General features: G+C 30.5%; 2 protein-coding genes across 2 annotated transcripts; both read left to right on the top strand.

The window, feature by feature from the left end:
* The first annotated feature begins 16,712 nt into the window (after positions 1–16,712).
* slf (C-type lectin domain-containing protein slf) lies at positions 16,713–43,476 on the top strand. Its single transcript, XM_088230416.1, has 5 exons — positions 16,713–16,756; positions 19,787–19,898; positions 30,245–30,424; positions 37,596–37,729; positions 43,048–43,476. The coding sequence occupies exons 2-5, from the start codon at positions 19,787–19,789 to the stop codon at positions 43,291–43,293; spliced, it is 672 nt and encodes a 223-aa protein (XP_088086542.1). The 5' UTR covers positions 16,713–16,756; the 3' UTR covers positions 43,294–43,476.
* Positions 43,477–53,290: 9,814 nt separating this feature from the next.
* LOC148279123 (uncharacterized) lies at positions 53,291–56,215 on the top strand. Its single transcript, XM_088230428.1, has 2 exons — positions 53,291–53,677; positions 54,206–56,215. Exons 1-2 carry the CDS (start codon positions 53,429–53,431, stop codon positions 55,808–55,810), a joined length of 1,854 nt encoding a protein of 617 aa, XP_088086554.1. The 5' UTR covers positions 53,291–53,428; the 3' UTR covers positions 55,811–56,215.
* Positions 56,216–72,089: the final 15,874 nt, after the last annotated feature.

Raw genomic sequence — 72,089 nt, 5'->3', positions numbered from 1 at the left:
AAGTAGTTTTTTTTTAAATGAAAAACCCGCTAAGCCTCTATTTTGAGGCTTGTCGGCAGGTGGGATAGAGGGGATATGGAAGGAGGTAATGAAAAATACACCACAACACCCAGACCATTTAAGAAAAAAATCGTTCTTGGATTTTTTTCTTGCAACTGGCGGGAATCGAACCCGCGACTCCAGTTTTACAGTTAGCCGTCTAACCGACTGCGCCACGGCGCCTGTCAATTGTGTTACCACATAAAACGCGTTTTGTTTCATATTTAGCTATTTTATTGTCAGGGCAATTCCACCAAAGACGATTTTCGACAATTATTTCTAAATCAAAGTGGTTTTTACTTTACTTTATGCCGATACAAAGAAATGATTTGAACTTAGTTACAACAAAAATTTGTTTTTTTTTTTTTTTTAAAGCACTTAGAAACCTTGACATTGAGAGGTTTGGTGCAAATCGATAATGAGTACCTCCAAAACTCCCGTAAAAAAACTATCACCGACGGTTTGAGTTTATTTATTTGATTTTTAATTAATTGAAAAATCTATCTTTTTGTTTATGCGAAAAAGTTAATGTACTTTTTTTTACTTTTGAAGCAATTTTTTTTTAGGCACTCCATTCTTCGAAGAATGTTTCCTTTTAAAAGCATCATTGACCACAAAGAGCCATTGTTCACTAGTTGCACCAGTGATAAAAAAAAATAAAGTTTGGTTTTCTCACAAAACTAAATTGTGAACGTTTGGGAATATAAGAATAAATTAAAGGGAAATAATTGTAATTAGGAATATACTTAGAGTTGAACTAAAATAAGCGACTACTCAAATCGGTTGCACCAGCTATTGCGGTATTAGGATTCCGGTCGGCGGGCAACAGTCGGCTAGTAGCCGGCTAATAGCCTACTGTTGCTTACTGTTCTTTATAAAACCTCTTATTTTAACAATTAAATCCAGTACTGGTTTAGAAGGATTAAGATTAACTCAAAATATTATGTAAGAATTCGGTTTTAAAGAGTTATATTTTAAAAATTCTAATTAGTTTATAAAAAAATATATAAAAATTGCGTAAATTGCTACTTTACCTACAAAAACTCAACCCGATCGGGAATCGAAAGAGAGAAATTAACATTAGGGGAAAAAAACAAGATGTGAAAGTCTCAACAAAAATTCCTTAGATTAAATTTATAACATTGAGTGAATATAAATTAAGAATACATTATTATATCATTGATAACATCTTAAAATATGTCAAAGTTAAACCTCTTGAAGTAAAGATGCAAAAAAATACGTGTTTGCTTTAGTGGTACAACAAACTCATTTTGAAAAAGAAACATATTTAAAAAAGGTATAGTAATAACAAATGAAAAACTGAAATAATATAATTAATTCAATATTATCTACAATGCATTAAAATTGAATAACAAAAAATGATAATAATACACATTTACATATTGATTGTCCTAGTAAAATCAGTTTTAAATGAGAAATTTTAAACGTTTAAAAAAAATGGAAAATGAAACTGAAACACAAAACGAAAATTCGTTGTTTTGGCAAAAAAGCGAAAGCTGATGAAAAGAACGCGGGCGTACTGACGCACGCAATTAAAAGAAATTAATGGTAAAATTAAAAAAGACAATTTTCTTTTGATTTTAGAGAACCAAAGAGAGAAATCACTCTGACCTGATTGTTAGATTTTACGGTCTCAGAAAACCTAAATACTTTTAATGTTCAACTTTGTTCATCAATTGCTTTATGAGGGAGAAGTTATGTACAGTTCATCTTTTAGTTTTTGTATCCGGGTCATCGGTAGTAAAATAGATTTCCCGTACTAACTAGGTAAATATATTTACGATTTATTCAAAGTACAGTACTATTTATACAAAACATAAATCTAAAACACTTCTTAAATCAGTTTCTGAACAATATAAGAGTATTTTTTATGTGTCAATTGTTTCAATTATATTTTTGATCATGATTTATTTTGAAAATTCACCATCAAACAGCTCAATTTGTTTAATTTCGGTTTATACATGGGTTTGCATTGCCATACAGTAAAATTTCAATGAAACATTTTTATGGTGTATTTTAGAAAACGTTCTGATGAGTTTTCTGAAAAATCCCATTTTTTACAAAAAAAAAACGGAGCGATACGCACTGAATGCGGACTAGGGAAGGGGCTGAGTAGGGTAGGGGTAGAGGTTTGTGAAAGGGATGCTAGTACGAGACATTAAGGAACATTTTTCCATTTTTAAGTTAAAATAAAGCAAAAAAATAAAATGTATATAAAAGTTTTATAATAGGGCTTTTATAAAAGTTTACCATGAGGAATTTTCCTCTGAAGTTTGGCCTTGAAACACCGCGTAAAAGTAAAACGAAAATAACGTTTTTATTTCTTTTGAAATACGAGTAATTTGTATAATCTTTTTATTTATTGCGGAATATCTCGGTTTCTTGTCAGAAGCTTTTTTTTCAAGAATCGTTATACAGCCCAAATCAAAAGTACCTAGATCAAGTGAAACTTGAGTTATAAAAATAAGAGAAAATATCTAAAAGGACCCAGTCATGTGGAAAATTATCCTTCCTATGCGCTGGGTTCCTTATCCCCTCATGCCTACCTATATATGGTACAAACTTGATATAGTTTTCTCTTCGACTGCATGATAATAAAAGTTTAGACCGCGAACAAAGTGAAATACAAAACATGGTTTAAAAAATATTAATAAAAATTTTGTAAATAAGTATTAAAATTCTCATTTTTCGAAACTTTAAGAGAAATGAAAAAAAAAATTTTTTTTCAATTGAGTATGTTAAAATGTTTGTAGACAAAGACTGGCGACCACCTTCTAGGGATGAAGATGAACAATCTTCACGAGAAAGAAACATTTAACACTCCACATGTTACTCAACACTGTAACTTTTCATTATGATTTGTCTAATATTATTTATTATAGCCTCTAAGTTTAACACTGTAAGCTTTAGCAAACAAAATAGCTGCTATTCATACACCGTTAAAGTTTGAGCGTCAGTATTAGAAAACCCGATATGTCGTTTTATAATTTAGAAATGAAACCGATGGATTATTTTGTTTTTTTTTTGAGTGGCTGTATTAAACAGCAAAAAAATATATTATTTATTGTTTCCGCATTTACTTTGTGGAAAAACATTTTGAATTTATTTAAAATAAAACACTTTGTAAATTTACCACACAAAAGTTTAATACATTAAAACACGACTAGTTTCAGGTAATCAGTATTACCCATCCTCAGGTTTAAATATAAACTTTTATGTGTGGTAAATTTACAAAGCGTTTTATTTTACATAAAAAGCAAAAAAATGTGTATATCATGGTAGGTTATTTTCAATGCGCATGTTTTTTCACGATTTGCATAGAACTTACGTATTTATTTTAAACTTACTTGATTTATTTTCAATATTGAAAGCATTAACTTTGTGGTTAAACATTTGAATACACGTTATGTAAATATTTCGATACGTACGCGTTTCATGATTGGGACACTAACAACATTATGTAATTTTCTTGCAAAATTATCTTTTTTCCATTGTTTTTTTTCTGAAGTTAAACGAAATATTGTTTAATAAACATCTTAACCGACACACGGTTAGTTCAGTAATCAATTATATTTGCAGAAGTATGGGACTTTCGAAAGTTTTCTTGTGGGAACGAAACTTTTCTAATAAAAATTACGATGAGATGTAACATATTTTATTGATCATCTCTCGAGGTGAAAGTTTAGCATTCGATAAATAAATTCGTGGATCCTTGGAAGTGATACTCGGAAAGCGAGACGATAATTTGATTATTTTCCTGGTATTGGAAATTTATTGCGTACACAAGTTTTTTGTCAACAAATTAAGAAAGAAAATACTTTTTCAACGCAACAATATCAATTAATTAGAAATCAAAACGAGTTTTTTTATATTAAAAGTAAAATAATAAAACTAAATCAATTAAGGTTATCCTATATTATAAATATTCTTATACTAAATAAATGGTTGTTTTCTCTTTTATAAGATGTAAAAGAGAAAATAATAATCTATTTTAATCAATAATAACGTTGAAATTTATTGCAATAATGAAAGGGAAAAAAGTTTTTAGAGGTGAATACGGTAGTCTAGGCATTTACATGACTTTTGACCTGTCATTGATTGGTTTATACGACCACTTTATAGACTATATATCATTTACCATTCTGCCTATTTTTGAACATCCACATTCCACATTTCCTCAATATTTCCAACCGTTGATATTTGTAAAGTTACAGGCCTGAAACCTGTATAACTCACTTTGCAGGCACACTTTGAGGCCGAATGTACATTATCTCTGCGATTTTATGTTAGGTTTTTGTTTTTATAATTCCTGGTAATCTTCTCTATGACATCTATTTTTGTCTACTTAATTGCAATATGTAATCCTGCCTATAATGGAATTCACAAATGACAGTTTGACTTTCGTTGGAGCATTTGATTCCTTCCGTTATTATTTGCATTTTCTAAGTTCAAATGACGACTAGCCTGTTAAGTTATAAGTAAAAAATTGATGTATTTTTATTCACGTTTTCATTTAAATTGTTTTCTTTTATTTAAAAAAGTTGATTTTAGCGAATGATGTTTATTTCCCATAATGATAAAAAGAAACACATTTGAAACCTAATGTATGTTAAGTAAAAGTTAAACCTAATGGTGGTGATTGACGAAGCTTTAAACCGCTCTTTGTTACATGATATGAACAATACACAAAATTCTAATGTCCCTCAATTTCGTTTCTCCGTCGTCAATGAATCAAAAGTATCGCGCAATTTGCTTTCTATCAAAACTAAATCCTTCGGCAGCGATGAATTCAGTTTGTCGATAATTCATATGACTTTGCTTTTTACTATATCTATTATTACTTATATCATTAATTTTTCCCTCACGTCTGGTTACTTTCCAACCCAATGGAAATCGGCTTTTGTTATTCCACTTCCTAAAAATGGCTCCCCGGCATCCAAAAAAGATTATAGACCAATCTTCATTTTGCCTATCTTTTTCAAAGTTATTGAACGAATAGCTTACAAACAAATTAACTGTTATCTGACACTCCATAATCAACTTCATCCTCTGCAATCTGGTTTTCGGGCTGAACACAGCACTACTACCGTTTTAGTTAAAACTGACGACATTAGACAAGCAATGAATGATAAACGTCTAACGCTTTTGGTCCTACTTGATTTTAGTAGAGCTTTAAACTCTGTTGATTTTGACCTGCTTCTCGCTAGACTTAAGTCCCTAAATCTATCTTCATCCGCAATAAATTGGTTTTCAACGTATTTACGTGGCCAACGCATTGGCGTTAAAATGGCAGATGTCTTTTCAGGTTGGATTGATTTTACCGCCTTATATTTTCAAACTAAAATAACAATAATTTTTAAAGTTAAGGATTAAAAATATGGAATTTTTTGAGTTATTAAATGTTTTTTTGATAAACTAACTGGTCCAAAAAGAAGTTCAAAAATCTTAAAATATTTTCAAGCTTTGCCTGGTATAGGTATTTAGATGAAATAATTCCAGATGAATCTCAGTTTTACCAAAAAAAGATTTTAGCTCTAAATTAACAAAATGTTCAAATATTTTCAGGAGTTGCTTAGTGTGTTAATTAAATAATTTAGTCGGAGAAATCTCAGATACACTAATAAAGGTTCTATCTCTGACCTAACGAAAAAAAACAAATATATTCAGGCGTTGCCTAGTATGTAGATGAAAAAATTTAATCAGATGAAATTCTCAGAAACGCTAATAAATTCACCTCTAACTTCACAAAAATAAACATTAAAAGCCCCGCCCTATTTACTTACCTGGATCATTTTTAATGGTTTGGTGGCTGGCTTCTTTTCAGTTTAAGCTTAAATTAACGGTTAGTTTTTTTATTTGTATAATTCTTTGTTTTCATTTATTTACTTATTTTATTTTTTTAAATTTCTATTCAATATTTACATACAATATTACATATTTATTATTTTTTAAAACATTTTTTTTTACAGGACTCACCAAGCCAATTAATATGGCTTGTCGGTAAAGATCCTATACATTAAAACGTATGATAACACTACATAGTTGTATAATAATAATTACTACTAACTTAAATATAAGGAGCGAAAAAAAAAGTACATATAATTTATGTTATCAAATAATATTTAGGAAAATGTAAAAAAAAGCAAAAAATAAGTAAATGATATCGCAATTATAAGATAATAATAAATACAAAACCAGAGTACCAAAATTTACAATAGAAGTTTGTACATATTTAATAGGCACAAAGCATTTTATTAAAAACATTATTTCTTAACATAACTATATCTATTTCCATTTCCATATCTATAACTATATCTATTTCCATTTCCATATCTATATCTATATCTATATCTATATCTATATCTATATCTATATCTATATCTATATCTATATCTATATCTATATCTATATCTATATCTATATCTATATCTATATCTATATCTATATCTATATCTATATCTATATCTATATCTATATCTATATCTATATCTATATCTATATCTATATCTATATCTATATCTATATCTATATCTATATCTATATCTATATCTATATCTATATCTATATCTATATCTATATCTATATCTATATCTATATCTATATCTATATCTATATCTTTATCTATATCTATATCTATGTCTATGTCTATATCTATATCTATATCTATATCTATATCTATATCTATATCTATATCTATATCTATATATATATCTATATCTATATCTATATCTATATCTATATCTATATCTATGTCTATGTCTATATCTATATCTATATCTATATCTATATCTATATCTATATCTATATCTATATCTATATCTATATCTATATCTATATCTACATCTATATCTATATCTATATCTATATCTATATCTATATCTATATCTATATCTATATCTATATCTATATCTATATCTATATCTATATCTATATCTATATCGATATCTATATCTATATCTCTATCTATATCTATATCTATATATATATCTATATCTATATCTATATCTATATCTGTATCTGAATCTATATATCTATATCTGAATTCATTCCATTTTACTGGAATAAAAATTTAAATAAATAAATAAATATATATCTGTCTATATCTATAACCATACCTTTAACCATATCTTTATATATAAATACCGGTACATGTACACATACATATCCATATACATATATATACACATACACATATATACACAAACAAACATATGAACACATATATACACACATATAAATATCCATGAGAATATTACATTTTTTAAAATTCTGTTTTCGATTAAGTTTCGTGTAAACAAAAGATTCGCGTTATTTAGAATTATCATTAACTGCTTTGCCTCTCAATAACATTTTCCTTGTTGTGATTTGAGTATTTCAATGATTCTTCAAGCTATGCTGGCGGTAGTAACTACCAAAAGTGCTTGCATATATAATACTGCGAAGAGTTCGAGGACCCATTATGCGACCTTTGGGGAAAAACCAGGCAGGTTTCCTTGCTGGTACGTCTTGCGCGGATCATATCCACAACAAACGCTGTATTCTACAGGAGAACAAGGAACTTAATAGTTCATTGGCTTTGTGCTTTGTAGACTACGAAAAAGCCTTTGATAGTCCGCACAGATCTACACTCTGAAAAATACTAGTAGCATATGGAGTGCCTATAAAACTAGTCGAACTTATCAAAGCTTTTTACTCAAATAACGAATGCCGAATCAGAATTAACGATGTTGTCACAGATTGGTTTAAGATTACCACCGAAGTTTGTCAAGGTTGCGTCTTTGCACCGTTCCTTTTTATAATCCTCATGGACTTTATCTTAAAGAAGTCGATTCTACTAGATCGAGGAATTGCCATCTCCTCCTCCTGAAAACTTTGCGACCTATAGTATGCCGATGATGCGGTTATAATTAACGATTAGGAAGGTATAATAATTAGATAGGTAATCCGCATGCATGGGCCTCAAAATCAATATTGCAAAAACGCATGTACTGTGTAACACTTCATGCCTTGATGCCCTAAATCACCTGACTCTGTCAAACCAAGTCATCGAAAGGGTCAAGAGTTTCAAATATCTGGGAGTATATGTTACGGAAAATGGCAGTTTTCGAAAACAACTTTGCGGAGTGCGGCTGGGAATAGCAGGCGCCACATTCAATAGTATAAAGACCGTCTGGAGATCGGATATTTACTCAGTGAAAACCAAATTCCGCCTTTATAACGCCTGCATAACACCTGTTTTCCTCTACGGATGCGAATTGTGGCACCTCACTAGGGCCCAAAGCAGCAAAATTCTGAGTTTTGAGAATAGGTGTCTCAGAAGAACCTTGGGTGTGTGGTGGTTTAACTTTGTGAGGAATGAAGTAAAAAGGAAACAGACGCAGCAAACTCCGTCGACAACTGTCATCAAGCGGAATCAATAAGGTTAGCTTGGCCATGTGGTGCGGATGCCTCCTGAAAGCCTTAACCACGCTTGCCTACTTTACAAGACATCAGGTTCTCGACGTCCTGGACGTCCACTGCTAACTGTTCGTCAGCAGTTTATATCAGAACTAAGAGACGCGAATCTGACTTGGGAGGGTGCACAGGAGTTGGCAGCCGACAGAGATGCTTGAAGGATCTTTGTGGACACCATATGCTTCAACTAGGGAGCGGACATGTAATAATGAAATAATTAATTATTGTTTTTATCTTTACCGTGAACTTTACTACAATTATTTGCCTTATTAACGTAATTTATTTATGGCAATAATTCGCATGAGAGGCTTTTTAGTTCTGTTGAATAAAACAAAAGCTTTCCAAATTTTTGGTTTGGTTTTTTTTTAGTGCCTACGGCCCGTTGTATTACTGTAGACTGTAGCTAACCCGTGCTTGATAATCATATAATAGTTTTTTGTCCGTATGGGGAGACTCTATAAGCCAGTGGCATATTATTACTCTAAGTTATTTTCAAACGACTGTCGGATTTTTATTTTCTTTTAAATAAATAATCGAAATTGGTATTTCATAAAAGGGCATTTGATATTTAATAACTGTTTTAATAAAATTGAATTATTAGTTCGCAGAATACGCTATTTTTAAGTCTAAATTACCATGTTTTATAATTATTTCTTGAAAAACTTATAGTAATAATTAACGCTTCGTTAGAAATTGGAAACTGAAACATATTTTCACGCAAAACTTCGGGATAAAATCAATCCTTTGGTATTTTCTTCTAGAAATTAGCAAACCAAAATATCGAATAACCGCGGGGTTTGAAAATTGCTGTTTATAAACAAAGGTGGGAGAGTTTTGCAAAGTTTTCGGAGAGCGAGATCCATAGATAACTAAAATTCTTGACAAGTTTCGAAGATGGAAAACCCATTTGATTCCCTATTTCCTGTAAATCTTTTCAGGAAATTCTTAAATTTTATGAGCAATCGTTACTCCCGAGGACTTTTATTAAGGATTAATAAAATATCACACAAAAGAGATTCAGAATTACACTTTTGGAGTGAGATTTCTTAATAGGTGATTTGATGCGAAATAAAAGAAAAAACGTTTTATATTTTTAATAATATTTATTTAAAATTCAGCCCCATTGGGCGGGTAGTGCAATACCCAACCAGCCATATAACCTATGAAATAGTATAAAAATTAGAAAAATAAGATACCTCAAGGAGCCCACCTAGCTCCATTATTATTTTATATTTTTATAAATGATATTATCAATGTTTTTCTAAATACAAAATTCTGGCTTTTTGCTGATGACAACAAGGTACTCGTCCTTAAACTGATTGAATTTACCAATGATTGTCTTCTTTTTCAACATAATATTAATTGTTTTAATGAATGGTGCGACATCAATTTTCTTCAACTTAACATTGACAAATTAAAAATAATATCTTCCTTGCGACGAAACAAAACCTATACAATTCAACTACAAACTAAAAAATACTTCCCTTTCAATGGTTTCGTCAATAAAGGATCTTGGTATTACTTTAGATAGTAAACTCTCCTATCGTGAACACATTGATAATATTGTAAACAAATCTCTCAAACTTCTTGGTTTTATCAATAGAGTAAGGGCGGACTTCAAAAAATTAATACCATCAAAACTCTTTATTGCTCACTAGTTCGACCCCCCATCTAGAATACGCTTTTCCTATTTGGTCTCCATTCTACAGGACTCATATTGACTATATCGAGTCTGTCCAACACCGTTTTCTAAGAAAAGTGGCATGATTGCTCGGATTACAAAGGGGTAATTATTCTTATTTTGAAATAGAGCAATCTCTTAATCTGTCTTCATTGGAGAGACGTAGAACTGAGATGGGTCTTATAATGCATTTTCAAAATACTTAATGCTTTTAAGTGATGTCCTGTCTCTGTTGGAATCAATTTCTTTTCATGTTCCCAACCGTGTCACCAGAAGTCAAAATCAGCTATTTATAAAATCTTCTAAGAGCAACTTTGGTTTTTATGCCCCAATGTCTAGAATGTATAGATTAGTCAATTTATCACACGACTTGGTATTTTTTGGGATAGATCTTCCGGCTTTTCGTAGATCTGTTCGTGACTAAACAGTGTAGGATGAAGTTGGATTGGCATGGTTTAGCTCAAAGTTTTTGGTCTTTCGTTTTTTTTAAATATATTGTATACAATTATTGTTTTGCCCTTGTTTGTCTTTGCTAAATAGTTTTATGTTCTTTTTGTTCAGTTTCTTGCATTTATGTTTCTTCATGTAACTGTTGTAATTGGCTTAGGCCGTATATATATAATAAATAAATTAATAAATATAGAATTACTTTATTCATATGAAAAATAAAATTATGTTAACAATAAAAAACATTCAAGGTAAAACCAAAAAAGATTTAATTTTAATAAAACTACTAAGAGATAAATAAAAAATAACAACAATTTTTTTTAGTAGAATACTTAAAATTTAGATGAATGCCAGCTAAGCGTCGTGTCCCAATGCTGCCATAACCTCGATTTCCAGCAATGTTCCACCAGTTGGCTGATTATGATGCTTGAGCCTTTCTCCTGCCGTTTTCTGAGACCTGTTATCCAATGCCACAGCAGTGAGGAAGTCTATCAGAAGCAAACATCCAACTCGCGCTACAATGTCGAGAAAGCTTATGTAAGGCTCAATATCCATATCCCTAACAGTGTGTTGATTGTATTTACACCACCGGTCGCTGGTGTATTTCTGAACCTGAAACAACCTGTTCCTTACTTCCACGGAGGATGGATAAAATCTTCGCGCTAGCATATCAGCCTGCGTAAAATTGTTCGTCCAGTTTTCCTCAAGAACATGGCATATAATATTTGAACGACTTTACTTTTTCCACATCAGTACGTCTAAAAAGCAGTGGCGAATGTAGATTTTATTTACAGGTAAGCTTTAAAAAAAACATATATTTGTACCTAAATAGGAGATACATAATATAATGTAAGTAATATATACTATAAATTGATGTTTTTCTGTGGTTATGTGTGATACAACAACTCTTATTCATGAAATCAACTCAAACAATGTAACTTCGTGATATATTATATTGATATATTATCCATTTCTTTAATATGAAATTCATTAAAAAATACCTCTATGAATTCAGTCAATATTAGGTATTCAATTGAAATGTCAACTGGTCGAATTGTTCTAGTAATTAATAGTGTAAAAAACGGGCGCGTGGAGTGCTATATGTCCTGCAATATGACGCATGAAAGTAATTAGGGTCTTGTGTCAAAAGTACCATCTCTAAGAAAAATAGTCCTTAAGAAAAATTGTTTAAAAAATATTTGTTCCGTTTGTGTTTTCTGTTTTCCAAATCAAGAATCTTTAGATGATTTGTGTAATCTGCAAGTTTAATCTAGGAGAAAAAACCCGCACTGGGGTTAAGACATTCAAAATATAGTATACTTATTTGTATGAAAAAATAAGCTGGAATAATCGGCTAGTTTCTTAGCTCACCGCAGGCGCTGGGCGCGCTTTATTAAAATTTATATTTATATTAGGATAACAATACAAACGGTTGAAATGATTTAAAATAGATGGTTATTATTTATTTGTTTTTCTGTAAATAAAGTAACAATAAAACATTATTAAGGTTAGTCAAATATAATGGTAAGCTGCGCATAATCGCTTCTATATACGGTTCGCCCCTGCTAAAAAGAGTGGTGGCATATGTAGTTTTAGGTTTTTTGGCTGAAAAACAATCGTCTCGGACTTTAAAGCGTTATATTTTAATCCGTTATCTTTGACAAACAGCCTACAGACTGAAGGTAATCATCGGCCTGCCAAGAACAAAGCTAGCAGTATACCATATCATCAACGTATTGTATAGAATTTGCTCTCGTTGAACCCATTGAACATACATACACTATACGTAAAGTGTTTAATTGTTTATGTAGCAAATCGACGTACAAGTTGAATAATCTCGGAGATGCTTTACCTACCCCCCTGCTTTAAACCGCAGTGAGCTTTGAATTCGGAGTGGAGTGCCGAGTCCCACTTCAAAAACATTGTTATTCCATATTCTGGCCATATGATTTACCTCTGCTGTCATACCACACGCTGACCACAACCCGATCTATCCAATTACTAAAACGCACAATATTATATGATTTCTTTAAATCAAAGAAGCATGCATACACTGGTGTATTTTTCGTCACATATCGATCAGTAATACTTATTACAGGAAAAATAGTAGTATTTGTTCCCGATCGCTTTTTGAACACAGACTGATTGTCCGTTGTATTAAAATTATCTGTAGCTTTCCTCAATACTATGATTTTTAAACTTTCTCCGCCACAGTAGATAATACAATAGGTCTGCAGTTGTCTTCTGCAGATAAGTCGCCAGTTTTATCATTTACGATCGGAAGTATGATTGAAGTTATACGTGACTCGGGCAAAGAAGAATGCAGGAACATGGCAGTGAAATTTAAGGCCCATAGTATTTTTGTTTTGGACTAACATTTTGCCAAATTTCCGCACACAGTTTATTGCCTTCAATAGCCTAGTTCCGTTTAACAATTTTTATGGTCTGTTGAACCTCTTCTACTCGGATAGTACACGCGTTTTCTTAATTTTAACTATACTGATGGCTCTGGGTTAGCATTACAGAATATTTGTTCATCATGCTGTCGTGATTATTGTTTATTTTCCCTATTGCTACATTGTCAGTTATATTGTTGAACATAATTAAAGTATATAAGTTTGTATCCAGAAAGTTTTAAAATCTGCCGTTTGGAAATTTGTGTAACATTTTTTACCACGAATTCGCTAAAATAAAAAAGATAAAACCAAATAAAAAAAATTGTTTTTAAATATAATGTACAATACAGTATTTATTATTCATGTTGTTTTTAAATAAATGTTAAGATTTTACATTTTTCATTATTATATCTCGTATTCTAAAGCTGAAGATTACAAATATATATACAAGTCTATACTCCATAATACAAGTCATAAGGTTCTCGACGTTTACTTCTGACTGTCGGCAGTTCTTGTCAGAATTTCGGGACGGAACCAGATTTGGGAGAATGCACGGCAATGGGCACTCCGCAGTCAACATAAAAGCTTTATCGAAACCAGGAGCACAACATGAATAATGAATAATAATGATGCTTACTAATAACCATTTTACAAGTTTGCGTTTGTTTAAACATTGTCCGCCACGTGGCCTAGTGGTCAGCGCGTTTGCCTATCATGTGGGAGGTCTCTGGTTCAATTTCCGACATTGTCGACCCGAAATATTTATTTAAGAAGATGTTTCAACACCAGAATATTTCATTCTACCTGGACTGACACCTTAAATAGAAGGCTAAATACCTTACCGTAAAATGATCAAGATACGCTGTGGTTGGTGTACAATCTACCCTTTGCACTTTTAGATGCGGAAAGAAAATTAGGATATTTATCTTTTTAAAGAATGTTTATACTTGAATTTAAAAGTGATGTTTTTTTACATAATCTTAAAACAAATGGAGTTTACTTTATAAAACTTATATTTGAAACACTAACTTTGAGGTTAATTATGCTTTAACTATTATATTATGAAATAAAAATAAAATCGCTTTGTTTCAAACCAATTATAAATGTTTTAGTACATGGAGAAAAGGTTCTAGGATGTTTTAAAAATGAAATATTTAAATTAAAGAAATTTAAAAAGCAACAAATAATAAATATTTAAACTGACAATATTTTCTTTAGTCCCCATCTGTCCAATTTGCTGAAAACAAGCTCAAATAATCGAATTTCAATCCCCTCACCCCTAACTCTACACCTACACACACACAAAATACCACTTAACATAAAAACTTAATTTATTACCTTTTTTCATATAAGATTTATGTAGACACTGGTTAAATTGTGAAAAGAGGGCATTATATTCATTTCTACATTAAACCTTGATTTAAGAACTCTTGTAACTCTAGATTCAATTATTAATGATATAAATAAGAAAATATAAGTAGTTAAATATAAATTACTTTTATTAATTATGTCTGAGGTTTCGGCTTCAAATTTTGCTAATCAATACGATTTTTTTTTTAAATCTTGAAACAGGGCCGACATGAACATATTTTTATGTGTGCTCTAATAATAACAATGTACATAATATAATTCAACTATAAGTTATTAAACACATATTTCTTAATCTTCGGTTTGAATTTTGAGTTTTTTTATCTTTTCGCAATATTTTTTTACTGCCTTATATAAAATAGAATTTTGTGACTTTTTTCTAAATAGGAGTCTGATTTTTACTTTTTCTCTGGCATTTTGATCATGTTTATGTCGGCTTTGATCATTTTTTTTTTCAAAATTCTGTTTTTTTTTTATTCATAATATTGTACACAAACATTATCGTAATGCAAATTATTATTTACATGTTAGTACTTTTGTATTCTTAAAATCAAATTTACACTTGTGTATCAGTTTTTTTGTTTAAAATAATTCTTAGAAATTTGTTTGTAATATGGTTTTGTAATATGGTTAGTTTGTTTAAATTTTCTTAGTTTGATAAAAATACTTTGCTGCTACAGTAGTAAATTTGTGGTTCAATACTTGTGTTACAAATAATTGGACATGAATCCAGCGAGTCGTTTAAAATATTTATATTAACCTGAAATTAAATTGTACGTTATAAAATACTTGGTTTATATTTCATTGTATAATTTCCTGTCGAAAATGTTCCCCTCTCGATAAGCCATTCGTGGTTTGTTAATATTTTCTCGTTGATGTTTAATCTAATGTAAAGCATGTTTGTGTAGGCGCATTTAAAATAATCGTCATACTGTTCCTCGGGTTTATTTAAGCGATTGTATTCCTAAAATTATGTCGGTCTTTCTTTAATATTTTTATAACTTCAATAAAGACACTGGATTAAAAATACTTCTTGTTGAAAATAAGATATAAGAATTAGACAACATAGAAATATTTGAAATTAAAAAAGCGATTCATAATAAGAAAACAATAATTAATAACCAAATAAACAATATTTCTTTTAGTCCTCTCCTGGCTTACTTCATAAAAAATGATATCAAATTACCACCCGTGTAAGAAAAAACCACTTGATTTATTGGCTCCACGTGTAGTATTTAGTGAACATGATAGAAATAAAATAAAAAGGAATCAATTCATTAGTTACGTAAAGCTTGACAAAGAAGCTTGTCTGCTTTGAAACCGGTCGGTAAAAAATAAAAATTAGTGGTTAAAAACAAAGTTGTTTTATTTATTTCATTGTAATGAATAATCACAAAGTAAGTGCTTCAAATATAAACTTTATAATTAGAATATAACTTTAATCGATGTTAGCAAATATTAGTATGTAACCACTTACTTAATTTTTATGTCTCCCTTTCTGACTTTTGATGTCCTTAGTACATGTTCGGACATGGTGGTGTTAACATCCCCTTTAACTTTGCATGTTATTTATTTATTTTTTGTTAATACTATTTATACTACAGTGATGATAAAGGTGATAGTGTAAGTAGTATTTGCATGTTGGTGTAGTTAGTGTCCTGACGAAGAGACGGGTATGTCTCAAAATCGGTTGACAGAAAATGTCGGTAAGTGGTTATATATTTACTGATATTTACTAACATTAATTAAAATGTTTGACCACAAAGTTAATGCTTTGAATATAAAGAATATAACTTTTTTGAATATTGAATAAATAAGAATAACTGAATTGATAAGTCAAATAAAATAATTGATAAAAGTCTCTAGTAATAATTGTACTCCTGCCTTTAACGGCCTATACTGCAAAACCCATTTATTGTGTAATAGGGAAGTACAATAATTGTTTAGAACCAGGTGAAATAAAACCTATGTACTTGGGATAAATGAAAAATTAATTTTTCATCAAATATAAAACCACGCGCTTATAATTAATTTCCAAATTAACCAGTCTTTAAATTACTCATCTTAAAACTAGAACACATTTTTGACTCAAAAGTCGTTATTATAAGCATGTTAAATATAAAATAAATAAAACATTGACCAATGCCGCAATAAATCTAACATAGTGCACACATGCGCGCGCATGTGATCATAATTTGCATATGTATTACATGTACACACAAGTGAAGAGAGACCTGTCCCCACTTAAAGTAATTTCAAACACCTTTCTGAAGTATAAAAGTAAAGATTTAACTTTGTCTCGGGTCATTTAGTCTGTGATGTAGGATACAGAAACATTACCATTACAAAAGTGAGTATTTTTTCGTCCTACTTTTTTATTCGAGAACACTTTTAGTATGTATTAATAACGTGATAGTAGCTACTTTTTTTGTCAGGCAATTAATCATTTTTTTACGATTCATGTGTCTTTGTACCTAGGGACTTGCCAATGAAATCGTAAGTGTTTTTCTAAATTTGAAAGTGAGATTTATCACATACTAACATACATATTTTAATGAATAAATTATTATGTTTTTACTTCATATAAAAAAATGTCGGTGTTAAAATATTTTATTTTAATTTTAAATCAACAATATTTTGACTTTGTTCAAATTTTTGTAGACAAGGACTGGATTCAACTGCCTGAGGAGCTATTTATATTAACATATTACAACAGAGATGAAGATAGGTGAATGTTACACAGTGTGTAAAGTGGGCTCTTAAACCAGCCATTGACAGGTTATAAGCCCTGTAGATGCCTAGACTTCTATTTTACCTTCTCTTAAATGTTCTTTATCTCTGTTGTAATATGTTAATTAATTTAAGATTTAAGATCGAGTTGTGGTCCTGTGGCTAGTGTCTGGGACCCACGGACCAAAGGTCTGTGGTTCGAATCCCACTCTACCCCAACTTGATTGCATTTTCTAATAGTGAGTTATTTACAACTCGTTGAAAATGGCCCTCAAAATGAAATATTTGGGTTAATCAAAAGATCGCAAAAATTTATTTAAAAAATAATTTAAATTACTGATTTTGATAAAAAAATATCAATAATTTTATTTTTTTCTTAGACCAAATAAATATATTCGTTGTTATGATTTATATCACATCGTGTCCCCATTAGTATAGACAGAGAAGATATAAAGCCACATGCCTTTTCATACAAACTTCGTTTCCTTTACTTTCAAACATAGTCTCAGTATGATCAATTAAATAACAAATCGCACTTTTACTTAGAATTCATAATTTTACATTTATTCGATTTTTTCAAGATGCAAATTAGGTACTTAACCTTTTTTTTTAAAATAAAATACTTTTCTTTATAATATTTTAAAACGTTCAAATATATGTTACAAGTGTGAGCTAAACTTCAAGTGTTATTTTATCGTGATGAAAAATTTCAATTGTGCTCAAAAACCTTTTTGGAAGGGGAAGATTTTTCTTTGTCAAAAGAAGTATAAAAAGTTATGAAGTGTTTTGTGTTTCCTAGTCAATTAAATATTTCGAAACTGCACTTATCAAAAACCACAAATGAAATAATTTAATGCGTCTAAACTAGCCAATAAAGAGGATAAGCTACCCTTCTGAAAACCCACATTCACTTCTCAAAAGACTTATTAATTTTTTTGACGTACCGGTCAATATGCATTTTTCATTTCAAAACATAGAACTATAAATATTTACTATTTTTTTTTTTTTTATAATTAAACACTATTTTTTTATGTTTTTATGATAAACATAAATATTTCAATTTAGGATACATAAACAGTCTTCATGCGGTTTGTGTTTTTGTTAATTGAGGTTAAAATGAAGGACCTCGGATCACTGCCATGTGACCACGATCCGGTTCTTTCTTATAATTATTTTGACATTTCTGTGAATCCATCTTTATACATTTTTTAATAAATATTAAAAATTCAAATTAAATTGACGCGCGTTGGCGGCTACTCATATTAATTGACAAATCTTGATAATTCTGACCAGATTAATTCTGTCACGAGTGTGAAGACACCATGGTCACCATAAGGTCACTTGTTCCCCATAAATCTTAGTTTTAGATTGTCTGGATTGGTATTTTATAGTTATGAACTCAATGCTTAATTCAATATATTATTGTCGAGTATTGTAATGAAATTTATATATTAAGTGTGTTATTGAATGTTTTCCTAAGAATGTTTCTCAGATTCTAAAAAAAATTCATTAATGTAATTAGAACATTTTGAATGTTAGCAATATTTTTATTTAAACATTAGACTCACATAAATCACCGACATTCAAGTTTTAAACTATGTTTTATTGTAGTCAGGTACAATATAATTATAAAGCACTCGTAGAAATATTACGGGTGAATAAGATGATTTTATTTGGATTATTGGAGTTAAAATGTATCTTTATTAGCTTTTTAAATATTGCGATTATTATCTTTTTTTTGTATTTCATTATACAAAAATAATTTACAAGAAACAAAATTAAATATTACGCTGTTCTGCCAGTTAATATAGTTCCTACTAAAAATGGAGAAGAACGTGTCGGTAGTCAGCTGGCAGAAGGGACCATCTGTTGTTCTTAAAAATGATCAGGAGGTCTGAAATAAGATTTAATTTTAAGACTTTAATCCATAAACTAAAAAAAAAAATTTTTTTTCAGTAATAAATAACAATTTGAAACGTTTTTATAGGTTTTAAATTTTATTTTCCATGTGTATTTACTGAAATATTAATTAAAACTCTAGACAACTTTAAAAAAAATACAGATGGTCCTTTTGCCATCTGACTACCGATGTGTAATCAATACATTATTTTAATTTTGATTATATGCGATAACAACATTTTAAATTGTACTTCTATTTTATGATTTTTTTTTGCAAATACTTTTTATTTTGTTATTAAACCAGTTTTTATTGATTTCATTATTTTGCTACATGTATGCCTAATATGCTTAGATTATTGCAACATAGAATCGTCAATTTCTGTAGAATTCTCAATTTTTGTTACTATTTAATTTCAGATCTATGTATCAGTTGTTTCGTTTAAAACTTTCGTGGATACAAACCAGTGTATTTTTTCTAATAACGAGTTCAATATACTTTTGCACTATTTTAGTATGCATTTTCATGTATAATTGGAATATTCACATCTGAATATGCACATTTGCAGTGCAAATAAGTAATGACATTCACGAATTGATTAATCTCTCTGATTCTGTATAATATATCCGCGATTTAATTAGTCTAGTTTACATTATTTTAAACCCTAAATATTACTTAGGAATAACTTTAAAATCTCAAATAGCGAGACTAGCAAATAACATACAACTATTTTAATCAATGTTTTTTTTACAGATGTCGCATTATCTACTCCTGACATTAATCCTGCTTTTCACACTCACAGTAAGGGATTGTTTAGGAGCTGGAAAACTCCTAAGTGCCCCTATTGCCGAAAAATGTGCACAAAGTAAGTGTTAAAATAATATTCATCTTAAAAACTTTTTCAAAAGATTTAATTTTATTTTTATCGAAAATGACTGTTCAAAATGCAAAGAATGAATTTTTTACCAAGAAATAAATTTAATATTCTCAAAGAAAGCTTAATATTTTTTTTTCATCAGAAAAAATGTAAGAGAATCAATCACCTTTTGTTTAAAAATTTCAGTTTGAAATACTTACAATATCAACAACAACAAAAAAAGTTTTTGTTTCTATATTTAGTTTTAAAAATGAAAATTAGTAAAATACTGATAATACTATTACAGGCAATAGATAAAAGATACTAAGGCATTTAATATTTTTAAGGAAAGGGTTATAGTAATCTTTAAAAATACCTGGAATTTGATATAAAAAAAAAACTGTTATTAATTAATCAAAGACGAATATACATTTTTTGTTATACGGGCGATAACACAGAAAATTTATGTATCCGTTTATCATGAATGATAATGTTTTGAAATGTATTTATAAACATCCCTTTAAAAAGAGCTGTTTGTTTTTAGTCCCTTATATGAATTCATTTAAGATTTCATTAAGTTTTTAAAAAAATATTTATACCTTAATTGGAATGATAAATTTATTGGAATAATCAAGCCCTGGACGATGATACGGCGTGAAAAAAAATTACAAAAAATACAAATAAAATAAAATAAAATAATTGAATCTTGACACATGTATATATATTTATTTATATATTTTTATTGCATGTCACATTTCTAGATATGTTCAAATCGTATAAATAAGTTGATAACCACAAAATTTTAGTACACCCAAATGTTTGTAGCCTGGCTAGATTTCTTCTCTATAGAGTTATTTAGATCTAACTTTGTTGCTACGGTGAGGGAAAACATTTTAGAGAAGAGAATAATGAAGTCTCGGTATTTACAGGGCTTGTGATATGTCGTTGGTTGGTTTAAGTGGCTACTGTACCCACTGAATAACGTTCACAAAAAGGTTACCAGCTCTGTAAATGCCCAGGCTTGCATTTTCCCTTCACAAAAAGTTTTCCCCCTCTGTTGTAGCCAATTTAGTTAATAACGAGTTCATTTCAAATTAATCTACATTACTAAAAAAGTTCTTTACACAAATTAGCTTATTTACCAGAATAACTGGTAAATAATCAAATTTGTCACCTATATAATTAACTTATATAGGCCTTCCTTAATTGTATATTCTTCTCTTTTGCGGAACAATTTCACCAGTTTTCTGTATCGAAGGAAAATTCACAGATTCCATTAATTTATGATTTAAGAGGCAATATTTTTAAAATGGCATGTTTGAACAGATTGAGTACCTGATCCTCCAAACATTAAATTTTAGTTATGGTCTTTAAGATAATTTATACATTATGTTTTGATCATATTTCGATAATCTTAGCCTTTTCTAGTAGCCACGAGAATTTTTTGATTTAACCCTTTAAAACTAAGATAAATATTACCAAACTTTAAAAAAAGGAGGTTTTCCATATCCGAAAAATTATCATAAAATGAAAAACGTAGCAATATGTTTCAATGGCTTCATTTTAAACTCAAAACTGATAGTAATAATAACGTCGAGTGCTACAGATATAGCCTAACATCAAAACATTGTGTTCAATCGGATTGTGGACCCATGGCTAGGGTTCAAACTCCACTCTACCCTAACTTGATTCCCATTTTCTAATACGGAGTTATTTACAACTCGTTAAATACAGCCCCTTAATTGAAATATTTTGGTCAATCGTAAGAACAAAAAAAATGTTTTTTTAATGTCCATGAATACATTACTTAAGATGTATATTATACAAATTCATTTTATATATTTATTGACGATAAAAATAAAAATAATTGATTGAATCTGCATTCAATTCGTAACACTTCATAATAAATTATTATGAAAATAAAACATTGTTATTAGTGTAAAACACTACTACAGTTTCGGAAGAGCACTCTTCTCATCGACGGGTGATATAAAACCAGATCAACCTTGACCAGTTAATTGGTTTGTTTTGGTAAAAAATCTATAATGCAACCGTGAACAATACTATATGTTTTATATCACCCGTCGATGGGAGTCGAGGAAAAATACATACTGTTTGAATCTTGATTTAAATGTAAATAATGAAGGGGCGTCTCTGACATTAGTGGGTAGATTATTCCACAATCGAGCAACTACTACTGCGAAAAAGAAGTCAAAAAAATTAAAGCGGTGAATTGGTATTAAAAAGGTTCTATCGTTACTAAAACGAAGAGATAGCCCGTATATATAACAGGCGAAGTGGAATTATATAAAGTATTGAGAAGAAGTGATAAAATGTAAATGTTTCTTCTATGCCTGATACTGAGCCAGTGTAGTTGCGTGCGATATTCGGTTGTGTGGTTGGATTCGCGAAAAACAAAAATATATTACTTATACAGACATTCTGATATCGTTCCAATTTATAAAGCAGTTCAGATTAGCATACATGTGCAATGTGCATAATCAAGAAGTAAGCTTTGAACCAGATATCCGAAGAAATACGGTTGAGTTGGCGATGCTCCTCCTGCTTTAATAATGAAATAAATCAATCGTACAATAATAAAAAATTGAAAAAGTAGGCATCTGAAGACATATAAAAACCAAATTGTAAATTTAAAACTACGATGTATACTACTTTATAATTGCTTATTACATTTATTATTTCCATAGTGATTTGTAAACTTTTTAACTATTAAGATGACTAAAATTGTTGCAAAAGATAGGAAAAATTTCGAGAATTGAATATGGAATATCATTTACAGACCTTATGACCTCTCATTGGTGGATTTAAATGGCCACTTAACACATGGTTCACCATTCCTGTCTATGTTTAAACATCCACATTTCCTCAACGCTTCTATCTGTTGACTTGTGTGAAGTAAAAGATCTGAAACCTTTATCGTGTAGGTGGAATTCATCCGACTGAACCATTTCACCTGCTAGGTAACGCCTGAAAACCATTTTTCATTTTGCTTGAACCAGTTAGTTTAATCAAAAATGTTTTGAGTATGTCCAAATGTTTGTAGACATATTCGATTTCCTCTCTAAGGAGTTTTTTAGATGTACAATTGTTGCAGCTCTTCTACTTCACAAAAGTCAACAGATGGAAGAGTTGAGAAAATGTGTATGTTTAAACATATCCATGATAGAAAATGTTACATAGTGTGTAAAGTGGCTACTTTAACCAGCTAATGACAGGTCATAATCCCCGTTTATGCCTAAACATCTATATTACCTTCTTAAAAATGTTTTTCCTCTCTGTTGCAACAATTTAAGATCGAAATAACTCAGAGCTGAAATCCAGCGTGTCTACAAACATTTTAACATACTCAAAACATGGTTTATTAAGATAACGTGGTTATCTACTTTGCATCACTGAATTATTATCGCAAAAAGATTCAGGCGTACCTGTTTTCGGGTCAATTAATAATTAAATATTTGTCTGGCGACCTGAAACTGATCGACAGAATTTAGGAAAGAAAGTAGTAACACAGTGTTAAAATTATTAAAATACTGAAAATGTTTTTTTTTGTTACTCTCTTCTGTGAATGGGTTAAAATACCCCGTTGATCCAGTATATAAAATATGTGAACGTTATGTAAATCTCGGACTTATAATGGCGGATTTCGGGCAATTTATTGCTCCCTTCATCAATTTAATATGTCCACATATGTAAACTAAACAATATTATATCGTTATAAGTAACACACTATAACTAAGAGTTTAGACATGGGGATAAATGTGTCAACGATAGCCAAATAACTATAGTATATTAGACGATATAAGTGCGACATAAAACGAAAAAGCAATGGGCCGTTATAAATATTATTAAACATCACAGTTAATTAATACATAATTATTGAATTATTAAATTGTTCATGTTAATTAAGTAGTGATGTAAAATAAAGATGTGACTGACCCATCTCCAAAAAAAACTCACTAAAAATTATATTTTGTTTTCAGTTTCAGAGCCGTAATAGAACGGCGTTTATAAACAGTAAAATGGCTCAAAACAAAATTATAAAAAATACTAATTTTACAATTAAATCATTATTTTTATTATAACATCGATTACTTTCGTAGCGTAATATAGCTATAAGGATTCCCGGTGATGTCTAAAAAATTCAATGTGATTTTCCTCAAGCCTGGGTTTTTCTTGCTGTAATTCAAAACTGTGATTAGACTTCTTGGCCTGTTGTAGTAAAAAAAGTACAAAAAAAATGTGTAAAAAAAAAATTAACTGTCCGTACTAATATACCTATTGACAATTTGAAATATATTTTTTCATTTATTTATTTTCATGTTTATTGATTTTTTCTTGTAAATAAATAGGCTTAGATTACATGTAAATAATAATTGAAAAAGAAGAACAAAACCCACATAGGCATAGCCTATAGTGATGAATATACTGGTTTAATCAGTTTTACGTGACAGCACGATTATATTAACAAAATTACACATACATACTGATACATACATGCACACACATATCCACCCTCAACATACATTCGTATAAACAGACATAATATTAATATTTTAGTACAAAAACCAAAACGTTATATATTTTGCAAGCAAGCTAAAGTAATCAAGCACATCTCTTTCCATGACCCACTTTTCAGCATATTTTTAAAGGTGTGATTAGTTAAGTTAAATAAAAAAATTACTAGCAGTATTTTACCGATATCAATGTTTTTCTGCATAAAGCATCAATAACTAGTCGAAGTAAAGTTTTTGCAATTGTTTCAAATAACAACATAAAATATTACTCTCAATAATGAATTAGACATGAATTATTATTTTGTATTTCGATCAATTTCAAAGGGGGCTTGTTTCTTCGCCAGGACACTCATTCCACTAACACTTTTTGCTTGTCTTATTTTTTCGTTCATTTTCCCAACATTTTACATAAAAAGTGAATGAATAACACCGCATGTCTGGTAATAGGTATTTATGGAGGAAACAGCAAGTATTTACAGAAAATGTATAGTATTTAATATTTTTCTGTAAATAATATCATGGAATGCAAAGTATAGATTCATATAGATAAGAGTTTTATCGTGATTGTAATTACATGAATTTAAAAATAGTAAAACGAGGTAACCGGTGGTATGGGTTTGGAATAAGGTGTTTTCCATTTTCTTTAAACAAAAATATCGCAACATTGACATATCAATTTCGGGAACATCAGCACCTTTCACAGAATCACGTGTGTCTTTTTACAACAATTTACATTTTAAATTACCTGTAATAATGAGAACAGAAGTCGAACGCTCGACTTTATGTGTGATTGCTCGACGTATTAAACCTATGAACTACGAAATTAAATTAAAAAGGGGATGACCGAGAGAGGATAGAATATCAAACCCTTTAATTTAGTCAATATCAATAGATATCTGTATTAAATTAGTAATAATATGAATTAATTCATTAATTGATTATTATTTAGTATATATTACTTTTAATTAGATAATCATAACATACAGACCTTACTTCCTCTGCAATTATAGATTTTCCGTGCGTGCGCGATAACTGAGTAAATATTTCGTCTAAATAAGAAACTGAACAAGTTACACCTACATTATTCAATATATGGTTTACATATGTGACCCTGGAGTGGCATGAAAGACTTACAGCGCGTGCATTGAGCTACATATTTGTATTTTCGATTTTTTCTCTAAAAAAAAATCCTTCATTACAGTAACAAAATTAATAGTATCTAATATTACGTTATCTATACGTTTCAGGAGTACGAGGTTCGCATCCTGTAATACCACAACTTGCTTCCCATTTTCTATCACGGATTCACGACTAGTTAAAAAATTGCCACCAAATTGAAACGGTTTGTTAAAGAACGCATATATATGTATTTTTTAAATATCGTTATCAATTAAAAGGCATTTTTTAAACAAGTCTAAGAAAAAAGTGCTAAAAAATAGGACCCCCCTAGCAGATTTTGTGCAAATTGGGTTTTATATGGCAATATTATTATAACCAACTCATGTTTGTTTTTTTAGTATTTATAACAAGGTAACACGTAATGTTATTTAAAACATACAATAAAAACGTATACCAAACTTCAGGAGAATAGTGGAAAGCATAGCATATTAAAATAATGTGTAGCATATTATGCACCATTTTTATGTTTGTGTACTCGTAGTTGTAAAATAGCAGAGAGTGAACTTTTAACTTTCAATATTATGTAATCCGTAACGCTACTACGGAACCAAATACATCCTAAAATTTTATTTTATTTGTTTAAGAAGTTGTAAAATACGAATAAAAAACGATTTAAAACGCAACGCGGATTCGCTTTCATGTCTAACAATTTTATTTATTATCGCGTGAATCGTAGAAAAAAATTTTCATTTTCATTTCATTTTATTATAGCTATTTAAAGTTTGACCTCCTTAAAACTCGCTAAAAATGAGTATTTACTTGAGTTACAAAATAATTTTTAAATTATCACGAGACTGTATGGTTATTACCTAAGAAATTCCAAATTCCAATTGTATTAAGTAATCGTGTGTATATAATATGTAGATAATGTGTTTGTACATACAAGAGATTATTCACACACACGATTATCACGAGGAACATTGCACACATGCGAAGAGTGATTACATTTTGAAGATGAGTGATTCATCAAATATGATATAACAAGGAATCATAACGACCGGTCTTGTAACGCAATACTGTTTGGTAGGCTATGTGTTCTCGTGAAAATTAGTGATGCAAAATCTGCTAAAGTATTCGAATATCCGATCGATTTTCCGGGACCGATTAAAATTCCACTGATTCTTTTATCAACCAATATTTTGTGCACGTTCTAATCTTTTACAAAACTACGTGTGATTTTACAGACAAAATAATTAAGAAAATAGTTACGTAACGACATAAAGTATTGATAATTCATACCAGAACTTACTGACATGCCATTTTTTTGTATTTACCTAGACTCCACTCCATATTCCCTTTTTAATACCAAATAATAAATAAAAATGTTAAATTAAAGCACAAATATTTTTACAGGTTGGGTAGAAAATACAATTTGTTTTTTATTAGTTTTTAAAACAAAAACTTTTTTTCACTCCATTACAGGGACGGGACTTTCGCGGTGAAAAAGCTGAAGTAAAGGTGCCTTGATAAATTTGATATTTGACATTTGACGATCGTAAAGTTGCGACAAATGTAGCGAGTTACTACCAAATACGCTCGAGTTTTTAGTAGCACAAACTAAAAAAAAGGAAATGCACACTTTTTTAAATAAATACGAGCATATTTCTTTGTAAGCGAGTGTTTGATTCTTTGTGCCTGTTTGATTCTTTCTGAACCTATGATAGATCCAACTCTGCTCATAAACACCAGATACGCGCGATATTTGACGATCGTTACATGTCAGCGACAATTTTTAAAGTCAAATGTATTAGTAGGCACTTTTAGACTTACTACTTTAGCGTCGCACATGTACAATCTGAGTTTAATTCTCGGTAAGTTGGAACACTCAGACATCGGGATATATTCAAACTGCCTTTATTTTAATTCGCCTTTGAATGTGTAGACCTCCATATTTTCTAATTTTATCTCAGTCTCTAATTAAATGAAACGATTACAAATGAGGTTAATTCGCTTCACTATTTACCCGCATCGTTGGGAAAAATCTCAGTAGACGTGCATGTGGATAAACGTTGTGAAAACAAAATTAGCAAAACTGGTTTTACAAAATTAAACGTGGTATTTTAAATCGCAGAATGTTCGGGAAACAACCTTTGCCCTTATAGTTACATCTTCATATGATTATTCAACAAGTTCTCTAAGGTCAGCGAGATTATTATTTACTAAATATTAATAATTTCAATTAATATTAAAATCATTTAGTTTATGGTGAAAGATTTCAATAAGTTTAAGTAAATATTTGTATAAAACCACTTCCTGACTTTTGAATGTCTTCCGATTTCGAGAAGACATACCCATCTCTTCGTCAGGGCACCTATTTCACAAACATGTAAATCCATTCGGAAAGCTTTTAATTTATAAACCTTTTAATATAGCCCATTATACTATGTTTCATTATAATGGTCACCTTCATCTAGTAAATGTCTACTAATCCTTTCCTCCATACCTCCTTTTTTCAACTATTGTTCCCGCAAGATTAAATATTTCCCATTGTATTATTACACCTACTGGGAACCGTCCAAAAATATTTATCAATTTATTTACCTCTTTTTGGACCAGATGGTTTATTATCAATCAAGTATAAGACACACAAATGAATTAATTATTCATTTAGTATGAATTATGAACATATATTTAAAGAATAAATTATTATTTTCGTTCCTAATAAATGAAATAGACCGTGTTTGTTCTTCCTGATTATTTTCAAATTAAGTATTTGAAAAACGTCAGAATTAATCACTCACTTTTTAAAATCATTTTTGACTAAGTATAACAGTCCTATTTTAATTGGCATTTCGATGTAGTAGTATGTTGTTGAACCTCTTGAAGCCCGAGACAAACCTGGCTACATCATTCATGGGTTTATTTACACAAATACTTTCTCATTTCAATAATTTCTTAGAAAAACATTGTTAATAAACAAAAATGTTGCATAACTGGAAGCCGTTTTGAGTAATTCACACTTGAAGATTTTCAACGAAAAAAATAGCCATTACAATTTGCCGACAAAATTCGATGTGCTGCTTTTGCAGTCAAATAGTTTACCAGAGTTGTTAAAAAGTAATTCCATTGTAAAATAATCATTTACAGTGTTATGAATGTACCCAGGGACGTTTTATTTGGACTCCGTGGCTTTACCGCAAAATTACAACACGACCGCGTCTTATTCTTTAGTATTTAACGATAAAAAATAAACGTACGATTTATATAAAAATCAAATTGGTTTTTGATAAAATATTGAATTAAATAGAATAAGACCATAACTTGTAAACCAACCACCAAATGAAAAATCAGAGTCTCTGCTGAAATATCTCATTATTTCCAAAAGAAAGTCAACTGACCTTAAGTATTTGTTTGATTTATTACTACCAATACTGACGTTCCGAGCAAAAATGCAGTATCTAGAAAAAAAAAATAAAAATGTGTTTTTTAATTCCATTTGATAACTAATTGTAATCCTTCTAAACGACTCACTGTAATTAATAAATCTAAAATTGGCAAAAAAAAACATTTTGAAAAATATATAAAAATAATAAATACTGAAAAAAAAACACTAAATACATAAAATCTCAATTTTATCAAATTTTTTAAATGTTCGTTACTGCCTTCTTACTCGGGCGGCAGAATAATACACTCTATTTTTCTACGCGAGCTGATTCAATGTTTTAAGATTGATGTGGTCATTAAAAAACAGTTTTTTTTTCAAATAACAATAATTAAAAAGGCATCAAAATATTTTTCGAATATGTAGGGGGTATAATAAATCGCGAATCAGTGGGGATTATTGACATCAAACATTTTAAATATCGGTATATCCTTCCTACTTATTTTTTCCCACATCCACTCATAAGTGAAACATGTGGACATCAGCAGATGCCTCCAGGAGACCCATTCACCAGCTAGCACTCTCTCCACCTCCTATATCAATCTAACGTCTTTGAAATCTACCAAATAAAACCAAAAACTCGTAACCGACGTTCTTTCAGGGCGGCAGAAGCCCGCAAGTGTGAAGAAGAGGAAATTTGGGATGAGGCTCTCCTGAGGCATCCGCAGCACGTGTTAAAGCCAGGTTTAATGAGGCTGCCGCGACAGATATTTGAAATGCTTATACACTTATATATTAGATTTTTTGTAAAAAACACAATTTACATTCTTCATTAAAAAAATCTGATACTCTGCATCAAGGAAAGTATTTTTGTCACCAATGAAACAAATGAAACAAAAATAATTTTCGGATGATTTTTTTTTAAACGAATAACCCGATAAGTTTAAGTAGTTTGACATTGGGTGGAAGAGAGCAGATATGAAAAGAAATTATGAAAAAAACACCACAACATCCAGGCAAATTAAAAAAAAAACCTTTCTTGGATTCTTTTCTTGCAAATGGCGGGAATCGAACCCGCTACGCGAGTTTCACAGTTGGCCGTCTAATCAAATGCACCACGGCGTCTGTTGCATATTCATAATTGTTGCTAGAATAGAGAAATAAACATAGAGTTGTTATGCCGCGCGTCAATAGCATCGTTTTGGACAGTTACAAAAATACACTACCCAAATTATATTCACTTTTAGGCAAGAACTTAGCATTTTCTTTTACAAAAATGCGAATAATATTTTTAAATAGTTAATTTTATATTTTACCAGGACCAAAAGAGTTCCTTCTGGGAAAACACAACTACTTCATCAGCAGCCATGTTCCTGAACATAACGATACTATGGTAAACTGGTTGGATGCAAGAAACATCTGTAGGGAGTACTGTATGGATTTGGTTTCCATGGAAACACACGAGGAAAATACCATCATAACCAAGCTTATCAAAGACAGTAAGTGAGATAAAATTTAATTTAAAAAAAAATTGATTTATATATTTTACTGTAATATTACGTGCCTAACTATCGAATCACTTTTAAAAAACTAATCTAGTGAAACAACACGGTTTGGCTTCTCCGTATTTTTCTCTAATTCTTGACAATACATGACGACAGTTACAATTTAACCAAATCTGGATGGTGCCGACACAGAATTACCATCTTTTACTTGTGGTGGGCGGTGACAAAAACTTCAAGAGGTGCAAAAGAAGACTTACCCGACCTCCTTCATGGTGCAGATTAACCATCGGTTGTGGGTTCAATCCTCGCCTTAGGCTAAAATAATAGATTTTTTTTCCTTTGTCTATTTGTTGAATTAGTCGGAAAGGTCATTGCCGACTCGATCAACCCCAATACCCTGGACTAAGCCACAAAAAAATATTTTTTCTCTTTTTGAAACTTTGATAACTCATAATTCTTTTTCAAGTCGATACCTGCGCCAAATAACAATTTTACTAGAATAAAACAACACTTAACGTAAAAATAAAATATCGTTTTGGCGGTTCTGCCTGCGACTTTATTTTTTATTTTAGTTTAAGATATTAATATCCGACTGTTTTATAAAAACTAAGGAAAAAACCCCTTGACAGTGAGGCCAAGTCTAGGTCACTGGGGCTGATTGAGTCGGCAATGGCCTTCTATGTCTGCCTATTCCATTTGGACAACCATCTGCTTAACACTCTGTTTAATTAAATTATACATTTTGTATTTTTTTTCTTCTCAATAGCCTAGTCTTATTATAGTTATGAGTAGTAACTTTGTTTGCCAATCATACGAGGATATAATTTTTTTTTTATTTAAATAGTTATAGCAATTTTAATAGTTGCGACTTTTTAAAAACATATCTTTGCCTCTAACCGGAGGTGTATTTTGAAGCATAATAACCACTGATTTGTAATAACAAGTTTCACAAAATCAATTTAAATTAAGCAAAATCTCTTTACTAAAAAATGGCATCTTTTATTTTTGAAGCACAGAAAAGGTATCATTCATATGTCTATTTTATTTCTCTATAGTGAATAGTGTATAGGGGAGATGAAACTATGGTATCAAATTGCTTTTAAGCCTGTAAATTATTTACTCTCAATACGTCGCTACATGATATTCTTGCAAATGCTAGTCTGACTCCATGGGGAATATAGTTAAATGCTCAGTATAGTCTCCAGACTCTAGCAACTAAATGAATATCTAGCAAAATAATGATTTAAAATCCGCAAAAGAGATATATCGAGTGTCAGCACTGTCAGCCATATACAATACGGCACTTTACGTTGTAAGAATTAAAATAAAAACGTTGTATCAAAGCAGCAGTGGTAAGCGGTGATTTTTTTAAAGGTAATATACAAAATAATTTCATCAATTTTTACCCATATGTAGGTACATCATCATTCCATTTCAGCACCTAATGGTGCATAAGGCACTGCATTGGTACACTGATCACATCGTATCTTGATCATTTTTGTTACATGAAGGTAAGAAGATCAGTCTTACGCTTCAGGTACCAGTTCTGGGACTATGAAATATTCTAGTGTGAAAACACCCTTAAATAAATCATTCATATCAACTATGTCGAGAATCGAACCAGAAACCTCTTGCATGGTAGGCAAACGTGACTATTACGCCACGTGGCCGACAACAGTACATATAAGTATCTCTATTTATTTTGTGGTTCTGTGTTTTTTTTTTTAAGGTATAACCTGCCAAGCCTCTATTTCGAGGCTTGTCAGTAGGCCGGAAAGAGGGGATATGGAAGGAGGTAATGAAAAATACACCACAACCCCCAGACTAATTGAGAAAAAAAGTTTCTTGGAGTTTTTTCTTGCAACTGGTGGGAATAGAACCCGCAATGCCAGTTTCACAGTTTGTCGTCTACCCAACTGCACCTGATCACCACGGCACCTGTCTGAACATTATGTCTCTGCTTCAGCTGTTGAAAACAGAAGATTGTTACTAAAAATCTATCAAATCAACTCAAAAGGCAATTACTATTAACTTCGCGTTATTTGTAGCTATATTCTACACTTTTTTTTTTAATACAACACTTGTTAAAAAGTTCATTAAAAAATACCACTATGACATTCTATAGATATTATTTTCATTGTGATTGAAATATCAAAATAAAGCTCTGTCTCGACTCCTTTTAGAAAAAAATAATGCCAAAAAGGGCCACATCCATCGCCACATATTCTATGTCGTCAACAATTACTGAAAAATATTAAAGAAAAATAGGCCTTTGGAAATCATGTTCGAAATACTATTTTCCAAATGACAGTCTATAAATAATATCTGTTATCTGCAAGAAATAACGGAAATGAGGTTTAAATACAGTATACTATATATTTATATAAATACACTGTATTTAAATTCGAAGAAAGAAGCTAAAGTAATCTGCTAGTTTCTTCATTCACTTTGACCGGGCCTGACGTTAGGCGCGCTTATTGATATTTATACTAACTTTTGGAGGATTGTGTATTTGGCGATGGTAATTTATAATAAATGTCATTTTTCAAATTTATTTTCTCTGTATTCTTACTTCTATAAAACACTTTTATAGATGGTCAAATATAATTGTAATTGTAAACGATGCGCCCTTGCATAACAGGTATCATTAATATGAATATCTCAATAACTCAATGGAAAATATTGAGTATGAATTAACTTGTTAACCTTAATGTTTACATAATTTAAACATTCGTGAAAATCGCATTGCATTGGAGGAATTATTGTTATAAAATATTAAATGCGTACCCACTTACCAAATTAAAACAAAAACGAATAATCTCATATTTACAGTCAGTAATAATATTTAACTAGCAGGCGACTGTTCCATGCTAGAGAATTCGGCACTTCGGCCCTCGTTTTACGGCCTTACGGGCCTAGGTTGGTAAGGATCTTGAGCATCTTAAACTATCGCTCATTTGGGCCTCACATTTTTTTTTTGTTAAGAGTAGGATAAATGCGATGAAGAAGAATTTGTTTGTTACTCAGAATAATGCTACCGAAACCGCTCAAAAATTCCAGATTTTTAATATCTACACAAAAACTTCGCTTGGTAAGCGATTAACATTGAACAACAACACTGACTATTACATGCTAGTTAATTCAGCTTATCGGGCCTCATTTATTCACTTTAATCAGCCCTGCGGGCCCTAAAAAAATTGATTCACAGGCCTAGGGTAATTAGTACACATAACATTTCATGGAGTTCTAGTGCCAACTCTAATGTATGGGAGCGAAGTGTGGAATTGGGAAAATGATGATGAAAGTAGGTTGAATGCTGTCAAAATGCGATCCCTCGGGCAAATGTGTGGTAAAACGATGTATGATAGGTGCACAAATGTCAAGATCCGTGAAGTGTGTAAGGCTGAGACATGCATTATCGACAGAATCAAGAAAGGGGTGCTGCGTTGGTTTGGACATGTAGAGCGAATGGACAGCGAAAGAACGGCTAAATGGATCTACGATGCGAATGTTGATGGATGCAGAAAACGAGGAAGACCGAGAAAGACATGGCACGATCAAGTCTATCAAATACTTGAAGATGAACATGTCAAAAGTATGAATAATCGGCGTGCGTGCATGAGAAGATGTATGAATGTAGAGGAAGCGAGGTCTATATGCCAAGATAGAGTGTTATAGCGTTCTATTCTCTCTGCCTACCCCTACGGGGAAATGGCGTGATGGTTTGTTTTGTGTTGTTGTTTGTTTGTTTGTTGTAACATTTCTTATTTCATTCGGATAAATTTTATTTAGCAGATAACAATAATCATTGTTTTGGTTTGCCGTATTGTCTAAACATTTTTATCAATGGCATATTTAGGTATGTAATTTATTGTTTTTATGACCAATGTCGATGCTAGTTTCAATAATTTGAGAGTGGTGTAATACCTAAGAATTTACTTTCTTTATTTACTTTAAATACTATCTTTCAAAAGTCTCAAGACGTCAAGATTTTTTTTTTTCAGTTTGTTCTTTTATAACAAATTTCGAGTATAAAACGCCACCGTAATCAAATAATACATTAATAAATACATATTATCATTTTCGATTTTTATATACTTAGATTTTGTAAGACGCTTGACGTATAGTTTGTTTTGTTTTGATATTTAATCGAATAACGTGTTAATATTTGTAATTGCACATACGCGCGCAGCTTGTTCTTAGATATACTGGAAAATGATGGATTATTATTTTTTTTTTAAATGGGATAAGCGTAGTAGGTATAGTTATTCGAGATGGTCAATGTTTTTAAAAGTAACGTTTTTTAAGTAAAATTATTTAGGATACTTCCCTCTGTTCGCAATGTAAAAAAAAAACATAACGAATTAATAACTAATTGAAAGTGTAGATAGTAAATTATATTACAAAAATGGCGCTGTATAAGTTATCGAAATGCATAACATTGAATCGGGTTGAGGCGGCTATTGTCGCAAACTTACAGATCAAATGTCCGAAGGGTCTCCCAGAATAGAAATATTTATTTTAATAAAAGAAAATAACATTCAAGAGAATTCATAAATTAAAATATACAAACAGAAAAATGGAACTACTTACCCCTTAAAACATTTATATGTCTAAATATTTGAAAGAGCAGAATTGACAGCCGGATAGTTTATAAACTCAAAATTGACATACATTTCTTTTCGTATATAGCGTAATTCATGAAATAGACAAACATTATTAAATGTTATCGAATTGAAAAGTTAAAATTTTACTATGTGACATTTTAAAGGTGTATATCTAGTTAAAAATCAAAGCAAATAATGTATTTTATGTGATTTTTTCAACATGTTTTGACATTTCACTATTATGACTTTTAACATTTAAATTAATTTTATTGGAGTTATAAGCGAGAAATTAAAAGTTATTTCTCTCTTAAACACAGTGTTAAACGGTGCAATACCGAAGAAGGTTTTAACGACAAATTTTATCCGACGAAAATAAGTCTGATTTTTATGTAAAGGATATAAGTCGAATTCCTATCCGCCAATTTAGTCGAACGTTCAACATAGCACGGCACCATGAAATGACATGGGGTGAATTCGTTTATAATCATTTTTTTATTATTTCATTTATCAATAGGCAGGTAATCATACGAAACTTTACACCACAAAGCCGACTAATTTCCACTCGATTTCTTTTAGAAAAATTATCAGCCGCGAGTAGAAACTATTTAATTAAGCCCAAAAAGAAACGCCCCCTCATTTTACCGGACATAGTGGATTGGCACGATATGTGTGAAACGAGCTCGTACATGACAAACACAATCAATCATTTTTAGAATATTAGTATATAAGAAACATAATTCATTAAATAATATGCACATTTTATATTATTTAATTCTGAAAGTTGAGCGGCTTAAGCAGAAAAATATTTACTAAAGAATGGTGCATCGTGCCTTGGAATGTCAAGCCTTCTCCTTGAAAAGAATGAAGTGAACGACCATGTTCAAAAATATGATGTTCTTGTTGAAATACTTATAAGCATTTGTATTGTGAAGAATGTTATATATTACGTAATATTGAAAGACTGGCGATTTTATTCAGTACAATGAGCACGAGTATTATAACTATTATTCAATCGAGATTTTTTCCAAACAGGCAGAGAGGCTTTAATATTTATATAACTTATCTAATATTTTATGAGTTACGGAAATATCAAAGGGACTAAGTCACAAATATTAATTTCAATTTACACCTTAATTTTGGCGTATTACAAACGTCAGGTAAAGAATCTTGAAATTTCGTGCTTCCGTTATATCAATAAAAAAACACAAAAACTGATTCCTGATTTACCAAATTTTACTTGGTTTATGTTTACTTTTATGTCAGTAATAATTAACTTTATTTTTACATTGCTGTAAGTTAATTAAAAATCATAAAAATATTTACGAATCTTTTTCATGTGTCTTTGTATATACTCGTATATCTCACACAAATACACATGTACACTTACTCTCATACAAATACATACAAACACACCTTTTATATAAATATAAATACATATATATATATATGCAATCACACGTTTAAAATTTGACGATAATTTAATAAGTTTGATTTTTATTTAGAAACTTCTCTGGTCTGTCTTAAAACCTTATTTTTATTATGTAATTTATTCATTGTTGACTGTATGTTTCTGTAAAGTAAATAAATAAAAATAAAATTATGTCAAGCAAACTTTAAGTAAAACTTAATGTGTTGACAAAAAAAAATATTTTTGTATCAATTTAATAACGAAAATAAAACTTCCCCTTCTTTATTTTAACAGTCTGGTTTAAATATTCAATTATATCACTTTCAAAAGACTAATATTTTTTTATCGACTTGATTTATTTAAACGTTTTCCAAGATTTTCTCACATAATGTATTATATTTTAAGTAGGTACATATGTCCAATTGTTTTTAGAGAAACACTTGTGTTAAAGTTCTAGAGGGAACATAAAAAGGCTTCAGATCTTTTATTTCACAGAAATAAAAAAAAAAGCTATATGAATATTACACTGTGATTAAACGAGTTAACGGCATAAAAAAAACTGTTTGGGGTGTGAAAACGAACTTGAACTCTGGATGAGTGTTTTCTACTCAATGGCTACTCTCAGGTAAAAAATCTGAAAATAAAAGCGATTAGAGATAAGTCTGCCTCGTAGGGTAGTGGTTGGCGCATTCGCCTTCCATGATTGAAGTCTAAGGTTCGATTTTTGACAAAGTTTGATGTGGAGGTTGTTCGACCCTACAATATTTTATTGTTCCTGGAGTGGCACCTGAAGCGTAGGATTGATCATAAACTCGGTAATTGGAATTAAAATACAGTGGCTATTGCACCAATAGGTCTGGATGAGGATAAGAAGATGATAATAATTATTTACAATGGAGATGATTTATTCAGTGTCATTGTCATAAAAATAAACTCATGAGCCTATTTTATCAGCTTTCGTACGATCAAATACCTAAATACTGAGCAAAACATGAATTTCTGAGAAAGATTGAATTTCAGAGTGAGGTATTTGAGTTCTTAAACCAGCTGACAACAACAGTCCAGTAAATACCCTGACGTTAACATTTAAAAAAAAAAGAAGGTTGCCAGTTTTTAATATACACATGTCAATATTATCTTTTATTTTCAGACAATATTCCCTATATTTGGACCAGCGGAAGGCTTTGTGATTTCGCCGGATGCGATAATGGTGACCTTTATCCGAAGAACATAAATGGATGGTTCTGGTCAGCTTCAAGAGCCAAGATTTCTGCCACTAACAGGGTAATGATTTCGTGTTTTCCTTTACAAAATGAAATAAATATTTGTACATCATTTTCAGTACCTTAATCGCATTAAAATAATTGGATATAAGAAGAAGAGTATTTCGCTGAAATAAATACAAATAAATTCGAATATTTTAGGTAACATCTTTGAATGATATACAAAAAACATAACACATAATTTATTTTAATTATAAAATACATCAAAAACATCAATCAAATCATTTTATTTATTGAGAAATATAATCAGTTAAGAGTACTGATTCTGCTTATATTTTTTTCCCGTATTTGGGCGGAACAAAAATATAGGTCTAAGTTTAAATAGAACCAGAATCCTGAAAATGAAAAAAATATTTTAAAATGTGTTTTTACACTTGGAAAAGTCATACTCTCTAGACTGGCACCTGACTGAGACTGATCATCTTGCCTTCACGTATTTAATAAATGATCAAGATATGCTGCCATTGTTGTACCAATGCGAACCGTGTGTAAAATTTTATTTTTAAACGGATATGATAAAGATGTCTTATTAATTAAAATATATCAAGCCGTGTAGTAGCCATGAATGTTCGGTACGAGTTTTTGCTTTATTTGTTTTTTTTTTTACAAATTTCTAAATTTGTCTTATCAGCATTTTACATATCGAGATATTTAAGCGATTTGCCAATTTCAGTCTAACATAATCATTATTCTGTGTAGTTATTGTAATAACATATTCTAGAATGTTTTTTACGCGATATTCAAGTTTTTAAAGGTGTTTGTATAAAAAAATACAATTTTACATAAAATAACGAGTATCTACCCGTTTCAAAATACATAAATTTGAACCCTTAAACGACAATGAACAATCAAATAAAATAATATACCGTTTTTGGGTGTTTGAATTCAATTCTTTGTTAATTATCAATAAATTTGTTTAATAAAAAATCAAATTTAAAATAGAATCAATAGTGTACAAAGTTTTTCGATTATATCCACAAATATTTTTTTGCAATGGCATTCCGTCATGTGTTTTTCATTAATGAAGTATTATATAAAAAGGTGAAAATCAATTTTACCGTTGCAAATGCAGAACCATTAATTTTTTTTAAATATCAAAACAATGGCATATCAAAAAATTAAAACATCTTTTATATTATGCTAAAATTGATCAAAAAATTATTCAAGTTTTAATTAAATTCCTAGAAACTCTTTCCATATTTACAGAGTACAAATTTCAAAGCATTTCTTAGAAAGCCTGGCATTTTCCATTTCAAACGATACGTGATTTATATAACAAATATGAGAATTTGTAGAATTGTCAGAATACCACGAGTTGCGTTTATATTTTCCTTTCAACAACTAATTGTATACCTTTAAACATGTATAATTGATATAATTACTCACACTTCTAAGCGATCATTTTGTTAACAGTGTTTGGAGTGTGTCCAAATGTTTGTAGACAGGCTGCATTTCCACCCTAGGGAATTTTTTAGATCTAAATTTGTTGGAACAGAGAGGGAAAATGTTTTGAGAAGGAAATATAGAAGTTTTGGCACTAACGGGGTTTATGACCTAACTGTAAAAGAGATAATATGAAAGTTAGAAATTTGTTTTCAGGCGTTGCCTAGTAGGTGACAATTCAACCAATGTTCAACCGGATGAACCTCACCCAAATAATAAAGGTTTCAGCTCTTTTACTTCACTTAAGTCAACAAATGAAATAATTGAGAAAATATGGATGTTTAAACATCGGCAGAATAGTGAATATTACACATTGTGACAACTAGTCACTTAAACTAGTCAATGATAGGAAATAAACCCTGAAAATGCCTAGACTTCCATATCCCCTTCTCAAAATGTTAACCCTCTCGGTTGCAACAAATTAAGGAAATTACGTTGATCAGAGAATTTTTATTGTAAACCTTGATGATTTGTAGTAAAATAACAAGCAATGATTTCTGACTAGTTTCACTTGAATTATGTAAATACAATATATATTTTAATTTATATAACTTAATCTTTCCTTAACAAATTAAGTTTTCAGTTCTTACACTCATGGTTTTTAAACTCAGGTTTTACCAAGACCTTTGGTAAATAATTCATTTAACTGCTTAGAATACCAACGGTTTTTGAACAGTGAAATTATAGAACAATAAGTCTTCGGCAGCTTGCGAAGAGGCTCAGGAAATAAAAAACTTAACGGTTTACGGTCAGTTGGTCACCTAATCATAGAAATCTTCTGCGGCATGCGCAGAAGCTCAGAGAATTAAAATCCTAACGGTTTACGAACAGAGAAACACATAACCATAGAACTTAGTCTTTAGCAGCTTGCGCAGAAGCTCGGGGAATTAAACATCAAAATATGAAGGGCTCGGGGGAAAAAAGGGATTTATCCTAATTTTCGTGAAATTGGTAAATGAATGACATGCGATACTACCCTCGTGCAATACTATCGTAAACTTTTTAACAACACGATATGACTTTATTGCGCAAATGGACATCATATTTTAAATATGAATCGAAATATAAAATGTGATTTTCTAAATTATCGTATTCTTTTTTTTATATAGGAGTTGCATTATTTTTACCTTGCTTATAATATACGAGGTTTATATTTCAAAAAGAGGATTTTTCTGCTATCATTATACATTATTTTAGTTAAACTGTTGGAATCAGGGAGAATATTCTAATGTGGGCCAATCAGATACTTCCCAGCATTTGCTCATGTGAAGAGGAAACCACTTAAAACTCTTCAGGAGAAGCCGGCCTGTTGACAGCTAACCAAGGGGAACCTGGTCGCCAAGGAGGGCAAAAGATTAATGCCGACAGTCCTACTGAAAGATATCGAAAAAGAAACCTGTGATGAGGAAATGATCGAGTATATTTTTCAACAGAATGACTCGATCTTCGAACCCGCGAGGAAAAACAAAGACGCTATAAAGTTGCAAAGGTCATTCTGCAACAAGAACAGCGAGAGTTTGAGGGATGCCGTCCTTCTTATAAGTAAGGAAGGGAGAGAAGCCATGATCAGCCAAGACCGAATCTGCATTGGAGACCAGAGGGTACAGGTCGAAGACAGTTGCCCTTTAATGCAATGCTACAAATGCATGGGTTTCGGTCATTCCGTGGCACGATAAATGAAAAAAAAAAAAAGACCACTGCTTGCACTGTGCGGGAGACCATAAATCTATGACCTGCACCAAGAAGAACAAAAAATCGTGTTCTTGTGATAAACCATGTTTATCCCCACCGCATCATTTAAATAAAAAAAATGGTTGTGGACCCATCGGATCAATAAGTGCAAGATTTATCAGGATTTTGAAAATTGCAATATTGGGATATACGAGTATATTAATATCAAAATCAGTGTATTTTGTAAGTTGATTGTATTAATCTGACAGTTACACCCTAAATGATAACTTAGCTGTCAATTTCGTACATATCTATCACAGAAATAATTCGTAAATTTCCAAAACCCGCTATCTCTCTATGGCGGCCAAAGGGGGATAGCTGATTTTAGAAATAGACGACTGAAATATCAATATTACTCGTACATTATTATTACGTATAATTATATTGCGGAAGACTTATTGTTCCGATGTAGTGTAAAAGACTGGAATTAAGGTTCATGTTTCCTGTCGGATTAAAAAAAATATGTTAAGCAATCCATCATGAGAGAGAAGATGCTACTGTCAGAATTTAATTAAAAAGAAACATTTTGATCATTTTTATGCCCCTAAAATGAAAAACATGTCCATATTTTTTTATTTAAGAAATAATATTGTATCTATCCGGTTATATTATAGCAAAAATGTTAAATTATTATTAATGTTATTAAATACAAAATACATGCAGATGTCTAAATTAAATAAAAAACATTATCCATATTTAAGGCAATAACTTTGTGGTCAAACTTTTGATTGAATGTTACTAAATACATGTATATAACCACTTACCGACTTTTTTATGTCTACCGGTTTCGATGCGTACCTGTCTCCTCGTCAGGACATGCATTAACGCATGAAAGGGTTGCTTACTCAAATAATTTGTTTTTAAATCAACATGTTAGTAGGTGTATAGTGGGTTTTGCATGTTAGTTGAATTGGTGTCGTGACTAAAAGACGGGTACGTCTCGAAACCGGTAGACATAGAAAAGTGGGTAAGTGATTTATACTAATATTTGGTAGATTAAAAACTATCGTAAATTATGAATGAAAATGTTTTTAACTTGCTCATTAGAAAAATTATTATACTTATTGAATAAAAGTATTAAAAACGGTTCGCTAAATAAGCCACGACTTAAAATGCATTTCGATTTTTTTTTCAAATTATTACAAAATACTCAAATGACATTTTAATATAAAATACGTATTTCAAGTCCTCATTTTGTGGTTTTTCATTGTAATAAAATAAAAATAAAACAACTTTGTAACTACTTTTTTTTTTCTACGGACCAGTTTCAAACTACACAAGATTCTTTATCAAGGTATAATTAATTAACGAATCTTATCTTAGTTTATTTTAACAGTGTTTTTTTAACATTTAGTTGAAACATGTAGAGCTAATAAGCTAAGTCTTTCTGACATATTGTTCTTGTTGTAAAGATGGGAAGTGTTAAGCGAGATGCGAGTGTGAACTCAAGGAAATATTGTTTATTTGTTGTCGCTTTTTTAATTACTAAGATTTCCAAATAGTATAATTTTAATATTTTATTTTCAACACGAATAACTTTTAATCCAGTGTCCAGATACAATTATGTTTATTTCTTTGATGGTTTGCGAATTCAGAAAAAATATCATTATTTAGGTACCATAATAAGTGTTTATTTTCTCTCATATTAAAGTTATTTTAATAATTTATTTTTAATTTTTCTACTCTTAAAAAAAATGCTTAATTTTTACAAATGAATTTTCGCGATGCAAAAGAAATAAACTGAATCCAATTAAAACTTAAATTCAAATCAATGACAGCGTTTAAAATATAATAATTTTTGCATGCCATTGGAAAAATAAGTTTTAATTTATGTTGAATTGTTGTTTGAACATTGGTTTTTTTTTGTTGTTAGATAATTAGTATTTTTTATGATAAAATTAGCTATGTGCCTTTCAAAAATTTTATTGAACTAAATAAAATATTTATAAAAGTATTTTGATGAGTAGTCTTTATAACGGGCATTTATTGTCCACATTAAAAACCTTATGTGTACTTTAATATAATGTACAGAATGAATGAACATTTTAAAAAAGATAATTATGTAATTTGACATTTCGAACACATTCAGCATTGTATTTTTAAAAACCGATAGTTACCTCATTTTATTATTTATTATTTTTCTAGATTCCTAAGGGTTGGGGCAAGAACCCTTGGAGCCAGACAGGATACAAAAAAGCTCCGCAGCCTGACGATGCGGAGTACGAAATAAATAAGACCCATGAAGCATGTATGGCAGTCCTTAATACAGTCTACGCTGATGGAATATTCTGGCATGATGTGGCCTGCTATCACAAAAAACCCTTTATTTGCGAAGACAACGACAGTCTTTTGAGCTATATAAAATCTACCGATCCAGAACTAAAACTTTGAATAATTGATTACATCAATAATTCATCGTGTTCATAAACGAGACATGATTAATGTTTATAAATATCTTACAAAAACACATAATGTTCATAAAAGTGGATGAGTCTAGTCTTCTAACCTTGAAATAATTATCCCCTATTATTTTTATATCCGTCGATGTTTATTTTGAATAAAACATGAAGACAATTATTGACTCTTAATTAAAATATTCTTGTGATCTTTCATAAAAAACTCGTTTACCTTTATGATTCTTCGTCGCGCGTCGTGAGAATAAAATATAAACCGAATATAACTCCACAAAACATATTCTATTTTAGTTTTATTGCGTAAAGTTTAATGTAAACCAGTTTTTTTATGAAGTGTTTGAATATTGAAAAATATTTAATTTTATTCCACGATTGATTGTTTTTTAGTTTTGTTTAAGAATAATCTTTTAGAATATAGAAAACCTACATTGATTCGAGTTGTGGTCCCATTGCTAGTATAGCGGTCTAACGGATCAGAGGTGTGAAATTTGAACTCCACTCTAGCCCAACTTGATTTCCATTTTCTAATAAAGAGTTTTTTACAACTCCTTGACAATGGCCCCGAAAATTGAAATATTTGGGTGAAACATAAAAACTCGAATACTTGTTTCTAAAATAAAAGAAAAACCTTGACTACAAAAAAGGTATTTATTGAAATGCTAGGAAACAAATATTGCTTTGTTAAATTTTGCGCAACGATTCATTTTTAAAATTTTGAATACTCGTAACGTATCTGCTAAATAAAGTTTTTTTTTCTCAAATAACCGTAAAGTCTATGTGATTGTAGTCACAAACGTTTTTCTTCTAAACAATCCGTGTAAGCATTATCTTTTAGCATGCTTGTGCATTATGTTGTGCATGGTATTAAAAACAAATCGCGACACATATTTAATCATTAAAAAATATTGTAAAATCAGTCGTGTTTCCGTACACACATGTCTAAAATAGTGAGTATATGTTTAAATATACGTATACATTCTAACACATAAATATAGATAAGCAAAATGACCTTCGGCGATTTATAGGTCAATGTTCATTACAAGGGTAGTGATAAGAGTCCATGTTTACTGCCTTATTTATGGCTAACGTAACGTATCAGAGCCAGAAAATGACACCCCTATGTTGTGATAAAATGCCTTAAGGTTGGCGCCTGCTCGTGAAGCTTGTGAGGGGGAAGGACAGAAAGGGAGGAGAAAATACTGGAGGGGAAACAAGAATATCGAAAACATTGCCGGTAGCGAGACCATACTGAAACTCATTTTTGAACATAAAATTTGATATGATTTTACATCTTTGGTTTGTTTGGCTTTTCGGATACTGATGATGATTTTTTTAAGTCATTTTATTCGTCGTTCCGACGTTTCTGATTTTAATTGTTTAAAAATCAAAATCATTTCTATGGTGCATAGAGTACTACATTAGTACGCCAGATGCCGCGAATCTTGATTATTTATTGAATAACGTTAAGATAATTGGGATGCCTGGCCAGTTCTTATAATAGATTACAGATCCAACCCAAGATATTGCGGGAATCAAACCTAAAACTTCAATAATATTAAACAAATGAGCCAACTTCTATATCATGAGGCAGAAAAAATAAAACTTTATTTATTGTAGCGGTGATCGGCCCTTTTTGGATAGTTGGGGTGCAAATGAATGATAATAATATTTTTATTCCTACTAGATTAAACCGGTAGTGCAATACTTAGCCAGCCATGTTCCCAGTTAAAAACATAAAGCAATAAGAAAAAAACAAAAAAAAAATAGTAAAAAAATTTAATAGACATTATTTTTTTAAAATTTATTTACATAAAAAAACAAAAAAAATAAATAATAAAACTAAACATTAAAACAAAACAACTAGCAGGTAACAGTTGGCTGCCGGCTGTTGCCGAATGTTCCATGCTAGGAAATCGGTCCTCCAAGCGTAATATCAGCGGCCCTCCGGGCCTTGTTTTACGGCCTTACGGGCCTCAATGAATTGGCTTCTCGGCCTTCAGTTAATCGGCCTCGGGCTTCGATTGGTTAGAATCTCGATCACCTTGAAATAACGCCCATATGGGCTTCAAATTATTTCCCTTTTTCAGTTCAATCTACATGTCATAAAGAAGAATTTGTCCCTCAGAACAATGCTAGCTAACCTACACAAAATTTACAGATATAACATGTTCAATATCTTCACAAACATTTCGGTTAGTAAGCGATTAACATTGAACAACGAAGAATCTATAATTTAAAATAATATTAGTCAGCTATTGCTGACTTTATATGCCAGTTAATTTGGCTCATAGGGCCCTGTAGGTTTTAGCGAATTCGTTATGAAGGCTTTGGCTAATTAGGATCTTGGATGTGCTGTATAAGTTATCGATAATACAAAAAATACATTTTTCTCAATCCGCGAGTCAAATGTTCATCCGTGAGTTGAAACTAAATCAATAAAACCAAAAAAGAACGTAAAAAAAAAATATTTCCACCCACCCTAATTTTACCGGACTAAGTGGATTGGCGTGATACGTGTGTAATGGGCCCATACGTGATAGACAAAGTCAATCGGTTTTAGAATAATAATTATTTAGATTGCATTATCAGAGTTCAAAATTAGTTACCATTTAGTTTCTTATTCCTACTAACGCGACGTATAAAAATATGAAAAAGAAATTTATGTTACTGATAAAAAAAATGTATTCCATGATTACTGCGACTGCTCCGATACTAAAATCCTGAACCACGCGTGCGCTAACCCCACGTAAACACCACTGGATTACAAGGCGGACAAGTGAACATTGTGCTCAGGTTTTATCAACTTGGAAGGTGACCAAATTGTGATGAAACTGTAAATCGAAATGCCATTTAAATGTCATAATAAAAACGATAAAAACCTTTCTCGACAAAGGTGAGACAAACATTTTAATCATCGTCGATAGCGACTATAAAAAGTAAGTGTTTATTTATCATGTTTTTTATTGGGTGATTATACTATTTAGGTTCTTAGAGCCGTAGATTTCATTGTATTTCATCTGATTACCCATAAAATTTATTACCTAATCATAATATTACTAGAGGGTAGGCCTAACAAACCATTTCGGGACTTAAATGGAGTGTTGCAACAACCTTAAGCGTATCTTCATTTTTAATTACGCACTGTAAAAAAAATGATCAACACATTTTTGTTTTATTTATTTTACATAGTAATTACTTTTTTATATACTGATAGAAGAAGAAGAATAACTTGATGTGTCAAGACATAAATTGACCATTTTTTTATTTTATACTTCCAACTTAAATAGTTCGTATTTAAATAACACATAATTTAAAGTAGAAATAAAAAAAATGATGTAATGAGGAGAAAAGTAGACACTCAAAACTCATTGTACGGGAGATTGAAACTTTATGATGAATTACCGGAAGAAATAAAAGAAATGAAAAGCTTTTTAATAATTAATTTGAAAAAAAAGTTGTTCTTTTTTGTTTTTTTCGTTTTGTAAAATAAATATTTGTGTTCTAAGCGTTATTCTGAGTGACAGATAATTATTTTTCCATTTATTTTTTTGAATAAATATTTTTGTTATGATTTTGTGATTTACCCAAACTTTTTATTTATGAGAACCAAGTTGTGGTAGAGCGTGGTGCGATGCTCGGACCTCTGATCCCTGGGTCCGTGACATTAGACACGGGACCACACCCCTAATTCATTTTTATATTTAGATTGCTCCTAACAGCAACCAAAAAAATGTGAGGCTCAAAAAAGTAAAATTTCACAGTGCCCGAGATTCGAATAATTCAAATGAGGCCCGAAGGGCCGATCATCTTAGGCCCGCACGGCCGATAAAGCGAGGCCAACTGTTACTTGCTAGTAAATAACTAAATATTTACGTGTACTTACAAGTACATACACATGTACATAAACAGTAAAATATATATTGTATTAATAATAATTAGCGCAACATATAAATTGACAGTGCAGATATTGAGCTGAAAAATAATATTAAACTATTAATATAAATAATTAATAATAATACTTAATAGTACTTAATATAAAACTAAACCAGCATAATTTAAGGATGCAGTATTGAATTAATGCTAGTAAATATTTATGATCATCATTATTTCCTTATTAACGAACAGTGGCACAGTGCATTTCAGTGATATTCCAATTGCAACATCTATTACCTGGAAGGTAAGGTGAACAGTCTGAAGCTTCAGGTGGCAGTCCAGGAACAACGAATTATTGCAGCGCAGAGCCACCTTTGAAACAGGAATCGAACCTAAGACCTGAAGCATGGTAGGCGAATGCGCTAAGCGATGATCTATCAGACGGACTTATTATTTCAGGATTTTTACCCGATAGTCGAAAACACCGATTCAGGGTTCTGGTTCTATTTCACACACAAAACTAGATTTAATGTGTAAATACTATTTCGTGTAATAAATAAATGTAGTTAAATATTTTATGCAAATGCTAAATTTAAGAATATTTTTTAATGATTTTCATCAAATATTTATTCAGATTGTGTTCGCGCATAAAAATATAATTCTATTAAAAAAACGAAAAAAAGATTACGCATGTGCATTAATAGCATAGTATTGTAAATATTAATGATAAAAATAAATACTTTAAGAATGTTTTTTAATTAAAAAAAAGTGCTATATTTTAACGAACCAATAAAAATAATTACAAGACTATACTGAGTAGATGGACGTACAAAACCGAGTAAGCAAATCAAGGCTTTACTGACAGAATAATACTGACAGTCTTTATATATTTAAAATATTTTTAACATAGGTGCAAGATGTTAATTTTAAATTTTATACTATGTCTAAAATAAAAATTACTCTTTCAAAGCTTTAAAAAAATAAAAAATTAAAGAAAATTGTGGAAGAAATAATGCGTTGAAGGAATCAAAGGCTTTAAATGCAATTATCTCGGAACTTGTTTTAATGACTTAATGCATTCTGTCAGTAAAGCCTCAAAATAATGGCTCTTTAAAATAACCAATGAAATGGCTTTCAAATTACTTGGGACGATAATATTGTGTTTTAAAGGAGAGTTATTTCAGAAAAATAAAAGCCATTGTTGGTGAACTTTTAAAAAAAGCAGATAGGTACTTGGTGCGTTTGTGCCTACAATGTTTTATACGATTGAGAGATATTCTGCTTGAATGCCTTGACATATGACTAAATAATAAATTAAAACAAACATCTGTTAAGCTGTAATAATTAATATAAAAAAATACATAGTAAAATTAAATAAATTATTCTGACATGTGATGCAGTTGCATGACAATCCAGAGAAACAAAATATAAATATGGTGAATAACGAAATTCCAAAGAAGACATCATATGAAACTAATCAGATTTAAATTTTTAAATACAAATTATACAAGTTTTGTTTACAACAAAACATAATCAAATGTACGAAATAGTAGTGTCAAGTCAAAAGAAAATAACCCAAAAATAAAATCGAAATGATAATTAAGATATGGTAAATTATAATATGTCAGTGCATGTGTGAATGCATGCATGTTTGTGTATTTTTATGGATGCATTGTTAGTTCTCCGACTCAATACGGATTTTCTAGCGAGTCGGAGCAAGTTCACAGGCATTCACTATAATATGTGTCTCTGCCCCCAATAAATGTATATAGAAGGTAACTAAAGTCTACATGAAAGATTTTTTTGAAATAAATTAAAAATTAAGTCTGAGCCGGTAGGCAGGGCCGTCTATGTATAAAGTTTTTTTTTGTTATTATTTAAAAAAAAAATAAACTACTCATAAATAACAAAATATTCAAAAGGATAATATTCTTTTCAGAGACAAAATATTCCCTTCTCAATTAGTTTAGGTTGTCGAAAAGTGAGCTAATTATTTCCTGTTTGTATAACTGTCTTTGCAGTAGGAACACATCGACCGAGCTGTCTTTAAATACTCCGTTGTTGAAGCCTCAGCATTTAAGGTATTCGTGAAAAGAATCCAACAAAACTTAATAAATAAACAGATTAAAATAAATGTAAAACCTACAAAAATAAGACTTAAAATCCATGCTAATACATCATTCCTGCTATTTAGTATAAAGCATTCATTTCGATAGTAAAATATAATAATAAGCTTTGCATAATCGCTTATGTGGACCATTCGCTTTTGCATTTAATTAAAGCCGCAGGTTGAATTTCTGGGGTGGTCAACATAAAACAATTGTTTAAAGGGTCGTATCACACTGCAATATTTTATCATTATTAAACTAGCACCTGAAGCGTGAGACCGATCTCTTTACTTTATAGTAAGTGGTTGTGATTTTTTCATCAGGTGCGGATAAGGCTTTGAAGATGACAATTATTATGAAAATATATGTTCGGAATCATCAGTTTGTCACTGATTTTCATATTCAAATATATACGAGTATGAAGAAAAGATGCATAAATACTCAAAAAAAAAGAATTTTGGCTTTTCTGATGGTGTTGAATATATTGATTTACAAAGCAGCATCCCAACTAACTGCTTTTAACTCATGTGTGGCTGAGGTATAACACGAGTCTAAATGGTATATAGAACTTGACATACATCTCTCTTATTTATTTAAATGAAGAAGTTGTATTTTTGTCACCTTCAAATTTCCATTTAGACACCGGATTCAGAAAGTTAAATTTGTATAAATATGCAGGATTTTGATACAAAAAATATTTATTCATCCTATGAGAACAAAAATTATATGAATGAAAGTGACGAAAATACAACTATAAATCTATTTAACTGTTTAAAAGAGAGCACAAAGTTGGACGTATTACACGGGAAACAGAGATGCAATAGCGCAAAATACTGTGGCCAGTGTTGTACTAAAGAGATTCGTCGATTATTGGCAGTGAGCGAGAGTGCACGCTAGTTAAATGGCCGGTGTTTTTAAATTTAATTTTCTATAACAGGCCTAAATCATAGCATTATTTTTAAAAATTACTTTACTCCTTTCATACTGATTAAACAGTATGTATCTATATATTTTAATCAAATGTAATATTCCGTCTTTTGATTCATCTAACACGATGTTACCGTACCGTTCCCAAAGTAATTTTTCAGCACAGCCTTTTAAAAGTTAATCATTTCAAAGATAATTAATATCAAACTCATACACATAGCCTGATGCCTTTGACTATAAGCAAACAGGTACCGAAGGTAAGGGCGGGATAGTGGTACCGAAATTCAATTTTAATTTAGTAGGCGACGCTGTGGAAAATGAATTCGCATAAATTAAGTCAAGATTCGGCCATTTCCATTGTTTGTTTGCGTTTCCGGAAAGGCATGAAGCAGTCTACAGAAGATTTTATCAAATAAACTTAACGATTAGTAAAATATTTAAATAATCTTTGCTTGCCTATAATAAATTATGTTTATCTAGATTTGCATTTTGATATAACCTTACACCTAGTTTTGCAAAAAAACGTTTTTAAGAATCCTTTTGGGTATGTTAACAACATTGGCATTATTGATTCATTTTGCATAAATCATATGCGTATATTTTTTTAATAAAAATAATTAATCGGCGTATCCAACAAGTTAATTTACCGAAATTAATTATTTATTAAAAAAAATTGTATCTTGATTCAAACCGTAGGATACTATTATACGAATTATTAATATTAAAATAAACTGATGGATGGTTCTATGCTGACATACTGCCGTCATAAGTAAGTGGTGGGAAAACAAATTCCCACGCGGATGCGGGGGCGTGAAATAGTGGGGGCGAAGCCCTAGGGCTGGATAATATTGAGTGGAATGGACTATATTGAAATTAAATAAAAAAAGTTAGATTTCTCGATATGCGGTGTGCAGTGTCAATCGGGCATAACCCCAGCAAATGATATGGATTAGGAAGAGATGTCACTAACCTGGTTCTTGTTCTTAATGAACTTTTCGGATCCGACTTGAAACTTGCAAGCTGCACTAACACGAAGGCAGGCCCCGACCTGGAACGTAACACTGTTGGTTGGTGGAAACAAAGTTTTATAATGCGGCAAACTCGTTCAACAAAATAAACGCGCGATGTACGACACGGGGTCTTAATGTGACGGGTGATTGAAGGATACTGAAGTGAATAGTATTTGTGCGTAAAAAAGGTGTAGAATACGTGACAATACTTGACCCATGCATATCCACATGATTCGCATCCAATAAGCAAAAAGGCAGTTATTTGCAAAAGTCGTATTTTGGGATATGACCCTTTTTTGTATTTTTCAACTTTATGCAAATTTAAAAATAAGCTGTAAAGAGTTATAAAGTGAAAATTTAGCTTGTCCATTATTTCAAAGTCATAAAACTTGTATGTGTCATATCTACACTTTTTACTTATGGATCTCTAGATAATGCGTTATTGCTTAAAAAAACATTATTTTGTTTTACGTACTGAAATAATTGTGAAATTATGAAATTCTACATATCAAATGGTTCGAAATTTCTTGTAGAACATTACTTCACATTTAACTCAACTCATTTTGTGATTTGTGACAAAAAACATCCTTTTTGCTTATGACGGCAGTATAGTTGCAGATCGAGTTTGATATTATTTTGTTACTCGCAATATAATTTTCTATGTCTGAAAACGTTTTTTTTTAAACGATTTGCTAACTTTTATTATAGCAACACAATTTTAACTTAATTATAATTTTATTTTATTTCGTAAGTTTATCGTATTATGTAACAGGCAATTCAGGCCGTTTATGTCAAATAAATAAAATATTATTATTTTATTTTGTTGTTTATTATCACGATAGAGATATGATTAAAAAGTTCAGTGGAACATAAATCGTATTTTGAAAAAAAATGAATAATAAGGACACGAACCTTTTATGATACCTACAACCAAAGCTCTCTTGATAAGAAGAACAAATTTTGTTAAAAATATCGTCATAGTTCACAACTTAGTAAACCACTTGTATCAACTGGCTTTGGTTAAAGCAATATAATGTAGGTAATCGATCCAAAAACATTAAATGATTTAATGCCAAATACAAAACACTAAAAATGTAAAATAAAAATAACTGCACATACAAATAGTGTAACGAGAGATTTTTTCAAACAATATTTTTCGATTCATAAACGTGTGACTTTTAATAATTGGTACACATATTATGTATATTCTTATGTACCACATTACTTTATATTTGTTTTTAATTATATAATATACGAGTACTTTATATTTTATGTTTTAATTAACAATATGTATTCTTAGCATAAATATATTTATACATTATATTTATACAATAATGATAATAAATTTCTTACATTTGATTAGCCATGCATTTAAAACCTAATGATTATAGTTTTTTTTTCTTATTTTTATACTAGCATTGAACTATTTTTGCATTAAATCTTAGAACAGACTGAGTCATGTTAGATGGAGATTATCCTAACCAGAGAACGATCCGTATTTATTTTCTATTCACTGGTTTTATATAGATTTCCTTGTATTAAATATGCATGTATACTTAAACAAGCAATAAATGTATGAAATAAATAGTAGATGAATAAAAAAAAAAATATAAATAATTGGCAAAAAACCTCAGATTTTGCTAAACTAAAGAATGAGGTCAAAGGTAACAGAAATCAAAGATGGATTTTAAAATAATACTCGCACTCACCGAGGTGTACTTGAATGAAAATTGTGCTTCGTGGAAAGATAGGTTTAAATTATAAATGAGTGTTATCGCCTCTTGCGGCATCAGCATTGCCGCGTAAAACGCGTAGTAAATAATTTTCTTTCATATTTGTTTACATATAACCACTAACCAAGTTTTATATATCTACCGGTCTCAAGACGTATCGTCTCTTCGTCAGGATACCAATTCTAACTGACATCCGAAACCCACCATACACCACCATATTTGCAGAAAAATATTAAACCATCATAACGGTCTGAAACTACATGCTTGTACTAGGCAATCCTTACATGCACCGATTAGGTTATGAAAACATATGAATACCAGAAACTTAAAAGGGTGTAAGTGCCATAAATAACGAAAATGATTTTATTTAAGAAATGGATAGTATGTGCCAAGGCCAATGTCCTACAGAAGGGTATAAATGCCATTGTAGTACAAATAATATTTTATAAAAAATTCTAAAGATGGCGTTGGTTGTAAGTACCAACATCTGTTTTCCTTTAAAAGGTGTTAAGTGCCATCGCCAGTCATATGCTATTTGTATCAAAATGGTTGACAATGAACCGGTCTCTGTGAATAGTGGTGGCGTTAAAAGACGTAAAAAGGGGGAAAAAAGTGCCCAAGTGGCCCGAAAGAAGCTAAAAGATTCTGGACAAGAATATTTTACATCCAATAGAAAGTTGATTCCTGCAAAACGACCCCCAAATCAAGAGGTTTGTACATTGTTTTAAATCTTCACCGGTTGTCTCTACTAGATAAAATGTCACTCATCATGCGCTAGGGATGTGCCAACCTGTAATTTTCTGCCAACCATGACATAGTTTAAATGGAGTATTTGTATTGAATTCAATTTTTTAAATCTCCCGGTCAGAGGTATTTGGGTGAAACTTTATTTTTACTTGTTTTTAGGAGAGCAAAAAAAAGAATTTAAAAATATATTTTTTATTATAAATTCGTTTAAAGATAATTAAACCTTAATAATTATATTTTCATGGATATTTTCGTAAATATTATTATTAATGTGTAAATAACTATGTTAACGGCATATCAGAAAATAAGTTACGCCCTAATGATTGCAACCGGGAGAAATTACTATATCATTATTACACTCCACCACATTTAGTTCCTCTAGTTTAGTTTCTACTGAGTGATAGATATTGACCCTAAGTCCCTAAGATACGCCCACGGTTGCGTACCTATATTATCTATGTTGCTTTCATTCACTTCATTTTTTATTTTAGTGTATCTGCAAATGCAGCTATAACTGCAAAGAAATACCTTTCGAACAAAAGATGTCATTGTTCACGGAATTCTATGCGTTAAAAAACAATGAAAAGCAATCTTCTTTTCTGATGGGATTAATCCATTTGACAGAAATTAAAAGAAGAAGGCATGGAACCTATGAATCTCCTGCTCTAAGTAGGCGACAATGCACCGCATATTATATGCTTCCAGATGGCAAGGGAAATGTTGTCGGTGTGTGCAAAGCAACGTTCATGAACATTTTTTCCCTTTCTCCAAAAAAGATTCAAGTACTACTCGATAAAAAGAAACAAGGACATACAACCTACTTGGAATCAAGAGGAAACATCAATAAGAAAAAACGAAAATATTCAGACGAAGATGAGGATGAAATTAAACAACATGTAAATATGTTTCCCAGACTTGTAAGTCATTATGGTCGAGCGAGATCAGAGAAAGAATACTTAAGTCCAGATTTAAATATACATCGTTTGTTTAAAGCATTTAAGATATCTTTTCCGGAGTCAAAAGTCACATATAAGTTCTACTCTAAAATTTTTGGAAAGGAGTTTCCGAATTTAAAATTTGGCCAGAAACGAACTGATACATGTGCAACGTGCGACCTCTATGTTGCTAAAATAAATGCCGATCCATCTAATAAAACAATACTGAAGAATCAACTTGAATTACACCATCGAAAAGCAGAAAAAGCAACAAAACAGATGTCACTTGATATAAAAAAATCACAGATGCCGAGTAGTAATATATGCACTGCCGCCATGGACTTGCAACAAGTTTTGCTGACACCAACTTTAACTCATGGGCCCATGTACTATTCGCGACAATTATCAAATTTCAATTTGGGTGTGCATATCGAAAATACCGGTGATGGGTATATGCTTATGTGGCATGAAGCTATTACAGGAAGAGGGGGAAATGCGATAGCATCCTGCATTTACAAAATGTTTTCTAATAATTTTATAAGAAAGGAGAATCTCATCATGTGGAGTGACAATTGTAGTGGACAAAATAAAAATAAAATGATGATATTTTTATGGGCATATCTTGTGTATAAAAAAGTTTTTACATCGATAGAGCATAAATTTTTAATGAGCGGGCATTCATTCCTTAGCTGCGACAGGGACTTTGCTTTAATCGAAAAAAGGAAACGAGTAACACATTCCATTGTTCCTGCAGATCTTGTTGATATGATGAAAAATACTCGTGACAAGCAGCCTTTTAATGTTATTTCAATGACATCACATGATTTCATGGATTTTAAATTGGCTGCCGAAACATTTTTGAATACTACCACAATGCAGATATCGAAGGCTCATCGCTTGAAATTCGTAAGTGATAATCCTTTCGTTGTCAAAATGAAAGAGACCCACAACTCTATGGAGCCCTGGAAAATTGTAAGATTATTGAAGAAGAACAAAAAGTTATCGGATTTAGATAATTATTTCTTACCCATGCTGAATTGCAAGAGCAAAATAACAGAAGATAAGAAAAAAGATCTCAAAAATCTAATACCTTACTTGCACACGGAAGAACATAAACAGTTTTATAATAGAATTTTAGATATACACGATGTTGGGTGCTAAATAGTAATTATACTGAATTATAAATACCATGGGAATTTTCATCGTCGTCACATCACTATTATAGATAGATGAAACAGTGGATGTACCTATTTCTTTATTCTCACTAAGGCACTAACACCTTTATTGCTTTAGAGAGCAGGGCACTTTGGCCCTTTTAAAAGAAACTAACAACGGTACATGAGACTTTCTTTTAAATTATTTGTTTTTTTGATTTTATACTTAGTTTAATATGTCTTTTTTATATATTTTTTACTAAACTACATTAAAATATGCTCTTTTGTTGATTTGGCATAAAAATAAAATAATGTTTTCTTTGAATTATTATGTGTATTTTTAATTTCCCGTCTGCTTTCCTTTTTTGTCCATGGCACATAGAGCCTTTTAAGTTTCTGGTATTCATATTATGTTGCGGGAGAAATACTAGAAATAAGAAGAAAAAGATAAAGGGAGAGGCGTGAGTTTAATACGAAAGGGTGACAATTACAATGGGCTATATAAAAAGGTTGTTTGATTATTGATAAAACGGGCATTATTTTTTAAAACTTTCCCAATCTAAAGTATTTCCGTATTATTTACTTTTAATCCTTTATTATCTGTTAGTCAGATTTAAACTCATGTATCTTTATTAAAGTCATAATTAAAATTGATTAGGTGATTTGGGAATTCAGAAAAAAAGGTTATTGTGAAGATACCTCGTGTGTTCCTTAAACTCGAAAACCAACATTTCTTTATGTTCTTCCAATGTTAACTGATGGACTAGAATTCCATTTTAATTGGTAATTACCTAAATTATTTCATTAACTGCGTTAATTTACTTTTTTCAACACATTTTTAAAATTTTTTATTTATTATTTTACAATTTTATTTTTGAATAATTTTCTTTTATCGAAAATTATATGAACGTACATCAGTTCTCGGGTGTTATACTTGACTTAGTCTGAAATTCATGAACACAATATAAAATTTCGCTCGATGGTTGAATTCATTGTTCTAGGTGTGGATAAGGTGAGAAAGAGGCCATATTATTTTATTTTATTTACTACAAAAAAAAAGTCTTCTTCATTTGAAAACGCACATTATGTTATAAATCGGGTTGTGGTCTTGTGGGTAGTATCGCGGACTCGCGGATCAAACGTCCGAGGTTCCGACCTCACTCTACCTCAACTTGATATCCATTTTTTTATAGAAAAACTCGTTGAAAATGGGCCAAAGACTGACATATTTAGGTTAATCATAAGATCGCAAATATTTTCAATATAAAAAGTTCATATATTTTCAAATTATATAAAAAGAATTCTAAAATAATCTTGAAACAACTCAACCTTTTTTAGCACTCTATCGACCTTATGAAATCAAAGAAAACTATTTTTCCATACTTCATGTTTATAGTTTTATCTAATTATGATAATAAAAATACTTTAAAGTTTTATTCCACTTTTATTTATAATTATTTTATAATTTTTTTACCAGTGACCGGGTTTCGTCGTGACCGACATCGTCAGACTGGAGGGAGACTAAACAACTTTCTATGTTATATACAAGTGCAAGCAGGGGTTGTAAATCATGATTTTATATAATTATGTAAATAAAAGAATTTAAATTAAAATCATTTAAGTATAAGGTAATAACAATTATAAAAAAATAAGTTTTTTTTGAATGTATATAATAAAAACTGGTGTAAAATTTATAATTCTATGAAGTTTTATAGTGAAAATGTATTTGAATTACATGTAATTCAAACAAATATATAAAAGTGGAATAAAACTATAAAGTATTTTTATAATTAAAATGCAGTTCCGCTAAGAAATGTCCGTAGAAAAACTCAAGTTTTATCCAATGTTAAGAAATCTTGTTTTCTCATTTGAAAACAGGAATTCTATTTTGTTATTGTTGAAAAGTGGACGAAGTGTGAAGAATATCTCATCCTAGGAGGAGGAAAATTTAGTAAGCGGTCTGTATTGTAAGGAAAGAAGGTTGCGTAACTCCACTAACCTGCTGATGATAAGGCGTGATGAGTGCTGGAACCTGTCTGGTGAAGCTGGCAGTCGTGAGACGCTGGCACAGTTTGTATGGAGCTGGCGGTCTAAATGGACGCTGGCACAGCTCGCTTGATGAAAGAAAACGAACTTCACTCCTAGAATGTTATTTGTGTACTCATAATATAATGTTTTTTTCCGGCACTCACACGTAGAATTATTGTTACATGGAGTGCGCTAAGGAATGAGAAGGACGGGTAGGTAGATACAGATTGAGCGTTGGTCCGAACAATAGTCATAATGCCTTCGAATCTTGTGCAGTTTATTGTAACATTGATTGAACCATATAATAAATACCTATATAATAATCCAATTACATGATTTGAATGAGAAAATAAATTTTTTTTTTGTTCATTATTAAATCACACATTTTTTTACAAATTTGTTACAACAAACTGATTTTGGGACAGAAAAATATTTACATAACGGTATTGTGATAATGTAAAAAAAATAATATAAAATATGTACAATGAAATAACATCGCAAATTAAGTATATCGTATAAAGATATTAAAACCCCACATAACAAACATTTATATATCTAAGAAACATCTATGGTAAAACAAAAACTGAAAACGAAATTTCACCTTTCACGTACCTCCATGGGCAGTATTTTAAAAAATTCATATTTTCATTTTTAAATATTCTATTGGACTCCGGTAGCCTGTTGTACTCGCTACAAGCAAGGTACAGCAGAGTCCTTAGACCATACCTTGTTGTGCGTGATCCAGTTACGTAAAAATTTTGACTTTGTCGCATATTATACTGGTGAACGTCACGATTGAAAGTAAAACCAATATTAGGGAAAGATTTTTTTCACGCTAATAATAAAAGTGGGCTAAAGATAAAAATTAAATTACAAATAAAAGGTCAATTATTAAACAATGAATCACTTTTTGGAGTTACATTATTTAAAGCAAGTTTTATACAAAATCACAGTACCAACTTATTATTGGGTAGCAAAATATAAAAAAAGCTTAATAATAATACTAGTAATGTATGCAGCGTGTTTATCTAAAATCTGTGACGTTCTCAAGTCTACGTTTTGAGATTCCTTTATCATTGGGTACCAGGTCAATTCGAATCTCATCCTTTTATCTTTGAATATGCAATTTATTACTTTCTTATTTAGTAAATTTTCTTTAACAGAAGTCAGTTCAATTAATATTAAAATTTTATGGCTCATACTTAAGATGCATTAAGCGAGCCAAATAGACAAGAGAGTGGATTAAAGTTTTTTGCAGACTTAAAAGCTTCCAGCCACTTCAGAGGAGCGCATTGGATCTCTTCCAAACTTCATGAAAGATTTTTGAATTCGGCGATCCCTTAAATTTATTAAAAAGGGTGCTCTAATAGACTATGGAAAATAATATCTAGCTTGATTAAGTACAAGACAAGCTTTTAAATACTTTTCTTTTGTATTAATGATAATCCAAAAAAAATTTCAGAGCAAAATGTTTATGGTGTTACAAATCAATGAGAGTGAGAATAATAATTAAACCCATTTCCCAACGATTATTAGTTTTGAAATCATTTGCATCAAATAATATTTAATAGCAAATAAATAAATCATTTTTTTACAAAAATTTGAAAGTTTAAAAATTTATTGGATACACGGAAAACTATAAAGTGAGTGATTCGAATATTTATCTTATTATTTATAAGTTTGCAGCTTCGTGGCTGGGGTTACGAACGCCCCTGGCTAGATTTAAAATTTGCGCCCCCCAAGACTATTTTTTTAGGAAGAAAAATGGAATAAAAGAGAAATGAAAACTGTGAGTCTGCAAAGTGCGCCCCCCTTTGGGTTGCGCATCTGGCAGTCGCCCGCCTGGCCAGCCCCTAGTCACGACGCTGTGTATTTGTATGTTATATAATCTTAGAAAAGAAGAAAATAAAAAATAAAAAAAATATTTTTATTTTATTTTTGCACCACAACAGGCCAGGAAGGAGCACCATGGTGTCCCAATTATAGTGGTTAATCACATCACAGAACACCCAGGCTTGAGAAAAATCTTATTCAATATTTGTGTTCTCATCGGGAATCGAACCCGGAACCTTCCGTATGTGAGTCAAACGTCTTGACCGCTACACCACGGAGGCCGCCTACATACATAATATGTACATTTACACACATAATATTGCTACAATAAGAATAATAAAAATATAAAACATATTTTAAGGTTTTCCAAATGTTTGTAAACATGCATATTGTATTAGATTTTACCATTTGGAGAGATTATTAAGATTTATACATTATACATGTATTTCAAAAAGAAGTACGTATGATATTTTTGCAAACGAAATAAGGTAAATGTTACAGTGTGTAAAGTGGTCACCTAAACCAGCTATGAACAGTTTATAAACCTGGCAAACTCCTTGACTACCTTTTCAAAAATGAATCAGATTGTGGTAAGTGACTAGTGTCTCGGACTCACGGATCAAAGGTCCGTAGTTCAAATCCCACTCTACCCCAACTTGATTTTCTATTTTCGAATAATGAGTTATTTATAACTCGTTGCAAATGGCCCTCAAAATTGAATATTTTGGGTAAACCGTACGAACGCATATAATTCTTATTAAAAAAAACAATATTTTAAATGTAATATGGATATTTTTTGTAATTTATAAAATTTAACGATAAATAATTCTTTAAGCTGTAAAAATACTTCAACTTCAACTTACACGTGTATTTTCTTTTTAATTGTAATATTTTTTTTAGTAAATAAAAACGGTCCAAGTACCAGAAAGTCGAGTTTCCGCGTAGAAATAAAAGAAATGCCAACGATGATTAAAAATAATTCCGTAAATGCCGGAAAATTATTCCGTAACGAGTATAAAATGGAGGCATCATTAAATCATCCCTCAATGTTATGTGTGTTTAGTATTTTTCTTCGTACATAACACTTTTAATTATTCATTAAAAACCATCATATATTATACATATGTTAGTTGATTAAAGAGATACAATTCGCAGTGACACAACGAGGAACGACCGATATCAGTGAACCTGCCTTATACCCCAGCAGTGACATAATACATCTATGCTTGAAGGCATAAAGCATTTTTTATAATACAGCAACTACAATAATAGAAAAGATAATCGCAATGAGTGTTCAATAAATTGAAAGCATCCAACACATACCTGAATCTGTTTTAAAGACTAAATGTCTTTTGTTGAATTCACTCATACAGCAAGCTATTTTTTTTTTCTTGCAAAGTGATTACATTTATTTATCTACTTACTTCATCACTCTGAAGTTCCTTAAAAGGTAAATTAAAAACATGAGAGAAAAATGAGTAAATTTTAAAGTCGAATTAAATTCAGACGTAACTGCCAGTTTTGAAAACGAGCGGCTAGATGCCGTGGCTAGACTGGCAAGATGCTGCTCTATTAACATACAAGAGCATCTAGCCGTAAAATGTTACCACTGTAAAAAATAAATTTAGTTATTGGTTGCGAATTATGTGGGCATGCATTTGTCGATTATTGTTACACTTAAATATCCTTTACCCACAACAACTGTTTACTTCCCACCTCCAGTATTCTTTGAAAACCCGCCACAGCAAGACTTCGTGTTGTATATTTTTTCGCAAAACGTGTGCCGTATCACCATTTGTTTCCACCAACCACCAGTGTTCAGCTCCAGATCGGGGGCCTATCCTAGTGTTGGTGCCGTTCGCAATTGACCAGTCGGACCGCAATTACATCAAGAACGAACCAGGTTAGTGGCTTCCATTCCTGATCCATTTCATTTGTTGGGGATATGACTGATTTACATTGCATACCGCATATCAAAGATATTCACCATATATATTAAAATTTAAAAATACAGTCCACTATATCGTAGAAGCCTTAGGGCTTCGCCCCCGCCATTTCTCGCCCCGCACCCGCGTGGGAATTCGTTTACCCGCCAGTTATTATATTTTTTTCCATCTATTTTACTACCTTTCTGAGTGTACGTATCGAGAGCTGCCTTTTAATTGCTCAGTAAATTAATACAGACGAGCGTTAAGTATACCGTCTTGGGAATTGTCAAAAGTCTTTAAAAATCATTTTCAAGCGAGCATTTTTTAAATTGAATTGAGATTTATTGGAGTTTATAATCGCTTTGAAGTGGGCACTTTTTATCACAGAAGCCTATTTAAAATATAAATGAGAACTGTTTTTATTGTCAATAAAGTAAGGAACGCGGACTAAAATTTGGGGTCATTTTTGGTTGATTTCGATCATATGATGTCAAAATGACAAGTAGGTTGAACATACCGATGTAGATAAAGATAGTACAGAAGTTAAGTATACCGCCTAGATATATACAGATGAAGATAGCGTTCGTAATTGAAGCCCTGAAATCTGTATGGATGAGATTCTCCGTTTCTTAATTAGTTATGTTTCTTTGTCACGCCCGCGCCCTCCCTATTCGCCAACGCGGCATATAACACCGACACAGAAGGATTCGCGTAACTTTTTAATGTCAATAAATGATGTTCTGCTATAAACGTCTCGGCTAGAAGACATAAATCGGTTTATGAACTTGTAATGTACGCCAGGCGAGGTGTGCCATCACCATGTTCACGAGGGAACCCCAAACGTAGGCTTAATAAAACGATTAAGTCGATTGCCATTCGGCTTCTTGCGACATGTAGAACATAGAAACGTCATTAATCAGCGGTCGCGTGACTTATCTTCCCGCGTAAGCAGGATAAGACGGCCTCATTAAGCACTTTAATTTATCACAGCTTTCATATTCCGACACGCCCATACATTTCTGTGCCATGAATTGGCCAAATAAAGTTATCGAAATCTGGTGACAATTTTACAGTGATTTACGCCTGAAAGATAAACAAAATCTTTCATGTGAACTTCAACTATTTACTATTACTATACTTTTTTTATTTTGGTCATGAGTCATGAGTATTATACATAAATATTACATACACCTAAATGCGTTTAAAAAAAATTACAATTATATTATATTTCGCCGAAACAATTTTGTTTCGGCGAAATATGAAAAAAAAAGTGGTTTAATTCTGTGCTTATGAATTATTATGAAAATATATACAAAAGTACAGAAACAAAAAATGAAACAAAGTACCGCATCAAAATAGAGGCAACTTCTTGTGCTTGCTGTTTTTATAATTATTTGATTGTCGTGTATAGTTTGGAAAATATACCCCTATACCATCCCACCGCCGATTTTTACTACTGAAAATAGTGTCCTGATTAACATAAAGTACCTAAATATAGACACGGAATTTATGTTCGATTTTCACATAAACAAATCGTGGTTTTGATTTTTGTAGAGTTCTACAAACCATTGGGCTTGAAAACCTAAATTTACAATAACAATTATCACATGTGTTTTTTTCAAAGTGGCAATAAATATTTTAATGGATAATTGAGGGCATTAGAATTGAATGCAATAGTTTACATATAACTTGAAAAAAGAGTTGAAAAATTAAGATAATTTTTCTATAATACATGAATGTAAATAGAAAACCATCTATTTACCTAGAAATACCTAGTAAAACATAATTTAATCATTGATAATCCAAAAATGATAATGAATATCTAACACAAATCTTAGGTCGTTACAACACATGGAGGTAAAATTGGAGTGCCTCTTTTGCATTTTCCCAGTTATCTAATATTCTATGCAATATGTTAATAATCAAAAATATCAGTGAATATTACTGAAGCCTCAATAATGTTGGATTCCAAAAGAAGACAAAAATATGTATGTTAAATGCTAAAATAGCATATTCAGTGCTTTCTCAAAAATTTCAAAGTCAATCCGGACACAGAAGATGTTGTCTAATAATTATGAAACTTTTTATGCAGCTAAAAGATGTCATTAAACAACTTGTTTTTAGTATTACTATTGGAAAAAAAACTTTCTTTTCTCCCTACATTCGTAGCCCTCCTTAATTAATACCAGTCCTATAACAAAAGTAACCACCGTTCCGTCTCTAATTTAACAGACTGAGAATGTTGTAATTATTGGGACGTGAGGCATTTCATGCTTAAGCATACATATTACACTTCCCTGTTTCACATATCTACTGAGATACATAAATAGATATTTATCTTCTTTCAGACTTTAAGCTTATTAGTGGAAAGGGAATTTCTGACGATGCATTTTCGATATGGCAGGAAAAATATTTACTAATTACTTCTTCGTATATTTCATGACAATTGTTAGTATTTAATAGTAAACAAGCGGACCCGACAGACGTTGTCCTGCCCAAACGTTGGCTTGCCTGCTTTTTACTACCTTGGAAAATACATTTTATTGATAAGTACGTACCTAGGTACTTGTTTATGATTAAATTCCAAAACTAAAAATTGTATATATTCAAATAATATCGAATTTGAGTAGGAACCGAGGTACTTGTTTATGGTTGAATTCCAAAACATAAAAAAAATATTTTTTCAAATATGGCATTCTTTTCGCAAACGTCAAACTCCGGTCTTCTCACCAACATAGGGGTGTACTCATATAGGAATACGATTCAAATGAATGTTTTGAATTAAATGTTATTTTAGTATTACCAAATATCAAATAAAAATAAATAAATGTGTAGAAATTATAAGAAATTTAAGGAAAAAATCTGATTTAGATCCACAAAAAACAAATGTTCTTTGTAAACATTCAAAAACAAACTTTTTTTATACACAAAAAAAAACAACTTTAAATTTTTTTGTAAATGCATTATCTTCGAATGCAACCCTGGTAGATTGATGAATAAAACATTCATTCTCCTAACTTCTTTTTTTTCATATTCGATTAAAGATTTTAATATCTTCGAACACGCACAGCTCAGAGATCTATATTTATCTGAAAACCGCACGTAAATCGGTTAAGCCGTTTAGGAGTACGGTGACATCACACGTACAGAGGAATTATATATATAAATATGGATTTGTAGAATGCTTACATTAATTATCTAAATTTAAAGAAAACAATTTTTTATTTTAAATATCATAATTGGATGAAATTAGTATTTTTATTTTTGTCAACATACAAAAAACTGTAATAGAAGAGTGATTTATTTATTTATGATGATTGGATAATAGATAGTACTGCTTATCTTCACCTCCACATTTTAAAAGAAATTCAAATTTTAATGTATATGTTTTTTTCTTAAATTAATAACCCACCAAGCCTCTACCTAGAGGCTCATCATCAGGTGGGATACAAGGAGATATGGAAGAAGGCAATAAAAAATACACCACAACAACACCTAGACCAACTGATGGGAATCGAACCCGCGAAGCCAGTTTCACAGTTGGCCGTCTAACCAACTGCACCACGGCGCCTGTCTTTTAGAATTTAGTTTTTTTTTTAAAGGAATAGGATAAAGCTGACAAAATTAAATATCTTACAATTTAAGTAAAGACATAAAATAACTGCAAATCAGTTTTTTCAACTTTGAAACAAAAATGCTAAGACAACAAAAAGGTTCGAAGATTCACATACAATTTTTATGAAAATTTTAAAACCATCATATTAAAAATACTAAATTAAAGATTAGTGATTAAAAGTGTATTATACCAACATCATCACCATCATTTACTTCTTGCGCCTAACGGTGATAGGGCAGTGAATTGGTACACCAATCGAAGCGCATCTTTATCATTTTTTTTGTTTATATTGCATAGAAAAAGCATCAATAAACATTAATATGAATATCTGAAATTAATTAACATTTATATGTTATGAAAAAAACTTACACAAAGTTTTAAGATAAACGGACTTGAAGTTTACCATTATAGACCTATTTTTTTAGGCATTACCCGCTAAGCCTCTATTTTAGAGTCATGTCAGCAGGTGAGATAGATATGAAATGAAAGCAAGTAATAAAAAATACCCTTCGATTCCCGAGAAAAGAGAAAAAAGTCTCTGATGGATGTTTTTCTTGCAACTGGCGGGAATCGAATCCGCGACGCCAGTTTCAATTTAAAGTCAAATACAATATTTATTTTTTTACTAAAAAATAACATCCTCCTAATTTTTAAGGATAAACATTAATCGTCGAATGCAACCCTGGTGACGGATGAATAAAACTTTACGATCCTAACTTTTTTCTGCGTATTAAATTGAAAATATTTAGAGCTACAAAAATGCCCATTTCAAAGCGCATCATTTTAATGAAAACCAAACATAAACCATCGAGGACACTCATTCATATATATATATATATATATATATATTTATTAGGGTCTAGAAAACATATTTTGATATTTGCATATGTTCTACATATAAAATATTATATTTGTGATCATCGACTAACCTTTTTAGATATTTATATTGCTACTTCATATTTTAATTGTCTAAGAAAATAGCATAAAAAAATCAAGAATACAGTTAAGAGAATATTTTTATTTTAACTTATCAAAAATTCAGGTATAAACAGTTGAACGTGTGATTAATACCTAACTTTTATTTTAAAATGAGAATTATTCATTTTCCTCGCTGTTTTTTTTAACCTCCAGGAAACCACTCTCCTTGCAGGAACCTAGTTTGATTTATGAGTCGTATAATTAAAAGAATATTGAAATCCCGGTGTGGGCTGAACGCAAAGAATTTTCGTCGTTTGTCGCAGCGGGTGGCGGTTCTGCTCCATATTGATAATTTATGAACACAGGGGACACTAATGCTTCCTTTTTGGGATCCATGATATGGCATCATGAGCTCACTTCTTGGAGAGCATCCTCCATTACGTGGCTAACTCTCCCAGATATATCTCCCACCACGGGAAACCAAAGAAATTTTCAGTTGAAATTCTCGTGGCGATCTTCCAAAATGTTAATATCACATTTTATGGGCAAACTGAATAGCTTCGAAAGTTTAAGTCTTATTTCAATATCAAATTTACATTCTGCAGACGCTATTGGCAGCATCGTGGATAATTATTTGATTCGATCCGTTATGAAGATTATGTGTCATTTCGCGAGCTTCGTATTGCTAGTACGCATATTTAGTTGAAATTTATATAGTTCATTCAAATCACTTACATAAGTTAAAGATTGAATTCAGTTCAACTCTTGACATTTTATTTAATTTTATTTATTGGGGATATCAACAGTAACACATGCAACAAAAATACAACAAATAAAATATACAGAGAATAATACAATGACAGATATCCACAGAAAAACATTAAATACACGTACAATACATATTTGTGTGTTTGTGTGAGTGTAAGTGAGTGAGAGGGTGGGTGTTATATTGGAATGAGGGTGGACATGTGTGTAAATATTGCACAAGTGTCAAGTGTCAAAAATATAAATGTATTTAAAATATTAAGAATTAGAGATAAAATTTAAAAAAATAAAATAAAATAAATTAAGACTTTATTATTGAAACTAAGTATAAGACAAAAAAGTATGTTTTAAGACGCGCATTTTAAATGTTATTTTTTTACAATCAAATGTATCAATAAGGGAAAAGTTCAAATTATATTCACTAACAAAACGTATAAGTGGAGAGTTCTAGGCATAGATCGTACGAACTGCTGGCTGATGAAATATATATAATATAAATAATAATGTCCAAAAAGTTATATTATTCATCCGTGGTTTATGTTAATTTATTTTTTACAAATCATTTAATATATCAGTGGTATTCCAAATATGTATCTAGTATATAATATGTATTGTAAAAAATAGTTATAATAATTTAAGATTATGCCGCCGCGGCCCTGATCATATAAAACAATCTGAGATTAAAAACAATTTCCTTCAAAATAGTTAAGTATTTCAACAAAATGGAGAATCAAATATGTTTAGATTTCTTTAATTCTTCTTTCTATTCCTTCATGAACTTCGTAGTTGGTTAAATGCGGTACTTGTCTTTCATATTAAGATGTAATAAAAATAATTCATGTTTATTTTAAACTCCATTGTTTATTTATTCCGTGATAGTCAATTAAAAAGCATTTATAAGGCAAAGGGACAATAAATTACACTTAACGGAGTATATGAGAGGAATAATTTCTAATTATCAGGAAGAATTCAATGTTAATTATCTGTGTTTACAATGTTACCTGTGTAGCAACCACTTTCGATTATTGTTTGTCTTGGTCCATCTACTACCAGTATTTTTAACGATGTTTGAGAACGAGCTCTAGAGCAAACAATATTTAAATATTTATCGTTGCGACTTGTTTCAGTATATTGCGTAAGCTAACTTTAAAGAAAACTGTTTTCTAGGTATAGGTATTGAAGAAGCGTTGGAGCAGATAGAGTATTTGAAAATATTCTGGAAATAAAATAAAAACTGTTCCTATTTTTAAATGTGATGATTTTTGTTAATCACATTTTGTTATGTTTTCCAGTTCTTGGCTCAGTGAAAATGAAATCATACTTGAATAAATGCGTTCACCATTAATGTGAAATTCGAATAATCATTATATCTAAAACTCATGTTTCCTGTGTTTGTAAATACTTTTGTCACCAGACAGTATTATAAATTATATTCTTATAAACCCTTACGCCATATTTTTTTTATTATTTTGTCGTTTTTTATTATTTATATAAAATGTAATACGTTAATCTTATTCTGAACGCAAAATACGTATTTTAGATTCGTATTTATAAGATTACCGTCTTCAGCTAAACACGATCTAATCCTTGTGAATTTAAAGTGCACCCTTGCGCGAATACCGTACCTAACGAATCCAATTTTGTGTCCCTACTAACATACGTATTATTCTGCCCTCTTCGGACCGAACCGACGACAAAAAATGTTTGAATATTTATATGCCTGAGATACCTTCATAATGTAAGGGTTGTATTCCCTGGAGAATGGACAAGTTATTCCAAGAACCTAAGGGATGATAGGGACTTACTCCTTTGATTAAGTAGTGGTCAATTTTAGTAAACTCACTTTGAATTATCCTTTTGAATCAATTTAATAATAAAGTATCATTAAACTACGTATTCATAGCTCTGGTAATTCTTTTTTTTCTGTATTTTTTTGTAAATTATGCATGTGTTTTAGTATGAAAAAATATAAATAGGACATTTTCTACTGGTTTTTTGATTGGTTGCTTCAATAATACACTAATTGAAGTATATTTCAATCCATTGAAAAATGAAATTAAGTTAATTAATTTATTGTTAGATTAGGATTATACCCACTCGTACATACAATATTGTGATACAACACATTTATGTCTGTCATTTATTATCAATACGGCCTCCGTAATGTAACGGCTAGAACCCATGACGCACACCCGAAAGGTTACGGGTTTGATTCCCAGTGGGAATACTAAAATTAAATGTGATTTTTCTCAAGCCTTGGTGTCCTGTGCTGTAATTAACTATTTTGATTGGGTCTCTTAGTTGTAGTGCAAATTTAAAATTAAAAAAACAAAATAACGAAAATATGTGACAAATTGACTGTGCCAAAGCGATAACAGTAAATAAAAGTTTATCTACGCGTTTCTAATCCATAATCTGAAAGTAGTTAATAATAAAAAATAATGCTTTTGAATGGAAATAGAAAGAATATAATATAACATAATTTTTTTCAACAATTTTAACTCTTGATTGCTTCTTTTGAAGAACCTGGGCCTGTTTTTTTTTCCTGGGATTTTAATAAAATTAAACATGTTTCTGCTTAAATTATATATTATTTTTCTAAAATGAATGTAATAATCCGTAAGGGTTAATAAATAAATTAATAAAATACAAATATATAATAACATTTAGTAAATAAATTGTCAACTAAAAAAAATATAATAAAAATACTTATTACTCCTAGTTTATTTTTACAAAAATATTATTAACTTTTATCAGTTTTAAACGAGAAATAGGTTATTTTATTTATAATTTTCGAAACGAATTTTTGACCGACCAATAATATTTGTAAATGAGTACGCTTTTGATTGATTTTTAACGGGACGTTTAAATACCTTTATTAGCAATTTAATTAAGTTTGCTTTGGGATAATCGTCTGGAGGAAATCACTTATACAGCGAAGTGTAAAGTAGGATCTAATATCTCAAGAATTGGTGTTAAAGTGGATCCTCTTGTCATTCCATCACTTGAGCTCCGGAAGTTTACAAACATTATTAATTAAATAAATAATACGTTGGCTGGGTAGTGAGAACTATTATAGTTTAAATATCTTATTAATTACTAGCTTGTTTGCCCGGCTTAGCCTGGATTGAGGTTAGTTAATTTTAATTGGTTCTAAAAAAAATTCTATGGTTATTTGAATTTAGTAAAAATTGCTATGTTTATCTGTAATATTGATATCACGACATTAAGGCTTAAATTTCTGTGCGCAAGTGTAAGGGACAGATGCAATAAATCAGTTATGGAGTATTAATACTATAGATAAGAGAATAATCAAATATGAGTGTTCAGTAAATTGGTGGGTAAATGTTATTTTTAAATAACCAATTGATCACACCAATGTTTCAAATAAAAGTCAATGCATTCACACAAATATAATAATTCTTTGAAAAATAAAATAAAATCTAATCTTTCACATGTTTTTTTGGATTGATTTATAATTTTACAATATCCTTATTAATTTCTTGTTTATTATTAAACTTCATCTTTTTAATTTTATTGTTACTATTATTTCTATAATTCATATTTTTTCATTTTAATAACACCCATTATTATCATTGGAGTTTTTTTATTTATTATTTATATTTTAATTAAATTGCAAAAATTAAATATATTATGAATTAAATTTCATACATTTGATATTTTTGATTCTTGTTTCAGCAATTGATTTTTTTTATCATTTCTTTTTTATAATTTATAATTATTTATAATTAATAATTGTTTATTATTTAATAAGTTTCTGAATTTTTCAATATTATTTTTATTTATTTTTGTTCAACGCAATAACAATGTGGTCAAATATTTTAATTAATGTTAGCAAATAATTATTTCACCACTTACCGACTTTTTATATCTACTGGTTTGAGGGTGTACGTAAAACCACGCGGAAGGTTCCGGGTTCGATTCCCAGTGAGAACATAAAAATTAAATGTGATTTTTCTGAAACCCGAGTGTATTGTGCTAAAAATCACCACTAAAAATTAGGTCTCAATACTTGTAGTGGTGCAATTTTTTTTTAATATAAAAGTTCGATTAGTAAGTGATTAGCATTGAAAAGGGAAGAATCTGTAATTAAAAAAATTACAGTGAGTTACTGCCGACTCAGCGCTGCCAATCCTACCGATTTCGATAGAAATTCTACCGATTTTTAATATTTTAATTATCTTCATAGGATATATTTAGTATTTAATTGTCCCCAATACAGGCCGTCTACTTATAAATGAATAAACCGAATACTTACTTTTTTCTGTTTGCTCATAAAGCTACGTTTTCTGTCATTTGTTTATTATTATGAATACTACTTATCCCTTGGTCGTACATTTTATTTTATTTTATTTATTTCGAATACAAACAGATGTACAGGTTAAATTAATATTTAAAAAAAAAAACTATATAAAATGTATATATAGTAGGGCCTGCCATCCAATTATATGTATTCACTAAATAATACTTTAATAAAGCGACGACGGCTTGAAGTTTAAACAATATAAATAAAAAATATACTACATGTTAAAATAAGATAAATATGGACAAAACGAGGAGATAGTGAAAAGAAAAAGAAAGAAATTGATAAGGAGTGGTAAAAGGTGATTAAAAAAAAGTAAGAGTGGAAAATTGCATTTGATTTAATGATTAAATGAATAATTAATGAAGAGCATGAATCAAGCCTATTGATTTTCTTCTTTTTTTTTTTATTTATTTACAATTTTAAAAAACCCGTTATGGTTACATTAGAAATTTAATATTGTCTAGTCATTTTATGTCTCGTCTAGTCTAGTTAGTTCAGTCATCATGTGCTTTTTCAGATTGATTTTAAATTTGTCTCCATTAAAAGTTTTCAAGTAGTAAGGTAGGTCGTTGTAGTGTTTAAGTCCATTATGTAGTATTTTTGACTGTCCTGTGTTTGTCTTTGCTTTTTCAATATGATAGTGTTTTTGTTGTCTGGTGTTATATTTATGTATGTCAGCATTTTTGACTAATATTATGTCGTCGTCTTGTATGTTTCCCAGTGTTATTTTGTGCACAATTTTTAAGGTCTCAATTTTAGTCAAGTAGTTTATGTCAAACTGGTGTGTTTTTTTGTACAGTTCAGTCGTAGAAGTCAGGTAGGGTAGGTTGTATGTTAGTTTAAGAATTTTATTTTGTTGTCTTTGTATTCT

This window comes from Micrasema longulum, unplaced genomic scaffold, assembly GCF_059751315.1.
Source record: "Micrasema longulum isolate JH-2025_06_02 unplaced genomic scaffold, ASM5975131v1 h1tg000759l, whole genome shotgun sequence".
Taxonomy (NCBI): domain Eukaryota; kingdom Metazoa; phylum Arthropoda; class Insecta; order Trichoptera; family Brachycentridae; genus Micrasema; species Micrasema longulum.
The sequence above is the reverse complement of the archived record's forward strand: the minus strand, read 5'-3'. Positions and strand labels throughout refer to the sequence as shown.

What these genes read in the sequence shown, in the direction of transcription:
- LOC148279123 (XM_088230428.1), top strand. Translation starts at nt 53,429, where the DNA reads ATGGCGTTGGTTGTAAGTACCAACATCTGTTTTCCTTTAAAAGGTGTT. An exon ending in AACGACCCCCAAATCAAGAG is followed by an intron (nt 53,678 to 54,205) that starts GTTTGTACATTG and finishes TTTTTATTTTAG; the next exon opens with TGTATCTGCAAATGCAGCTA.
- slf (XM_088230416.1), top strand. Translation starts at nt 19,787, where the DNA reads ATGTCGCATTATCTACTCCTGACATTAATCCTGCTTTTCACACTCACA. An exon ending in TGCCGAAAAATGTGCACAAA is followed by an intron (nt 19,899 to 30,244) that starts GTAAGTGTTAAA and finishes ATATTTTACCAG; the next exon opens with GACCAAAAGAGTTCCTTCTG. An exon ending in AACCAAGCTTATCAAAGACA is followed by an intron (nt 30,425 to 37,595) that starts GTAAGTGAGATA and finishes TTTTATTTTCAG; the next exon opens with ACAATATTCCCTATATTTGG.